The following is a 72089-nucleotide window of genomic DNA, read 5'->3' as shown; positions in this document are numbered from 1 at the left end:
CATACTGTTATACATATTGGCACTGACTATTTATATATTCTATTTACAAAATACTGTTATACATATTGGCACTGACTATTTAAATATTCTATTTACAAAATACTGTTATACATATTGGCACCGACTATTTATATATTCTATTGACAAAGAAGATGGTTAGTCAAACTTATGGCAAATAATCTTGTGGAAAATGTCAAATCTTTTCACTATAATAATATTCCTATGATAAACAAACCTTGTAGAAGCAATTGGTTTGAGTTTGGTACAATGCAGACTGGATGTGCATACACCAAAAAGATGCCAGATCTGTTTAAGCAAGTCTGACGTAAACTGGGGGGGGGGGGGGGGGGGTTGGGACTCCTATTTTAAACCGTGGTTGAGTAGGAGAACTTTTAAATTGGTCATAATGATCTGTGTATTGTATGAGAGCAAAATAAACACAAGCCATCGTTTTGATCTATATGCATATGGTTTGCTGTTGCCATGGTTAGCACCACGTGAACATGTGACACATTATTTAAAAGAGGGATCTCTTCTTTTTTCTAAAAAAAACCAGTTAGATAGACATATATAAGAAATAAAGGCTTCATTAGACAACCCCTCAATAAAAATGTGCAGGGGGCTAGTGCTGCAGGTGATTGACAATTTACAGTGATGGCCTTCATCCTAGTGAGACATGTGATCTGTCATTCAAACAAGGGATATTGTGTCCTTTTAAGTTGTGCAGGACCCAAGATATTAGCTCTCTGTCAGGGTGCCAGGAATCAGACTGAGACGAGAAGCGCAAAAATAATCACACCTTTATTAATAACAAAAATTAATAATAAAAAGTCCACAAGTCAAATAACAAGCCAGGAGTCAAAACCAGAGCTGGTAGTCAGACGAGCCGAGTCAGGAGCCAAAGTGAATAGTCAGACGAGCTGGAATCAGGAACAAGGAAAACAGCAGAGTCAGGAACAAGCCAGGGATTAGGAACCAGGAAGGACGTCAGACAGCCAGGTAATACACAGGAACTTTCACAAACAGGTCTGAGACAACGCAAAGGCAAAGCATACTGAACAGAGGCCCTTTAAATAATAAGTGATGACATCACAATTCTGAGACTGCATCCTGTCTCACACAGATGATGCACACCAGTCTGGCCATAAAAGGAAGTGCAGGAAATGAGCAGCATCCCCCACAATGCACCATAGTCAGGAAGAGAGGTGAGTAAGATGGCTGCCAGCAGCACATGGCAAACAAAACAGGGAAAAAACCCTGACAGTACCCTCCCCTCAATGACCCCTCCCCCGCGGGAGGACAAAAGGCTTATTGAGGAAATGGGCATGGAAGGCACGGAGGAGGGCGGGATCATGAACGTCAGAGGAGGGAACCTAAGAACGCTCCTCCGGACCGTAACCCCTCCAGTGAACCAAATACTGTACTCGGCCCCTGGACATATGAGAGTCAATAATGCTGCTAACCTCATACTCCTCATGGTTGTCAACAAAGATAGGACGGGACGAGGCAACACAGTGGTAAACGATTACAAACCAATGGTTTGAAGAGGGAGACATGAAAAACATTGGAGATGCGCATTGCAGGAGGAAACATACGCAGCAACATCAGAACGAAGACCTGGCCACCAGAATTGTTGAGTGACAGACCAAATCATTTGGTTCTTGTCTGGGTGACCTGCAGCTTTAGGATAGTGGTAAGTGTGCAAAAGTTTAGTTAGAAGATTCTCAGGAACAAAACACTTACCACTAGGTTTCTCAGGAGGTGCATTGGTTTGTGCAGCCAGGATCTCCTCCCCCAAGGGAGAAGTCCAATTAGTACGTATGGTATCTAAAATATGGTCAGGAGGTATAACAGGAGTAGGTACAGGCTCCTATTTGGACAGAGGCAAAAATTGTCGAGAGAGGGCATCAGCCCTAACATTCTTACTACCAGGCAGGTAGGAGACCACATAATTAAACCGAGACAAAAATAGCGCCCATCTGGCCTGTCAGGGCGACAAATGTTTTGCTTCAGATAAATAAGTTAAATTCTTGTGTTCAGTAAGAATGAGCACTGGCACGCTAGTACCCTCGAGAAGATGCCTCCATTCCTTGAGTGCCAAAATTATGGCCAGTAATTCCCTGTCGCCAATTTCATAATTGCACTCTGCTGGAGACAATTTCTTAGAGAAGAAACCACACGGATGCAGGGAACCGTCAGGTGTAGGACATTGAGACAAGAGGGCACCTACTCCAGTCTCAGACGCATCAACCTCAAGAACGAAAGGCAGGACAGGGTTAGGATGAGCCAGAACTGGAGCGGCAGCAAAGGCAGTCTTAAGACTATCAAAGGCCTTAATGGCAGTAGGTGACCAATGGAGTGGATCATTCTCTTTACGGGTCATGTCTGTGATAGGTTTGACCAAGGAAGAAAAGTTTTTAATAAACTTTCTATAGTAATTGGCGAACCTCAAAAAACGTTGAATAGACCGAAGACCAACTGGGCGAGGCAGAACTGCAGAACTACAGATAACTTGTCAAGATCCATGGAGAACCCTGCAACGCAGATAACATAACCTTGGAAGGGTCCTTGAGTCTGATGGAACTCACATTTCTCGAGTTTACAAAACAGGCCGTTCTCACATAGTTTCTGAAGAACCCGTGTAACATCAGAACGATGAGCCTCAAGTGTGGGTGAGTGTATGAGGATGTCGTCTACATACACCACAACACACTGTTGCAACATATCTCGTAGGACATCATTAATAAATTCTTGGAAAACAGCAGGAGCATTACATAGGCTAAAGGGCATTACAAGATACTCATAATGCCCGCTCCTGGTGTTAAAAGCTGTTTTCCATTCGTGGCCCTCCTTGATCCTAACGAGATTGTACGCTCCTCTCAAATCAAGTTTAGTAAAGACCGTAGCTCCCTTGAGGTGGTCAAAGAGTTCCGTAAAGAGCGGAATAGGGTAAGCATTCTTAATGGTAAGATGATTAAGACCCCTATAATCGATGCATGGTCTTAACTCGCCACCCTTTTTCTTCACAAAGAAGAAGCCAGCCCCTGCAGGAGAGCAGGATTTGTGGATGATCCCCCACAACAGAGCATCGGCAACATACTCCTCTATAGCACAATTCTCTGCAACAGACAGAGGGTAAACCCAGCCCGCAGCACCGGAGTCAACAAGAGCCTGGGTGACTATGGAGGAGTCCACTCAGGAAAGGACAGCCGTGACCAAATGTTTCTCCTTAAGCGGTTCCAGGGGACGAGGATAAACCACCCAAGGTCTGCCCCCGACAGGACCTTAGGTGTGAGCATTTCCCGGCCATGTAGGACAAGACTTCAAAAGGTGGCCCTGTAACCCACAATAGAGGCAGAGCCCCTCCCTCCTCCTAAAGGCCCTCTCCGCCGCGGAGAGACACGTGAATCGCAACTGCATCGGCTCAGCAGTACCTGGTGACTCGGGACCAGGAGGCATGGGAGGAGAGGGAGGCATGGGTGGGAATGAACACGTAGGAGACAATGGAACAGGAGGCTTCCGCAAGCGCTCCTTGAAAGAGGGCCTCTCTCTGAGTCTGATGTCAATTAGGATAAAAAAAGACACCAATGCCTCGAGATCCTCTGGTAAATCTCTGGCAGCAACTTCGTCTTTAATCGCATCAGAGAGCCCATGAAAGAAGGTGTCAACAAGGGCTTCATTGTTCCAACCTACCTATGCGGCAAGCGTACAGAACTCAATAGCATACTGAGCAACAGATCTTGTACCTTGCTGAATGGACATGAGTCGTTTAGCAGCAGAGGAGGAGCGAGCCGGAACATCAAATACCCTTCGAAAGGAGGCCACAAATTCAGGGTAATTTGAAATCACAGGTTTATTAGTCTCCCACAAGGAATTAGCCCAGGCAAGAGCTGTGTCAGAGAGTAACAAGATGAGAAATCCCACCTTAGCTCTGTCAGAGGGAAACGCCTGAGTTAACATCTCAAAGTAAATGCCCACCTGGTTCAAAAACCCTCTGCACTGAATAGGATTGCCTCCATATCGCTGAGGTAGAGGTGCAGAACCGGACATGCTTCTGGTAGGACTAGGTGCAGCAGCAGAAACAGGAGCAGCCATAACTTGTGGGACACTTTGGTTCAAATGTGCAGTGCGAGTCAGCAGGGTTTGCAAGGCTAGTGCAAATTGATCCAAGCGGTGATCCTGTTCATCCATCCTGGAAATGATGGCAGGTAAAGGTGGATTATTAGCACCATCAGGATTCATGGCCTTTGCGTAATGTCAGGGTGCCAGGAATCAGACTGAGACGAGAAGTGCAAAAATAATCACACCTTTATTAATAACAAAAATAATAATAAAAAGTCCACAAGTTAGACGAGCCGAGTCAGGAGACAAAGCGAATAGTCAGACGAGCCGGAATCAGGAAAAAGAAAACAGCAGAGTCAGGAACAAGCCAGGGATCAGGAACCAGAAAGGACGTCAGACAGCCAGGTATTATACAGGAACTCTCACAAACAGGTCTGAGACAACGCAAAGGCAAAGCATACTGAACAGAGGCCCTTTAAATAATAAGTGATGACATCACAATTCTGAGACTGCATCCTGTCTCACACAGATGATGCACACCAGTCTGGCCATAAAAGGAAGTGCAGGAAATGAGCAGCATCCCCCACAATGCACCATAGTCAGGAAGAGAGTTGAGTAAAATGGCTGCCAGCAGCACATGGCAAACAAAACGGGAAAAACCCTGACACTCTCTTGAGGATCCCCTACCTTGTATTACTGAACTTCCACTCAAATTAAATTTTGTGTTTATGGTGAATATTTCTCAAAGTGACTCTGAGAGGCTTGCTATAATTTATTTCCGTGTTAAACTAAGTTTCAATGTTTAATTACAGAGTTTGACCAGTGAGGGAGATTTTAAATTGATTGCTGCATAAGGTTTGCAAAGTTTTCAATTTATATTTAACTGTTTTTATTTCACTATCACTGCGTGATATTCAGACACTTGAAAGAAAAATGGATATGACTGAGTAGGTTGTTCATGGTTCTAGCAGTGGGAATGGAGAGGATTCAGATGAGGAGACTCTGGAAAGTAGCCGGGTCACAGTTAGAAGGAGAGGTAAAAATAAGCAGAAGAGACAGGCCAGTTTTGAGCTGGTACACCCCAACAGATTTGCCAGTTTGAGTGAAGACGTTGGGGATATCAGTTCAGGGGTGACATTGTTAGAGAGGGCTGTCCTGCCTAATATAGTGGACAGTTTTTACATCATGGAAGTGGGGCACACTATAGTGAACAGTCCTTCAGCCATGGAAGAAGGGCATACAAGTCTGGGCCGTAGGCAGATTTTGGTTGTAGAAGACTCTATTATTAGGAAGGTCGATAGGGTAATTTGTCATCCAGAAACCTTGAATAGAACAGTTTGCTGTCTTCCAAGGGCTCTTATTAGGCATATTGTGGAACATATGGATACATTGTTAGAGGGATCTGGGTCTTATCATGGTGCATATTGGCACTAATGAAGGAAACAGCCGAAGATGATGTGTCCTAAAAAAGTACTTATGGGAGTTTGGTAGCAAGCTCAAAGCAAGGATCTTTTTGGAGATATTACCAGTGCCATGTGCTAACCCAGTAAGGCAGAAAGAGCTAAGGGCAGTTAATTCCTGGTTAAAAACATGGTGTAAAAATGAGGGATTTTACTTTTTTAGAGCACTTGGCTGACTTTTCACTTGGGTACAATTTGTACAGTAAGGGTGGATTGCACCTGAATGACATGAGTGCAGGTTTGTTGGGTGAGAGGATGGTAGCATGCTTAGAGAATCTTTTAAACTAGGCAAAGGGTTGAGGGTCAGTCTAAACATAATAGAATAGACAGATCAGTCTGTGAATATGACAGACCTATATATTTCAAGGAATGGATGACGGCAGTGACGTGCAGCAATAGGAGGCAAGGGAGGCAGCGCCTCCCCTGTCAAATGAGAATTTTTTTTTTAATTCTGATTAATAAAAAAAATATTATTTTTTTTGGGACATGCCCCCCCTAGGTACCCCCCTCTCCTCCCACCGGCGCCACTCAATGCTCACCATAACAGTATATTTATAATCCAAAAAAAATCAGCATCCATGTTGCGCAATAAGGAGGCAGTGAGCTGTTCCGCTGCCCTCCATTGATTGCGCAGCCTGGATGCTGAATCCTGTTCTTAGCTCACAATGAGCTAGCACCATCCAGTGGTGGCTCACTGGGCACCATACACACTCCAATAGAGGCGGTTCTCAAAACCGCCTCTATGATGGAGCTAAATCTACAGCCAATCAGCTCAGCAGCATCAGCGCAGGGAGGCGTGCCACTGCCTGCTGGTCTTGGCTGACTCGGCTGAGTGACGTTGTCGCATTGGCAGGAAGACAGCAGTTAACAGGAGGGAGCTGCAGTGCTGCGTAGACGAGAGGAGCCACATGAGAGTCTGTCACACCTGCACTGTCACACAGTGTCAGTCAGAGGAGCGAGCCGCAAGGACGAGGAGTGTCCAGTGGACTGTCCAGCAATTGACTGTGAGTACTGAGGAGGAGGGAGCAATGAATTCTTCCGGGGGCAGCAGTAGGCAGACAATGGGATTCTCTGATGGACACACACTCAGCAGGATCCTGCTCACCACATATCAATAGTGTAGATCTATAGCGCCAGGATACTGTAACCCAGCCCTGTGCTCTACCTGGGAATAGATGCAGAGTCTTTAGTAGGTCTCAGTCTAACACACATTACAAATCATCTATCTCTGCGTGTGCACTGTGTATAATTATAGTAAAATCGCAATCTGTGTATTTAATGTTTTCTATATATAAATAAAAACATCTATAGCATCAATCACTGGAAGACTATGTAAGCAATAGTATTTATGATCTGCTTCTCAGGTTACACAATGACCATGACAACAAATAACAACATATAATTGTATCAGCAGTTTAACAATGAGTATTGATTGCTTGTTTTGACCACTCATATCGATTGCAACTGAAATATGTCAGGTACATGTTACACACTGTGACCCACAGCTGTATGTAACTTACCATCATATTCACTAGATTTCCATGTTTTCAATGTACTCTATTAAAATACCTAACATAATTTCTTATATAATACATTTTACATTCTGTTATACCAGTCAGATGTAGAATAAATTCACACACACACACACACACACACACATGTGAATATGTAATGAGCTGAATACTTTAAAATATTTGTTTTTGTTTCTTAATATGGTATTTAAAGCATGTTATGCAAATTCTAGAAGCATGACCCTTACTACCCAATCATGTGCTGCATCCTAACAGTTACAAGATTCTGTAAATAGATTAGCCATTTTAGTGAGAACACCTGTGTGTCTCCTAGATTTAGCACTGCTACTTTGTGATATTTTCTTTATGTTATACAGTTCATTTTCTAGGGCTGGAATGTGTAATGTTACCCCCTTAGTGAGAGAGTTCTCAAATACATAGTGTTTGTCAGCCAAAAGGGTTAATGAACCAAGGGGTGAAGAGTAGTGTGCCACACTCTCATAAAGAATATGAGAAATTAAGAGCTAATTAAAGTAATTGTGTAACTTGGAAAAAATAAGGCAGAAACTTTGCTGAACTGACAGATTACCAGGTTTTTTTTTGCTAAAAAAGCAGGTAATCTAAACCAGATGTGGAGGCCACTGTAATCTAATTAGGCATTATTGACCTGTGACCCTGAATTCGTATTTAAATATATTCAATAATACATTTTTGCCTAAAAACAAAATGTACAAATGTGCAAAAATTAAAAATGTAAATTTCTTGTTTAATCCATCTTATATTACGTGGTGCCAGTCATACATATACCCCTTTCACTGCACGGTATAGCCCTAACTGGAATTTACTGTGGCAGTGCTCCTATCATTAGTAGTATTTATATAGTAGAAGTCAGCAGATTGTAGCAATGCATTTGAAGTTCTTATTTTACCCACAAAATGTGTTCATGCATAGAGCAAATAGGTGACAGCCATTATAGTCACTTTTGATCCACTGAACATACATAACAGTCCCTTTTTTTTTGGTTATATATTCCTTATCAAAGCCTTTTTAACCCCACTGTGTGGCTGCTTAGTTGTATTTTAGAAAACATTATATGCTCACAAATAATGTGTCATCTAGCCGATAATATTCCATATAGATCTGAACAGTTGTTAATTGTCAAAGTTAAAAGTGGCACTGAACTGTTAATCTGTTATTTTGTGCTATGTTATTGAAAATCTATGCTGCAGAGTTTAAAACCTAATTAATGTTAATAAAACAACAAACATAATCATTACAATTTTATTTAAACAGTGGAATTAAATATCTCCATGCATTATGCTGGTCTGTTTGATTATTTTTACAAATGTGTATCATTTTTGTACAATTATATTTAACAAATGTTATGAGAATTAATTTATATATATATATATATATATATATATATATATATATATATATATATATATATATATATATATATATATATATATATATATATATATATATATATATATATAATGTGTGCGTGTTTCCCAGGAGTATCATAGTGTCAGTATATGGCCGGGTTATAATACAATTTATTTAATAATTATTCTTTAAAACAAACCCCCAATTAAACGCATATACGAAACAATTAATATCAATATTTTATTCCTAAATTCTTTATATTAGTTATAGTTATAAACACATTAAATCATATTTATAGAAACCAGATATGAATCAAATGATCCACACTTATGCTGTTACAATATTCAATACAAAGATCATAAAAATATACCTTTACAATTTACCTTATTCACAATGAACACATTAAAATACCACAATAAAGTACCAGAATCTTCTGTTATTAACCAATAATTCTAGCTCAATGTCCAATATGGATTACCAACTTACTATGCTTAATTTATAACTACCAGGGATTTAATCACAATAACCAGTTTATGTACAGTTCTGAAAGAGTTCACTATAATGACTGACTTATAAATCTGGAGTGTAAAACCCTGTCTAGTAAATAAATTATTTAGCAATAATGACTAGTTAAACTACACAGGACTATGGACGTGAGCTTAAAATACAAATTGTGCCCTTTTAAAATTACTAACTTCAATTAACTGTAGCAACAATGAATGTATTTGCTTTAAAATATTATATTATAGTCACTGCCATACGTTACCACATAACCAAATGATTATTCAGTTTCCAAAATTTCTTGTGGGTCATCTATGGAGCGTTTACTCACAATGTGCAAAGGTATAGCCCTCAAGAAATGTTAATCTTTCTTTGTTCAAGAAAGTGTCCCCAAAAATGGCAGATAATATACTTGGCACCAAAGCCTATGTATTTTTCTCTCCAAACGTTAATGCTTCTTGGAGTCTGTCTGTATCCTTTTGTCTTAGAGTGTGTATTTCTCTTTATCCAAAAATAAAGAAAGCCTCCTCCTTTTCCTTATTCACTCATACAGAATTTTGATAGGCCCTCGGAGCTTGTCTTTTCATTGGCCCTAACAGAGCTTGTCTCTGATTCGCTCTTGGATCTGAAAATCTCATAGGCTATTCGGTTTGGCATATGTTTTAAACAGTCAATTCGTTTGGCTGTCATACCAGTTTTAATCCCCTAGGGGGCAGCAGACAAAGACAAACAGTTTCATTCAAATATTGCTGCAGTTCAATTATCTAACCTATAAAATGTTTATTTTATTTACTATAATTTTCAGTATTAATAAACTTATCTGGCCTTTATATATAGGACCCTATAGTGTAATTCTCTCTGGTTATTTTAATATTAAACATGATTATACTTCTAGTAATCATATTAATAAACACCCCACTGTTAACCATCCTTCTTCACAGAATCATAGCATTCAACATCCTGGCATTGTATTGTAGCTTAAATGAATACAGTATATTTCATGTTTCTAATAATTTTGAATGCATGAAAAACCAGATGTAGGTCTGAAATGAAAGAAATAATGTTGTTAAAATGTCAAACATCTATACATCTATTAATGCAGCAGACATTTATCCAATATAGTATAATTCAGATCAATACATATATATCATACACACATATATATATATATATATATATATATATATATATACACATACATATATATATATATATATATATATATATATATATATATATGTTTTTAATATGATCTGTGTATTTTAAATTATTATGAAGATTTAGGCACAGCATTCCCAAATGTCTGTAGGTAAACATGAGTTCAGCTGCCTTATGTGTATTTTAAATTATTATGAAGATTAGACAGGATCCATTTATCTGAGATCTAGTTTCTCATGTGCTGTTTATCTGAGCCAACAGCCTTTTCAACTGAGAATGTGTATTCCAATCAGCAGGAGATAATCAATTCTTGCATATACTTAAGCTTAAAATAGTTCAGTCCCAGACGTTACGTCTGCATATCTCCACATGAGGTCATTACCTGATAACCTTTTATTACATGGAGGAAAGATCAGGAAATCAAACTTCAAACAAAGTCATATAGTGAACATCCCTTTGAAATAAATTGCCTTTACTTACTGAACCAAATGTTTTCCAACTTGTCCCAAGCAGCAGTGAGGGGGGACAGGGCCATAGAGAGACCAATTCATATCAAATTAGATTTTAGCTAAAAATGAAATATTAGACTCTATGATCCATCTGTAGTTCATTTAAGGCCACTTCACAGATACCCTGACATAATTCCCCCCTCCAATTTTAAATAGATGTAGGACACATGTATTTGAATTAGCTTAAAGTCAGTGGCACTTGGTGAGTGTATTGACAGCATGCATCATAGACAGTCTTCTATGAAGAGAGTCCGTTATTTTTGAGCCCTTATGCTCATTATCTAGGCATCTTTAAACTACAATATTTCTTTAGTGCATTTGGGGATATGACACTTCATTCTCCCTCTATGACTGGTAGTTGGGATCTAGGATGGCATGCTCGCAACTGATTAATATGGACCCATTTATCCATAAAAGTATCATTTTTAGGTATCCTATTTTTATAGGCAACTGGAGATATTTTGTCGGTAACGACAAAAGGACCCTTCCATGATGGAAGAAATTTCTTCTCCTTAACCTGATCTCTTTCAAAATTATAAAGATAAACTTTATCATTTATTTCATATTCCTTTTTGGAATCCAAACAGATCCCTGTATATAGCTGCGGACATTTTGTAGAGCCCATACAGTAGATAAGACGGCTTTTTCGTAATCGCTAAATTTTATTTCTATTGGGGATAGAGTTTTGCTCGCATACGCAATGACTTTGCTTAAATTATCATGCTTTTGGTACAAAACAGCACTCATCCTTATATCCGTGTAACCTGTCTCTAAGTAGAAAGGTTTATCCCCTTCAGGGTATGCTAAGCAAGGTGCTTGAGTGAGTTTTCTCTTCAGCTCCTTGATGGCTGTCTCTTGAGTCTCACCCCAGTGCCATTTCACATCCTTCTTTAGAAGAAGTAGCAGTGGTTTAGCTAATTCTGCATAATTATCAATACATTTGCGAGAATAATTAGTCATACCCAGGAATGATCTCAGTTCCTTTAAGTTAGTTGGGTTCTTAGAATTTATTATAGCTTTCACCTTTTTCTTCTGAGGATTTAACCCTTCAGAAGTAACTTCATGTCCCAAGAAGTGTACACAAGAGCGACACCATTAAGCTTTTGTAGGGATAATTTGACACCTGCCCTTTTAATTTGGCTGAGGAAGTGTTTAAGCTCTGTGATGTGTTTTTCAAAGTCTGTGCTTTTGATTAAAACATCATCAACATAAGATAAGGTCCCCCTTTCCAGTGCATAGCATAGCCTTATGCATGAATACAGCAAATTCATGTTCTGAATTTATGTATCCAAACAGGAGTCTTTGGAATGCATACTGGACCTTTTGGAACGAGAATGCAAGCTTATACTGGTCCTCTTCATGTACCTTTATGGTCCAATATCCCTGTGCACAATCAATGGCAGTGAATATTTTAGATCCCTGCATCTGTGCTAGGCACTGGTGAATGTATGGCACAGGCCAGCCAGACATGTACACTAGTTTGTTTAGCTGTCTTAAGTCAGCACACAAATGCCATTGTCCATTGGGCTTAAGAACACCTAGAACAGGATTGTTATACGAGCTGTGCACCTATCTGATAATACCTCTTTCTTCTAGGTTCCTTATGATTTCTGCAAGAGAATCATATGAGGCTAAAGGAAGTCTGTATTGTTTGACAAAGACAGGTGGTGCATTGGGATCTGTTTGGATTCTTGCAATGTGTAAGTCTGTTGTCCCACAGTCATAAGAATCCCTAGCAAAAATATCCTTGTACTCCATCAGGAGTTCTCGTAGCTGTTGGCGTTAATCATCGCTGGAACAGCCATTAGCTAAAGATATTTGCTCTTCGACTATTTGCTGAAATCCTGGAAAGATTTCAGGCTGTCCTATTTCATAGGCTTCTTCCAATCTAGAGGTGAGGTCCCCTTGATTATAACATTGCCCCCACTACTCTGGGTATTGGAGTATTCTTGCTCTTTGATCGGCTGATCAAATACCAGGGAGGCTTCTTAAATTTTACAGATGCCTTCCTCTGAGCTGAAGGGATAAATAGACTGAATTGTAAATAGTCCCTCTGGTATAGATGCAAAAGATTGTTCTATTAATTGTTCTTCAGTTAAGTATCCTTCAGGTATTAGCCAAATTACATTATTCTGGAATCCAAAAGTGTAATAACTTGATTCCAGTGCATATCCTATGGTAGTTCCCTTGGATAAGGTTATATCCTGTGGGGTCATGTTATGCACAATAACATGTATTGGAATAGTTCCAATATTTACCATAGGAGTATAGGTCATTGTGATACCCAGATTTTGTATTCTATGGGAGAGGCAAATTAGATTTTCAGAAGTTCTTAATTTCTGACCTCTCTTTAAATGTAAGGGTAAGAGAAATTTAGCAGCCCCAGCACGAATTATAACATTTTTAGACACCTGCATATTCACAGCATATGGCAATTGCTGGTTTGATTTCAGGGCTGCGTTTTCATCCTGAAATATTTCAGGGTCCGCCTTTTAACCTGCTCCAGAGGCAAGTGTTAATCTGATCTATTTGTATGGCATATCTATGTAAGAGATCATTGCCAATGTATATTTGATTATGGGGAGTATTTAAAACTAAAAACAGGTGCTTTGCTGATTTATTACCTATATATATACAGGGAGTGCAGAATTATTAGGCAAATGAGTATTTTGACCACATCATCCTCTTTATGCATGTTGTCTTACTCCAAGCTGTATAGGCTCGAAAGCCTACTACCAATTAAGCATATTAGGTGATGTGCATCTCTGTAATGAGAAGGGATGTGGTCTAATGACATCAACACCCTATATCAGGTGTGCATAATTATTAGGCAACTTCCTTTCCTTTGGCAAAATGGGTCAAAAGAAGGACTTGAGAGGCTCAGAAAAGTAGTGAGATATCTTGCAGAGGGATGCAGCACTCTTAAAATTGCAAAGCTTCTGAAGCGTGATCATCGAACAATCAAGCGTTTCATTCAAAATAGTCAACAGGGTCGCAAGAAGCGCGTGGAAAAACCAAGGCGCAAAATAACTGCCCATGAACTGAGAAAAGTCAAGCGTGCAGCTGCCAAGATGCCACTTGCCACCAGTTTGGCCATATTTCAGAGCTGCAACATCACTGGAGTGCCCAAAAGCACAAGGTGTGCAATACTCAGAGACATGGCCAAGGTAAGAAAGGCTGAAAGATGACCACCACTGAACAAGACACACAAGCTGAAACATCAAGACTGGGCCAAGAAATATCTCAAGACTGATTTTTCTAAGGTTTTATGGACTGATGAAATGAGAGTGAGTCTTGATGGGCCAGATGGATGGGCCCGTGGCTAGATTGGTAAAGGGCAGAGAGCTCCAGTCCGACTCAAACGCCAGCAAGGTGGAGGTGGATTACTGGTTTGGGCTGGTATCATCAAAGATGAGCTTGTGGGGCCTTTTCGGGTGGAGGATGGAGTCAAGCTCAACTCCGAGTCCTACTGCCAGTTTCTGGAAGACACCTTCTTCAAGCAGTGGTACAGGAAGAAGTCTGCATCCTTCAAGAAAAACATGATTTTCATGCAGGACAATGCTCCATCACACGCGTCCAAGTACTCCACAGCGTGGCTGGCAAGAAAGGGTATAAAAGAAGAAAATCTAATGACATGGCCTCCTTGTTCACCTGATCTGAACCCCATTGAGAACCTGTGGTCCATCATCAAATGTGAGATTTACAAGGAGGGAAAACAGTACACCTCTCTGAACAGTGTCTGGGAGGCTGTGGTTGCTGCTGCACACAATGTTGATGGTGAACAGATCAAAACACTGACAGAATCCATGGATGGCAGGCTTTTGAGTGTCCTTGCAAAGAAAGGTGGCTATATTGGTCACTGATTTGTTTTTGTTTTGTTTTTGAATGTCAGAAATGTATATTTGTGAATGCTGAGATGTTATATTGGTTTCACTGGTAAAAATAAATAATTGAAATGGGTATATATTTGTTTTTTGTTAAGTTGCCTAATAATTATGCACAGTAATAGTCACCTGCACACACAGATATCCCCTTAAAATAGCTAAAACTAAAAACAAACTAAAAACTACTTCCAAAAATATTCAGCTTTGATATTAATGAGTTTTTTGGGTTCATTGAGAACATGGTTGTTGTTCAATAATAAAATTAATCCTCAAAAATACAACTTGCCTAATAATTTTTCACTCCCTGTAGATAATAAACATTTAACTGTGATATTATAGCTTTCACACCTGTCATCCAGGCCGTGGACACAGTGGTCTTGGGGAGAAAGATATTTAATCACTTTAGGTTCAGCTATATGTGCTAACAAGCCTTCGCTTATATAGCTAGCTTCCTGTTTTAAGTTCAATTTAGCATATTTGGTTTTCCCAAGGTTATGCACTTGTATAGGGATACATAGATCCTCTTTAACTCTCTCAATTCCTGTGAGGCATTGAGTGTGGCCTTCCCCCTTAGGGATTTTATGATCCCCCTTGTGGAGAGATATGGTTAATACATCACCGTCTAAGGAAATATTTGCTATCTTTCCAGGTGAAATTTTAAAAGTATTACCATCAGAGCCATTTAAAGGAGTCTGATCATCTACAGAATTACATTCCTGAAATGAATCTCCACAGCATCTGGTTTCTCTTCCACCACGTGACAGTTATGTCGGGTGCGAGGTATATCAGATTTCTCATAATTAATAGGTCTTTTCGTTTGTGACCAAATTACATTATTTATGCAATCAATTATGGTGCTTAATCGCTTCAGGAGATCACTACCAATTATTAAACGATCAGTAAGCAGATCCACTATAATGACAGGGTGTCTTATGACCCTGTTCCCCAGTTTAAATTTTAACCATGCAGTACCGCAGACTTTTAGAGAGTCACCCCCAACTCCTATTAGAGAACCATCAAATTCTGTCATTTTAGTTTTGTGGGGTGTTAGCTCATTTAGCTGTGTGTAGTACCTGTGTGATAAAATAGTTGCCTGATATCCAGTATCAATTAATCCCATGATAGGTTTGGAGACTGAATCCTGCAGCTCAGCTAATACATAATATCTCCCTGCAGTTTCTACCATTTTACACATAAAATTGGCATGATTACACACTTGTGGGCTTCGCCATGTGTTACCTGAATCCGCTGCGTTACCTGATGCAGAAGAAACTTCGTTCTTACCACTCATCTCCTCTATAATAGGGCTGATTGGGTTCTTGTGTACTTAATCTGTGGAAATAAGGTTAAGAGAATGCTGCAAAGGAAGAGATTGGTTAAATTTTCCCAGCTGAGGTTGCTTGTCATCACAGCTAAATCCTCCGTTTCCGGTCTGTGGGGAGGGAACATGATTAGTACCATTTTTTACATTTATCATTTTATTTTGTATATCTCTCCCCTCCCTTTCAGGTGATACTGCAGTATTTATGACTGTGCCTGTGGCCCACTTCTGGCCACTGGCTGTATCCCTAAAAAACAATTGTTAGGTTGCTGAGCCATAAAAGCTTGACTCATATTGGTACATAGTGTACATAATTGACTAACTTGTGTGCTGAGTTGGCCCACTTGAATGGACATGCTATCATTACCCATGGACCTATTTTTTGATGTCCCTGGGTATTGATTCCTAGATCCTTGGGATCCCCCAGAATCATAGCTATTTCTCCTATTTTGATGCGGTTGTCTTTGGGGTTCAACTTGTTCAGCGTTAGTATCTTGGGGAGCACTATTTACTTGGGGTGTTTGGTTACCCATAGAGTATTTTCGCCACTTATTTTATCTACCTTTGCGGGGATACCTATTATCTCGTGGGTATTCTTCTCTTTGGGAATAATTATTTACCTGGGTATGCCCCCCATTTTGGGTATAGTCTCTCTGCGCCTCAGCCCGTGTTGGGGGAGGGGCAGAGTTAAAACTTTGTTGGGATGGCCTGTTTCCTTGGTCCACCTCCGTATAGGTTTTCTTTTTAGACTCCAAATTGAGGGGGTTATGTGACACCCTAGTTTCTGCCACAATTTTGGGACTGGGTTTTGATTCCCTTTTAACTCCCTGTTCACCAGACTGCTGAATAGAGTATATCTTTGTACTCTCTTTGATCAGCCAGTCTAATGAGCAGTGCTCACCAAAATCTCTAGCTAAATTAACTTTGATGTGTGGGGGCAATGCTTAAAAAAATAAATTCACAAATTCTGGGCATTCAAATATGGCATAATCTTCAGTCATACTGTATGCATTTTTCAGTACAGAAAGGAATTATATAGGGCTTTGGTTTGCACTACATTTTAAACTGTATACAGCTATTTTCGCTGCAGTTTTAGTGCGATATTGCCCAAATTCTTTTTTGCACTTTTTTGTCATTTTGTCTCATTCCAGGAATGAATATTCTTATCCTTTAGTGAAGCAAAGAATTTGTGATATTTACCTTCAAATACCCAGGGCAGAAAGTCAATTTTTGACTGCTCACTTTCAACATTCATAATGGATAAAGCATTTTCAAAGGTCTCTAAGTGGTCAATTATAGAATTTGCCCCTTTGTTGGAGAACTTAGGTACTGCATCCTTTAAGAAAGTAATTATTTTAGGGGTGTCATATACCTTATTAGACGTATCTTGGGATTTCCTAGGAGCCTTATTTTTGGGATTGGAGTGTTCCCTATTTTCCCTTTTACTATGGGGAGACCCCCTACGTACATTATTATTACGTGGGCTATTTGGGTATCTAGCTCCGCCCTCTGACTCACTACTAGAACTTCCCTCCCCCTCATCAGCAGAGTTATAGCAGCTCGCTGAATTTATATCATGAGGTGACTGTCTATTTGGGAAATTTACTTCAGACTCAACAGGGGTCCTTAGTCTACATTCTTCCCTAAATTTCTGCATTTCATCCCTGATGCATTCTCTATGAGAGAATTATCTGCATTATTCTCACTGCTAATAGAGGGGTTTTCATTATGGCGATATGACCTTTTTAAATCACTTAATTCTCTCTGGCTTTGTGCGAGCTGTTTATTTAACTCTTGTATCTTTTGCTAGTAAATTTAAGTTATGTTTATCTAAGATGGCTATGTCTTGGGCAAACTCATCATATTTTTGTCTATATTTAAATTCTCTTCGCATTTGCGTGAAGAGCGAATACTATTTTCTAGCCCCTGTATTTGCCATTCCTTTTCTATGAGGTAGAGCGACATTTCATCAATAATGCATAATACAAGGGGCCAACATTTTAGTATTAGTTCGTCTCGCTTCTTGGGATTTTTGCATTGATTAATTTTTAGCAATTCTTGGAATAATTCACTTTTTTCATTCCACCTTTCATCATCAATAGCAATATTTTTAGCCTTAATTTCAATCATATCATATAATCATTTAATTCACCTGCAATATTAAACCCCTCTTATCACAACCTCTTATGTGGCCTATAATGTCCATCTTAAAAAATATTGCCTCGACTAAGGGGTATTGTCAGGGAACAAATTTCAACGCTATGTACAGAATTAAGTGATTCACTTCTGGTTACAGACATTATTATATTGGCTTAGTATTTAGTTAAATTAAAACGCTAATACAATTTTGGCCAATAAGAGAAAAAAGAAATATATATTTTCAAAAATATTAATATTATTTTTGAAATATGAAAATTAATATTTCAATTTTTTTAAAAAAATTATATTTTCAAAATATTAATATTAATCTTGAAATATGAAAATCAATATTTAAAAAAAAATTCTATTTACTACAAATATATAATATAAAAAGATAGATAATAATAATATCTAAAGCAAAGTGCCTCCAAATAATAATGTCAGCATATAGCCGGGTTATAATACAATATATTTAATAATTATTCTTTAAAATAGAACCCCAATAAAATGCATATACGAAACAATACAATTAATGTAAATTCCTGAAATCTTTATATTAGTTAAAATTTATAGACACATTGAAATATATTTGTAGAAAACCAGATATGATTCAATACTATACACGTTTAAATTATTAAAATATTCTATGCAAAGATCATAAAATTTACCTTATTTATTCACAATTGAATTGCATTAAAATACCACAATGAGACCAAGATATAAGTCACTAACATTCAGACTCGTACAATTATTATTTAACCCACAAATGATTCTAATACAATTCTAATTAGAACACCAGAAGTATATATATTCTTAATGTAAACAGTCAGTTTAAATGCCAATTTATCTATGCTGAAATAGTTCTTAATTACCTACAGTTAAGACAAATTCTAAAATATATTTGTATATTTGCAAAGATAAACTACTTAGCATTTATGATTAGTTTTACAATACATAGGCTATTTTTTTATAAATATGCTAACTACAGCAACAATGAATGTTTGTTTTAAAGGGACAGTCTACTCCAGAATTTTTATTTTTTAAAAAGATAGATAATCCCTTTATCACCCATTCCCCAGTTTTGCATAACCAACACTGTTCTATTTATACACACATTACCTCTGTGATTATCTTGTATCTAAGCCTATGGAGACTGCCCCCTTACCTCAGTGCTTTTGACAGACATGCAGTTTAGCCAATCACTGCAGACTCCTAAATAACTCAAAGGGAGTGAGCACAATGTTATCTATATGACACACATGAACTAGTACTGTCTAACTGTGAAAAACTTTCAAAATGCTTTGAGCTAAGAGGCGGTTTTCACCGGTTTTAGAAATCAGTTTGATTCTACCTAGGTTTAGCTTTTCAAAAATACCAACAAGGGAACAAAGAAATTTTGATGATAAAAGTACATTGGAAAGTTGTTTAAAATTACATGCCCTATCTAAATCATGAAAGTTTATTTTCGTCTAGATTGTCCCTTTAAATATTTAGCATACAATACATGGCGCACAAAATTCGGGAACGTTGTTGAGCCTCAGTGATCTCCGCGATTGAGACACCTAACAACACAGTAACCTCACACCCACAGGAAATAGTAGACACTTTCGCAGCATACTATGGTGACCTATATGACGGGAGAAAGGTTTTACGCAATTCAGAGACAGAGACACTTACTTCAACTTTTTTCAACCACAACTTACTGCAAACCATATCTAAAGAACAGAGGGAAACTCTGAATACACCCATATTCAATATGGAAGTACTAGGGGCTATCAAAGATCTTAAGCCAGGAAAGGCGGCGGGACCGGATGGCTTTCCCGGCGAATATTGTAAGCTGTTAAAGTAACATTGATCCCACACCTTGTTAAATTCTGTAATTACATCATGGAAGGGGGGGTTATTCCACCTGAGCTCCTGGCCGCAAAGATAGTAGTAATCCCCAAGCCAGGGAGGGATCACAAAAAATGTCAAAATTACCGCCCAATATCCCTAATTAACCAAGACCTTAAAATATTCACAAAGATATTAGCAAACCGACTTAAGCATATTATACCACACCTGGTACACCCGGATCAGGTGGGTTTTATTAAAATAAGGGAAGCCCCAGATAATATCCGCAAAGTCACTAATCTAATTCAGACCTTAAAAGAGACACGAACGCCTTCTCTGCTACTATCGTTGGATGCGGAGAAGGCGTTTGATAGAATTGACTGAGATTATATGTTTTTGGTAATGCATAAGATGGGGTTTGAAGGGGCAGTTTTGAAAGCATTAAAGGCTATTTACTTTGTTCCAGGAGCTCAGGTCTCATCAGCGGAATACAAATCTCAACCCTTCCTAATTCGAAACGGGACCAGATAGGGGTGCCCTCTGTCTCCACTACTGTTTGCTCTATGTATAGAGCCTCTAGCTGCCAAAATTCGCTCACAAGTAGATATAACAGGAGTTAAGACAGCTAAGACGGAATATAAGTTAGCCTTGTTTGTGGATGATATACTATTGACCTTGACGAATCCCCTAATATCACTACCCAATCTTTACCAAACTCTAGAGACCTTCTCTGTTATTTTGGGATTTAAAATAAACGCAGAAAAGTGCGAAGCTCTACCCATTGCGATTCCACGACAGACTCAGACGCTATTAGAATCCAACTTTAACTTTAAATGGATGAAACACTCCCTAAAATACCTGGGAATTCACCTTCCTACTTGTCCCTCACAATTATATAAAGCAAACTATATCCCACTGTTCAAACAAATTAGAAAGGACTTATCAAAATGGAAAACCTATACATTTTCATGGCTAGGTAGAGTGGCTGCGGTTAAGATGAATGCTTTACCGAGGATATTGTATCTTTTTAGAACACTACCTATTAAAATTGTAAAAACAGATATAAATACACTACAAAAGGAAATACTAGTATACATTAGAGGGGATAAAACAAATAGAATAGCGAAATCAATCTTTTTTTTTTTTTAAATATTTATTTACGGACCAACATGAGTACAAAACACAAAATCCGCCATGCAAGGCTTAATGTAATAGCCTATTACAAAAGAAATTGATGCCTTTATCTTAACTTAAATAATAATAATAGTACATATCCTTTGTTAATGAATTAATACATATTATACTCAATGAAGGTATTTTCTATTTATTTTATGCATTTAATTAGGGAGAGAAAAGGAAAAGAAAAAGAAAAAAGAAAAAACAACTATAATCATTCAATTGGTAAACAGTTTGATTCAGAGTCAATTTCATATTCCTCAGTTAACTTGTCAAGGAAAAGGAGATATGTATAACTGTAGTATTGGGGGAGAAGGAGGGGAGAGGGAAGGCAGGAGGAGGGAAAGGGGGAAAGAAAAAAAAAAAAAAAAAAAAAAAAAAAAAAAAAAAAAAAATCTCAGGGGGGATTTTGGTGTTACCATCGATCTAGTAACACTACTTCAGAATGCCTAAAAGGGTAGATTAATTGATCTATTTCTTCTGGTGGAAAAATCTTAATAAATGTCGACCACTTTTTGAAGAAGAGCATTATCTCTCTTTCAGATGTTAGAGTTGTGTCCATTTGCTCGATAATACATTGTTTTTTCATATAATTTTTAATTTCCAAAATACTAGGTATCTTGGGGGTACGCCAATTCTTGAGGATTAAGTTTCTTGTTGCCAAGATAGTCATATTTCTAGCCTTCAAATGTTCAATGACCATAGGTGATTCTTTGAGAAAAACAACTTCCGCCAGAGAGATAGAGAGAGGATATATCTTCAATGTTTTTTTGAGCCAAAATTCTACTCTTTGCCATAGCTGTCTTATCTTCGGGCATGCCCATAACATGTGGACAATATCAGCTGCTGGATACGCACATTTTGGACATATATTGAATTCATGGTTATGCCATTTATGTCCCTTTGATGGAGTATAATAAGATCTATACAATAGTTTGATATGTGATTCTCGCCAGCTTGCGGATAAAGTAGTTTGGGCCGTTATAGATATAGATTTTTCTACCTGTTCTATCTCCAGATTTAATTCTGGATATATGAGATTCCATTTCTGCGTTATCTGGCTTAAGTTAGAGTTTCCATGTGAGCTAGTTGCTAATTCATACCAAATTGAAACAGAGGTTAAATTATTTTTTGCAAGAATAGGCCAGCTATCTAATTTCCCCCATGTCCATACCCATCCGAATTTCTCAATAAGAGAGAAAAGGTAGTGCCTCGCCTGCAAGTAAGCGAAAAAGTCCTTATTATTCAATTGAAACTCTTGTTTTAATCTATCAAATGACTTTACTGATAAAGTATCTTGATCTATGAATTGCGTCATAAAGGTTAGACCCTTCTCCTGCCAAGTCTGAAATAATCGAGATTGTGTTCCTTGTTGAAATTCTGGGTTACCACATAAACATTGAAATTTTGGAATAGAAAGATCAATGTTTACTTTTTGTCCAAATTTTTTCCAAGCTTGTATTATTACGTATATCGAGTTAATAGATTTCACCTTCTTTGGGATTAACTGTATTGGGCAATGGATTAATGCTATGGGATTATAGGGATATAGGATATTTTTTTCAAGTTTATTGTTAGTAAAATAGTCTTTGTTCTCAATCCAGTCTATCACTATGCGTGTGAGAAAGACTAAACTATATTTGCTAAGATCAGGCAGGGCGAGTCCCCCATATTTTTTGGGGAGATAAAGTTTATCTAGAGAGATACGGGGTCTCTTGCATTTCCATATGAAGTATCTGAGAGCTCTGTTCAGTTTTTTCCAGTCTTTTACTTTTAAAATAACCGGAACGTTCTGTAGGGGAAAAATGATTTTTGGAAGTAGAACCATCTTGAATAAAGCGATACGTCCTGATAGGGATAATGGAAGATCTTGCCAACTATTCAAATACTCTATTATCTTTGATAATGTGGGGGGAATGTTAAGATCATACCACTCTTTTGGATCAGCTGATATATTAATTCCTAGGTATCTAAAGTGGGAGATTACCTCCTTAAAGGGTATCAACTGCGGGGAAGCCTCATTTTTCCTAACCCATAAAAACTCTGATTTCGAGTTATTGATCTTGTAGCCAGCAAAGGACCCGAAGGAGTTAATGATCGACAGTAATCTTGGGATATTTTTTCCCGTGTCCGACATATAAATCAGCACATCATCCGCATACAAGGCGATTTTTTGCTCTAATGAGCCAATTATTATTCCCTCAATAGATTGCCTGATTTTAAGAGCTAGAGATTCCATCGCTAAATCGAATAGTAAGGGTGATAATGGGCATCCTTGCCTCGTACCTCTCTGAAGTTTAATTATCTTAGATTCTAGGTTACCAATGACCAATTTGGTAGAGGAGTTATTACAAAGATTGTCAATAAGAGAAATAAAATTGTCCTTAAAGCCAAAGTTAAACAATGTGGTTAGAATGTGTTGATGGTGTACCGAGTCAAACGCTTTTTCTGCGTCAAGCGCGATAATTGCGAGATCAGAATGGTCATATGCCGAAGTTTCTTGCAAATTACTGAAATAGTCAAGGACAAGAAACAATTCCCTAACCTTAGCCGCTAAGTTACGTTTAGAGAGGAATCCTGCCTGGTCTTTGTCAATAAGAACTCCAATCTCACCCTGGAGTCTCTTAGCTAGAATAGAAGATAGTATCTTATAATCGGTGTTCAATAATGCAATAGGGCGATAGGACTCCTTTTTCACGGGGTCCTTCCCTGGCTTCAAGATCAGAACTGTAGTAGATGCAGCAAAATTCGGCGAAACAGGTTTTTTTTCTATGTAATAGTGATTAAAAAGGTTTCTTAAGTGAGGGATTAGAATAGGAGATAATATCTTATAGAACTCACTCGGTAAGGAGTCTGGTCCAGGAGCTTTTTCCAATTTTAAATTTTTGATAGCGCCTATAATCTCTTGATCAGAGATAGGAGAATTGATTTTGGCTGTTGCTTCCTCAGCTAAACATGAGTGTTCAAGCCCTCTCCAGAATAATTCTGAAGCTTCTAGGTCTGAATCCCTAAAGGAATATATGTCCTCGTAGTAAACAGAGAAAGCGTCAATAATTTCTTTTGGGTCTTTAAGTATGGTATCTTGTTCATAAAGTGAGTCAATAGTAGGACTTCCTTGCGTATTCTTAACCAATTTAGCCAGTAATTTACCTGCCTTATCGCCATATCTATAGAACTTCGCTCTGTATTTTATTTCATTTTGTACTGAAGTATGAATCAACATAGTATCTCTCACTCTCTTGGCGGAAGTATATTTCCTCCAATTTATAGGGGTAGGTTGCGCTAGGTATTTATTATAGGCGCTAGTAAGTGTTCTTAGTATTTCTTTTTCTCTATGTTCAGCTTTCCGTTTAAAATTAACCATATATGAAATGATGTCTCCTCTAATTACTGCTTTGCCTGCCTCCCATAATAAGCTCGGGTCATTAACTGACCCTAGATTTAAGGAAAAAAAATCTGTCATTTTAGTAGACAACCAGCTTTTGAATTTAGAATCTTTCATTAGAAATTTAGGAAAAAAAAAGCGGCGAGATTTACATATTTTATTATGCAGTGGAATAGTTAGAATAATTGGAGCATGATCGGAGATAGTAACTTGTGTTATTTTAGTTGTGGCTCCTGTTTTTAATATCTCCTCATTAACTAAAAATAGGCCAATTCTTGACAGCGAGTTCACGCTCCTAGCTTTGCACGTAAATTCTCTTTGAATAGGATTATGAATCCTCCATATATCCTTGAGAGCCAGGTTCCTAAAGATGGCCTTAAACATTTTGTTTTCTAATTTGTCTCTTTTGGAGATATAAGTGTTGCGTACTTGTCTACATCTATCTAGGGGAATCTGTGGAGTCATGTTGAAGTCCCCTGCTACAACTATGTTGCCTTCACCCAGTTGTAAAATTTTAGTCTGTAATGATTCCCAGAATTTAGTTTCAAATTTATTAGGGGCGTAAATATTACAAAGGGTAAATACGGAGTTTGAACATTTAATTTTTAAAATCAGGATTCTACTTTCTGGATCATAGACTTCTAATAGTACCTCATATGGGATATTCTTTCCTAATAAAATAGCTGTTCCCCTTTTTCTGCCTATACTAGGTGTAAAAAATACTTCCTTAACCCAAGAGGATCTTAGCTTTAATGATTCAATTGTGTTCAAATGAGTCTCCTGGATAAAGGCGATATCTGTGTTTAGTTTCTTTAAATGTGAAATTATCGTTTTACGCTTTATCGGAGTAGAGATACCTCCTACATTCCAGGAGGATATAACTAATTTCCTTACTTTAGTCGACATTTATCAAGAAATTTAGAGTGGAGCAAAAAGAAGAAGAAGGAAAAAAAAAAAAAAAAAAAAAAAAAAAAAAAAAAAAAAAAAAAAAAAATGTATATACATGTATATGCGCATAAATCATAGCAGGATAAAAGATTAAGGACCCTCTCCCCTCCTCCCTCCCCCACCCCTCCACTAAAAAAAAATCCAACAAACTCCAACAACAAAAATGGATAAAAAGCATTCGGAACATCAGTGATAATCACAGGATTACTCTCTTATATAGAGTTTTAGATCAGCCTTATTTAACACATCTTTCCGTATAGAACTTTTCTGCATCGGATGTGTTATCAAAAAGATATGTATGACCCTGAAATTCTACTTTAAGTTTAGCTGGGTAAACAACTGTGGCTGAGAATCCCTCCTTAATTAGTCTGCCACAGATTGGGGAGAGCTCCCTTCTCCTCAGGGAGGTTTCATAAGCAAAATCCTGAAAAAGTAGAATTCTATTTCCTTCAAGGAGGATAGGTGCATTTTTACGGGATAGCTGTAAAAGCTTAGACTTATCCTGATAATTTAAGTACCTCGCTATTATGGGCCTCGATCTTAATCCATCTTTACTTGACAGGGGGGATCTCCCCAATCTGTGAGCCCTTTCCACAGCTAGGGGTAACAATTCCTGCGAAATACCAAGCAGTTTGGGAAGAGTCTCAGCCATAAGTTTTATCAATTCTGTATGTTGAACCGTCTCAGGAACCCCAATTATTCTAACATTGTTTCTCCTGGAGCGGTTCTCTAAATCTTCAATTTTATTTTGTAATTCTGTTAATGAAAGTGAATTAGCCTTCAAATTCGTGTCATATGTTACTGTCAGATCTTCTAGATCGGACACTCTTTGTTCGACTTCCTGAATCCGTGCCGAAAATTGTTTGATTTCTGCTGATAATATATGTATATCTTGCTTTATTTCTAATCTAAGAAATTCAAATTTTGGATTCAGGGCTTCCATAATGCTATTTACTAATAACTGTGAGTTAGGGGCCTCAGTATGTTTTATAGAGGAAACTGGTTCAGAATGTAACTCGACCAAGGTTTCAGTAGCTGTCTTGTTCCTTCTATCTCTGGGTCTAGAAGCCATAGTTGGTGAAGTGTTTTTATTTTGAGATGGTGAATTTAGGTATTTGTCCATAAGTGTTTTAATTGGAAGAGAAAAAAAAAAAAGGAGAGAGTGTACCTCCTGTTCCCTTTAGAGTGAACGTGATAAAGGAGTGTTTAGTGTTAGTGAAGAGAAAAAAAAAAAAAAAAAAAAAAAGAAAAGAGAGAGAGAGGAAAGAGAAAGAGAAAGAGAGGGGGGGAAAGAAAAAAAGAAAACAACCCACAGCAAATCGAGTGAAAACAAGTGAGAACAAGTGAGTGTGTACCAACGTGTAATTTGTTAGAGTGAATGTGTAAGACTACCCAAGATCCTAGATCTTTGGATAGGTTGATAAAAAAATTACTTGTAAATTATAGAGGGAGAGAAATAGAAGTCAGTGTGGAAAAAAAAACGTGAAAAAATCAAGTGGAATCAAGTGAATGTGTGATACGTGAATTTTATTAAGTAAGTGTGTAAGACCAACGAGGATCCTAGGTCCTAAGGCTAGTGTGGTTAAAAGACTATTTGTAAGAAAATTATTCTGATAGTCCTCAATTTATTCTTCCTGTATAACCTTTAATCCAAAGTTTAATTTTCTATTAATTGTGTCTGAAAAAAAAAAAAAAAAAAAAAAATTGTTCCAGTTTTCAATTCTCAACTATGCCTAGCTCCAAAAAATTATGCGTGCCCTACTGTACACTAGAGCTAGTTCTTCTAAATATTATATAACTAACCTCGATGATGTGGGGGTAAAATGAGCCCTTTGATTAATTTATGTATGGGTTGTTCCTGGGCCTATAGCTGCCTATTCATCCCTCTGGTGTTCCCTTCCTATAAGTTTCTATACTGATACTTGATACTATATATATATATATTACAGATACATATATATATATATATATATATATTTACACTTATTATATCATTTTCCAACAAGTGTGCTATAGAACTAGAACATGGTGAATATATGATATATATATAAAAATACCAATATATGACTGTTAAGGGTACTATAATTGCCGTCAATACTAATATAAATATTAGGAGCACACAAGATTATGTATTGGGAATACCAATTATACCAAAGATATGTTATAGGTAACTCCTATATTGATGGTATTGTAAAAAAAAAGGAAAATTGTAAGTTCATTGATATGCAGAAATTTTAGATTAACAGACCTTAAAAAAAAAAAAAAGGAAAAATCAGTTGCTTATTTGCTAAGAGAGGTAGTATGCTATAATAACCACTTAGATATTAGGCAATAAAAGACATATTAAGGTATAAGATGCAAGAGTTTGCCAGTTCATGGTTAAAGTAGAATTTTAGCAAGACAAAAAGTCCCAAGCCGCAGGAGCTTATCTGCAAAACTTTCAAAATAGTGTCACCGCCTCTTTGTAGCTTTATAATAATTCTATTTCAGTCAGGAATATATCGTTCAGTTAATAATCCCAAGAGTAGGACCAGCTACAGTCCTAAGATAAAAATACATTTTTTCTCTTCTCCCTCTCTTTTAGGAGTAGATCAAATGATTGAGCACTTGTAGTCAGAGAGAAAGTGCAGGTATGAAGAAGAGACTGAGTTAGCAATGTCTCGTTTGTAATATAGCCCTGGTGAAGACAGCGTCAGGTTTTAAAGAAGCAAGAGCTGATAGTACAAACACAGTATATTTCTTCTTACCCCCATCTGTGTCTGCACTGTAATTTGCTGATGAGGATCACACAAGGGGATCCACGGCTCCGCTTCCTAGCCTCGAGTTCTCTTGCCTCCAGGTGCCGTTCACGGTCTCTTTGCGATGGACCTTTCGACTGGCTCACCTATCCCTGGCAATCTCCCAGTCAACGGATTCATCCGCGCAGATCCGGCTGGAAGTGGGGAGCCGGCTCCGTTGTCCAACAGGCTGCTAGCCGCAAACACAGCTCTGCCGTCTCTCCACACGCAGCAACGGTGGGTGGGGGCGGCCACAGCTATCTCAGCCTTCAGACCGTTGAGTTCACTGGGGGTGAACGTCGATCTTCAACACAGTGGGGGGGCTCGAGCTGTTCAGGTGAATTTCAGTAGCTCTTGCTGTCTTGTATGCCTCCCCGCTCCAGCCAGGTGGAGGAGGGAGGAAGGGCTTCAACTGCCTTGGTGTCTTTAGGCGTTAGCCTGATTTCCACGAGATTGAAAGAGATGCTGCTTGGGGTAGATTTCAATTTCTTCAAAAAAAAAATAATTCTGTGTCAGCGTATGATCGATTTTTACGCTGTGGAGGATAACTGGGCTGATGGTTTTAGCCAGCCGCAATGTTTCCCTCTGCGATAGAGGTTCCAGGCGCGATAACCCGCCAAGGTGTGGTTGCAGGGGAGCAGTACCTGCACAGGTGCAAGGTGCAGTCTATGCGCAGGCTCCTCCTCTTCCCTCCCAGCGAAATCAATCTTAAATAGACATAACAAACTGGGAGGTATCAGGGCCCCTAACTTAATAGAATACTACAATGCTGCCAGATTGGCACAAGACAGTCTACTGTTAAAGAGAAACAAAGAGATTATTTGGCCTACTCTAGAAACAACATTAGGTGGATGGGGCGAGACTGATACAATTATTTGGGATCCCGGGAGAAAACAAACCAAGCAAGAGACATATAGACCTTACACTACAAACCTCACAATAACCACCTGGAAGAAAGCAAGAACCAAATACGACCTCATGCCACAATATTCCTTATACATCCCCATAAGATATATTTTACCCAGTGAACTCTGGGATCAGCTTCAGAAATGGGAAAATAAGGGTCTATATAGAGTGGCAGACTTCATGGAGGGCGGAACTACACTCACATTTAATCAACTCCAGGCAAAATTGAACCCCTTGAAATTACACTGGTACCTATACCTACAGATACATTCGGCTACCCAGTCATATCTGAAACACCCAAGAGAAAACAACACTACACCAATAGAAAACTTTTGTAAATCAGAGGACCACGACAAACACACCATCTCTATCCTATATATAACCATACAGGCTTCGCAGATCACTACAAAAACCTCCACTATGTTGGCGAGGGAAAGAGAATTACTCACCAGTAAAGAAATTAAAGAGTGGGAAATAATATTTCAAAATGCAGAAAAGGGGCTTATAAGTGTAGACCTTAAGGAAAATGTAATTAAGACTATACACCGATGGTATCTAACACCCACGAGAACGGCTCATATGCACACGCAGGGAAGTGCCTTATGCTATAGAGGGTGCAGAGAAATAGGAACATACAAGCATATGTGGTGGGATTGTAGAGAAATTACAGGGATATGGAAACAACTATCCTCCTTCCTCAGTCGAATTTTGAATGAAGATATAGATCTCAAAATTCAACAGGCCCTCCTACATGTACATATTAATAAATTTAATAAACATATCAACACATTTATTAGGATACTGTGTACAGTCACGAGGACATGCATAGCTAGACATTGGAAAACAGCTAGCCCAACCTGGACAGAGATTTACAATAAAATTCAATATACATACAATATGTATGAGTTGGCATCACACACTTTATACAATAAAGAAGTAGTCCTAGCGGTATGGTATTACTGGATAACTAAATGAAAATTAGACATATAAGACTAATGGGAGATATATACTTTGGTGGCCAATGCAGATATAAAAATCTTCATCTACTGTGGTACACATAACAAAAACTAAAATAAGATGTGTCGTCACTCCCCTTCCCCATCCCTCCTTCCTTCTTCTATCCTAACCTATATAACCTTACCTCGTTTAGGTATTGTATTCTCTAAAATTAAGTTATGTTGAGATAAGGTAATTAACCTTAGATTCAATGAAAGTTTCAATATAACTCAACAAAAGATTAATTTAGAGCTGGATATGATGACTGTACTACCTTTTAAGAGAGACTGCTCGATAGCAAGAAAGATACATGGACTAAATATCATCAGAAATAGATGACCTCAGGACTCTAGTACTTATCTTTAATTGATGAGCCCATGTAGACATCTAATTATTACTAGAAACGAATAGAGCATTATAAAAGTTATTATATTAATTGAATTATTTATCATATAGAAGTGTTATATTGTAAAACTACTCCCTAGAGTCCATGAAGATGGAGATCAGTACAGAGGAAGGTATGCTTGTAACTGTTTATTATTTCAAACAAATAAAAAATATTCAAATATAAATATTTAGCATACAAAAGGCAAGCTTAAAACTAGACAGGACTATGAATATGAGTCTAAAATATAAATATGCTCTTTAAATCTATCAGTTGTAATTTAACTGCAGCGACTATAAATATATTTTGTTTGAAATATTATCTTTATTTAGCAACCTCTTATACTTTAACAGGGGATCAATGAATATCTTCCTATTTCCAGAATTTTCAATGTACGTCCAATTCACCTCAGAATACAAAAGGAGAGTTTTGCAATGTGGAGAAGTAAGGGTAGCTATTATGCCTTTAAGTAACTGTATCCAATGCAGCCAATTAAAGTTACCAGTTAGCAGACAGATAGCCAGCCAGCCAGCCCTTTACTATCCTATGCTTGGGGTTTTATCATGTGAGATAATCCTACCCCTTTTTGTTCTGTACCATCATTGGTGAATTGGATAGGCCCTTCGGATCTGAGCATGGATTGGCCCTGGGAAATTTTATTTTTAACAGCCAAAGGCCTTTTGGCTGTAATACTGGATTTTGGCCATCGGGGGCAGCAGACAGAGACAAACAGTTTCATTCAATCATTCCTATATAATAAAAAACATTTCTTTAAATGTGTATTTTAAATGCTATAATTTCTTTATACATATTAATAAATTACATGTTCAAATACACATGGGTCACTGTCAGGGTGCCAGGAATCAGACTGAGATGAGAAGTGCAAAAATAATCACACCTTTATTAATAGCAAAAAATAATAAAAAGTCCACAAGTCAAATAACAAGCTAGGAGTCAAAACCAGAGCTGGTAGTCAGACGAGCCGAGTCAGGAGCCAAAGCGAATAGTCAGACGAGCCGGAATCAGGAACAAGGTAAACAGCAGAGTCAGGAACAAGCCAGGGATCAGGAACCAGGAAGGACGTCAGGCAGCCAGGTAATATACATGACAGGAACTCTCACAAACTGTTCTGAGACAGCGCAAAGGCAAAGCATACTGAACAGAGGCCCTTTAAATAATAAGTGATGACATCACAATTCTGAGACTGCATCCTGTCTCACATGGATGATGCACACCAGTTTGGCCATAAAAGGAAGTGCAGGAATTGAGCAGCATCCCCCACAATGCACCATAGTCAGTAAGAGAGGTGAGTAAAATGGCTGCCAGCAGCACATGGCAAACACAACAGGGAAAAAACCCTGACAGTACCCTCCCCTCAACGACTCCTCCCCCGCGGGAGGACAAAAGACTTATTGGGGAAACGGGCATGGAAGGCACAGAGGAGGGCGGGAGAATGAACATCAGAGGAGGGAACCCAAGAATGCTCCTCCGGAGCCTCTCCAGTGAACCAAATACGGTACATAGCCCCTGGACATACGAGAGTCAATAATGCTGCTGACCTCATACTCCTCATGGTTGTCAACAAAGATAGGACGGGGACGAGGCAACACAGTGGTAAAACGATTACAAACCAATGGTTTCAAGAGGGAGACATAAAAAACATTGGAGATGCGCATAACAGGAGGAAGGTCAAGAGCATAGGCCACAGGATTAACCCGTCGGAGTATTCAAAAAGGACCAACATAACGGGGAGCCAATTTATTGGAAGGCACACGAAGGTTCAAGTTGCGGGAGGACAGCCAAACTCTCTCACCAACCTGGTAGGAAGGTGCGGGCAGACGCCTACGATCAGCCTGGAACTTTTGGCGCTGCATAGAATGATGAAGGCAATCCTGAATCTGCACCCACGTGGAACGGAGTTGCTGGAGATGCTCCTCCAAAGCCGGAATACCCTGAGACATGAATGAATCGGGCAACAAGGATGGTTGAAACCCATAATTCGCCATGAACGGGGATATCTTGGAGGAAGCATTAATAGCACTATTACGAGCAAACTCTGCCCAAGGTAACAGTTCAGACCAATTATTGTGGTGATCTGAGACATACAGGGAGTGCAGGATTATTAGGCAAATGAGTATTTTGACCACATCATCCTCTTTATGCATGTTGTCTTACTCCAAGCTGTATAGGCTCGAAAGCCTACTACCAATTAAGCATATTAGGTGATGTGCATCTCTGTAATGAGAATGGGTGTGGTCTAATGACATCAACACCCTATATCAGGTGTGCATAATTATTAGGCAACTTCATTTCCTTTGGCAAAATGGGTCAAAAGAAGGACTTGACAGGCTCAGAAAAGTCAAAAATAGTGAGATATCTTGCAGAGGGATGCAGCACTCTTAAAATTGCAAAGCTTCTGAAGCGTGATCATCGAACAATCAAGCGTTTCATTCAAAATAGTCAACAGGGTCACAAGAAGCGTGTGGAAAAACCAAGGCGCAAAATAACTGCCCATGAACTGAGAAAAGTCAAGCGTGCAGCTGCCAAGATGCCACTTGCCACCAGTTTGGCCATATTTCAGAGCTGCAACATCACTGGAGTGCCCAAAAACACAAGGTGTGCAATACTCAGAGACATGGCCAAGGTAAGAAAGGCTGAAAGACGACCACCACTGAACAAGACACACAAGCTGAAACGTCAAGACTGGGCCAAGAAATATCTCAAGACTGATTTTTCTAAGGTTTTATGGACTGATGAAATGAGAGTGAGTCTTGATGGGCCAGATGGCTGGATTGGTAAAGGGCAGAGAGCTCCAGTCCGACTCAGACGCCAGCAAGGTGGAGGTGGAGTACTGGTTTGGGCTGGTATCATCAAAGATGAGCTTGTGGGGCCTTTTTGGGTTGAGGATGGAGTCAAGCTCAACTCCCAGTCCTACTGCCAGTTTCTGGAAGACACCTTCTTCAAGCAGTGGTACAGGAAGAAGTCTGCAGGACAATGCTCCATCACACGCGTCCAAGTACTCCACAGCGTGGCTGGAAAGAAAGGGTATAAAAGAAGAAAATCTAATGACATGGCCTCCTTGTTCACCTGATCTGAACCCCATTGAGAACCTGTGGTCCATCATCAAATGTGAGATTTACAAGGAGGGAAAACAGTACACCTCTCTGAACAGTGTCTGGGAGGCTGTGGTTGCTGCTGCACGCAATGTTGATGGTGAACAGATCAAAACACTGACAGAATCCATGGATGGCAGGCTTTTGAGTGTCCTTGCAAAGAAAGGTGGCTATATTGGTCACTGATTTGTTTTTGTTTTGTTTTTGAATGTCAGAAATGTATATTTGTGAATGTTGAGATGTTATATTGGTTTCGTTGGTAAAAATAAATAATTAAAATGGGTATATATTTGTTTTTTGTTAAGTTGCCTAATAATTATGCACAGTAATAGTCACCTGCACACACAGATATCCCCCTAAAATAGCTAAAACTAAAAACAAACTAAAAACTACTTCCAAAAATATTCAGCTTTGATATTAATGAGTTTTTTGGGTTCATTGAGAACATGGTTGTTGTTCAATAATAAAATTAATCCTCAAAAATACAACTTGCCTAAGAATTTTGCACTCCCTGTAGCAACAAAGGAACTGTTCCAGAGCTTGATTAGACCGTTCCGCAGCCCCATTGGATTGAGGGTGATATTCCGAGGAGAAGGAAAGCTGGATCCCCATTTGAGCACAAAAGGAATGCCAAAATCTGGAGACAAACTGGCTACCCCGGTCCGACACTATCTCCTTGGGTAACCCATGTAAACGGAAGACCTCCCGAGCAAAAATTGAAGCAAGCTCCTGAGCGGTAGGCAGCTTCATCAAGGGAATGCAATGTGACATTTTAGAAAAACTGTCAACAACCATAAGGATAACAGTATTGCCATTGGAAACAGGGAGCTCGACAATGAAATCCATGGAAAGATGTGTCCATGGACGCTCACCATTAGCAATAGGTTGAAGAAGACCCACAGGAAGACATCGAGGAGTCTTATTCTGTACACAAACTGAGTAGGAGGCAACATACGCAGCAACATCAGAACCAAGACCTGGCCACCAGAATTGTCGAGTGACAGACCAAATAATTTGGTTCTTGCCTGGGTGACCTGCGGCTTTAGGATAGTGGTAAGTGTGCAACAGTTTAGTTAGAAGATTCTCAGGAAAAAAAACACTTACCACTAGGTTTCTCAGGAGGTGCATTGGTTTGTGCGGCCAGGATCTCCTCCCCCAAGGGAGAAGTCAAATTAGTATGTATGGTAGCCAAAATATGGTCAGGAGGTATAACAGGAGTAGGTACAGACTCCTCCTTGGACAGAGGCGAAAATTGTCCAGAGAGGGCATCAGCCCTAACATTCTTACTACCAGGCAGGTAGGAGACCACATAATAAACCGAAACAAAAATAGCGCCCATCTGGCCTGTCAGGCGACAAACGTTTTGCTTCAGATAAATAAGTTAAATTCTCGTGGTCAGTAACAATGAACACTGGCACGCTAGTACCCTCGAGAAGATGCCTCCATTCCTTAAGTGCCAAAATTATGGCCAGTAATTCCCTGTCGCCAATTTCATAATTGCACTCTGCTGGAGACAATTTCTTAGAGAAGAAACCACACGGATGCAAGGAACCGTCAGGCGTAGGACGTTGAGACAAGAGGGCACCTACTCCAGTCTCAGACGCATCGACCTCAAGAACGAAAGGCAGGACAGGGTTAGGATGAGCCAGAACTGGAGCGGCAGCAAAGGCAGTCTTAAGACTATCAAAGGCCTTAATGGCAGTAGGTGACCAATGGAGTGGATCATTCTCTTTACGGGTCATGTCTGTGATAGGTTTGACCAAGGAAGAAAAGTTTTTAATAAACTTCCTATAGTAATTGGCGAACCCCAAAAAACGTTGAATAGACCGAAGACCAACTGGGCGAGGCCACTGCAGAACTGCAGATAACTTGTCAGGATCCATGGAGAACCCTGCAACGGAGATAACATAACCTAGGAAGGTTACTTGAGTCTGATGGAACTCACATTTCTCGAGTTTACAAAACAGGCCATTCTCACATAGTCTCAGAAGAACCCGTGTAACATCAGAACGATGAGCCTCAAGTGTGGGTGAGTGTATGAGGATGTCGTCTAAATACACCACAACACACCGTTGCAACATATCTCGTAGGACATCATTAATAAATTCCTGAAAAACAGCAGGAGCATTACATAGGCCAAAGGACATTACAAGATACTCATAATGCCCGCTCCTGGTGTTAAATGCTGTTTTCCATTCGTGGCCCTCCTTAGTCCTAACGAGATTGTACGCTCCTCTCAAATCAAGTTTAGTAAAGACCGTAGCTCCCTTGAGGCGGTCAAAGAGTTCCGTAATAAGCGGAATAGGGTAAGCATTCTTAATGGTAAGACGATTAAGACCCCTATAATCGATACATGGTCTTAACTCGCCACCCTTTTTCTTCACAAAGAAGAAGCCAGCCCCTGCAGGAGAGCAGGATTTGCGGATGATCCCCCGCGACAGAGCATCGGCAACATACTCCTCCATAGCACAATTCTCTGCAACTGACAGAGGGTACACCCGGCCCCGAGGAGGAATGGCTCCGGGTTGCAGGTCTATGGCAAAATCATAAGACCGGTGAGGAGGCAATGTACCAGCACGCACCTTGTCAAACACGTCTAGGAACTCTCGGTACTCCTCTGGCAATTGAGATACCGAAGAAGAGCACAAGACTTCAACTGGTTTCCGAAGATAAGTGGAAATACATTGCGGGGACCACGACAAAATTTCGGACCTGCGCTAGTCGCGACTGGGATTGTGCTTTTGGAGCCAGGGATAACCCAGAATAACCGGAAAATGCGGAGAGTTTATCACCTGGAACTGGAGGGTTTCAAAATGGAGAGCCCCAACAGCCATGGACAACGGAGCAGTTTCGTGAGTGCGGGCTGAAGGGGCCTACCATCAATGGCCTCAATAGCAAGCGGAACGGACCGAGGCAAAACAGGAATGGAGTGCTTTGTAATAATCAATCCTGCTTAGTTCGATTACTAGTATAGGTATGTAGCACAATATCAATTGAGAGTACTATTACGTGGTAAACCCATATGGATATATGTGCAGTTAATATAGATTAATGTTTCCCTACAAAAAGTACACACTAAAGTATTATCTGTATTATAGGAATCAAAATCAAATGCAAACTTAGAAATAAGCAGGCTTGTAATAATACAAAAGGATATAGGAATAGGTGAAACTTTCTTAAGAATAAGTAAGGTATAATTATAATATATTGCGTAACATGAGATATTGAACACACAGCAAGTTAGTCTTATCCAATGTAGTATTGATAGATTGTTATAATGGAGAACTTCTGCAGATATGATTATAGTTGCAAACGTAGTAATGTACCTTGAAAACTGTGAGTGCGGTAAGTAAGGACAAACACTTCCGGGTTCTGTGGGCTGCGGCTGCAGCAGCAGCAGAGACACGCTGAAGCCAGCTAACAGTCAGCGTGTGACGTCACGATTCTCCGGTGCAGCAGAAATCAACATAAGGATAATATAACAGAACAAATAAGATTAACAGATAAGAGCTTCAATAACCGGTTATTCTTTATGGCAGCCACAGACTTGGTTGATAAATAATATGAGCTGATAAGATGAAACAGGTAACGTAACTTCCCAAAATAAAGACAGTCTTGATTAAATGAAAAGTACTTGCCAAAGTAAGATTTCCAAAAGATGTTGCAATAGGCTGGAAATAAGTATTGAATCCGTAGTAGGTAGATCTTGAATGAGGTAACTGGTGTTGCTGATAAGTTTAGATACAATATTAACCTTCCAGAGGTATCAGAGGCTCAGTGTTACTCTGAGGAAAATAACAAAATACTAAGCAAGGTGTGTTCAGTGAACAGGTGTTTTATGAGAGTAAGTAAGATATGATTGGTTGAATTCTAATTAAGGAAACAGTACAGCCAAAAGCCTGACATGACTCCCCCCTCAAACAAGCTGATCCTCAGCTTGAAGTCTGGGGCGATCTGGATATCTCCTGTGGAATTGGGAAACAAGTCGAGGAGCATTAAGATTAGATGCGGGTTCCCAAGAGTCATCTTCCTCCGAGTACCCCTTCCACCTAATTAAATATTCCAGAATACCCTTGGAAAACCTTGAGTCAAGTACTTCTTTAACTTCATAGATTTCTGAGTCTTGGATGGAAGTGGTTGGTAGTAATTGGGGTGTGTTATTTCTAGTAGGAACGTATGGTTTGAGGAGGGAAACATGGAAAGTCGGATGTATTCTCATAGATGAAGGTAAATCCAGAGTGACTGCATTCTGATTTATTACCCTAGTGATAGGGAATGGTCCACAGAATTTTTGTGTCATTTTCCTACTAGGAAGATGTAGCTTTAGGTTTTTAGTTGACAACCATACCTGGTCTCCAATTTGATATGAAGGTGGTTGTCTGTGTCTCAAATCATAATAGTGCTTTTGGGAAGTCTGAGCTTTTGAAATGTTTTCCTTAATAACCCGAAAATTGTCTAGAAGTGCATTATTCCATTCATCTACAAGAGGAGAATTGGAAGGAGAAGTACTAATTGAAGTGATGGTTGGATGGTACCCATAATTTGCGAAGAATGGAGATAATTTTGTGGATGAATTGGTTAGATTATTGTAGGAAAATTCAGCGAAGGGTAAGTATGTTATCCAATTGTCTTGCTGGTAGGAACAAAAACATCGTAGGTACTCATCTAACCATTGATTGATTCTCTCAACCTGTCCGTTTGCTTGTGGATGAAATGCAGTGGTGTATTGATGGGTTATGTTAAGAGATTGACAGAGACTTTTCCAGAATTTAGATGTGAACTGGGAACCCCTGTCAGATATCAAAACTGTTGGTACCCCATGAAGCCGAATCACATGTTGTATAAATAAGTTAGCTGTTTCTGCTGAAGTGGGAAGCTTATGAAATGGAATAAAATGCGACATTTTGGTGAAACTATCAACAACTACCATGATGGTGGTATAATTCTTTGATGGAGGTAAATCCACAATGAAGTCAACTCCTACTTGTTTCCAAGGTCTGTCAGATGTTGGAATTGATATTAAAAGTCCATAAGGTAATTTCCGCTCAGTTTTGCATACTTGACAAGTAACACAAGTCTTAATATAATCTGAAACAGTTTCCTTCAAATGAGGCCACCAATATGTCCTTGTTATAAGTTCGATGGTGCGTGATTCCCCTGGATGTCCCGCTAAGGGTGAATCATGGTGATGTTGTAAAATTTGTTGTCTTAATTCTTTAGGAATATAAATCATATTCTTGTAGTAGTATAATCCGTCCTTCAATTCCAAAGGAACCTTAGTGTCAGTAGGTGAATTTTTTGAAGAGTTCTTTATATCAGTTAGAAAGTCTGAAGTTAATCCGATGAAGCGTTCAGGAGGAATTATAGCAGTAGGATTTTCGTTAGGAATAGGTTCGGATAGTTGTCGAGAGAGTGCATCCGCTTTTCCATTTTTGTTTGCTGGGCGGTATTGGATTTGAAAGTCGAATCTTGCAAAGTAGAGACTCCACCGTACCTGTCTAGCTGATAGAGTCTTGTTATTTTGCAGGTATTGGAGGTTTTTGTGGTCAGTGTAAATTATGAAGGGCATTTTTGCACCTTCTAGTAGGTGTCTCCAAAATTCTAAAGATTTACGGATAGCGAGTAATTCTTTGTCTCCTATTGCGTAATTCCTCTCTGCTGATGTCATACTTTTTGAAAAGTAGGAGATTGGATGTAGAGGATCTTTAGGTGTTTTCTGTTGTGAAAGTACTGCCCCAATCGCAAAGTCTGAGGAATCAACTTCCAATACATATTGTAAATCAACATTAGGAAATTTGAGTATGGGTGCTTCTGTGAAAGTTTGTTTCAAGAAGTCAAATACTTTGGAATGACTTTGATTCCAATGAAATTGTTGGGTTGAACCAGTAAGTTGTGTGAGTGGTCTCACTATTGATGAAAAATTCTTTATAAATTTTCTGTAATAATTGGCAAACCCCAAAAACCTTTGGAGAGACTTCTTATCTTTAGGAGTTGGCCATTTTTTTACTGAATCAACCTTCTCGGTTTGCATTTGGATACCAGCAGGAGATATAGTGTAACCTAAGAATGAGATAGTGGTATTGTGGAATGAACACTTTTCTAATTTGGCATATAGTTTATGTGTTTGTAACCGAGCTAATACCCAACGGACATGTTTTATATGTTCTGGCAAATTGTTGGAGTAAATTAGGATGTCGTCTAAGTATACTACTAGACATATGTCTAATAAATCCCGGAAGATATCATTAGTAAAGTGTTGGAACGTTGCGGGGGCATTACAGAGACCGAATGGCATCACTAGGTACTCATAGAGTCCATAGCGAGTTCTGAATGCTGTGAGCCATTCGTCTCCTTCTCTTATACGTATGAGATTGTATGCCCCACGCAAGTCCAACTTAGTAAAGATGGTAGCATTACTTAATCTTTCAATTAATTCTGGTATGAGAGGTAACGGATATCGGTTTTTTACCGTCCGTTTATTAAGCTCTCGGTAATCTATTATCGGCCTGAGGGAATTGTCTTTGTTGGTTACAAAGAACATTCCAGCTGCTGTGGGTGAAGATGAGGGTCTGATGAAACCCTTTCTAAGATTATCTTGTAAGTATTGTTTAAGATGTAATAACTCAGGGTGACTCAATGGATACAAATGACCAACTGGTAATGTTGCACCTGGAATTAATTCAATTGGGCAATCATAAACCCGATGAGGTGGAAGAGTTTCTGCCTCAACTTTACTAAAGACCTCTATGAAGTCCTGGTATGGTTCCGGAATTTGAATCTGTTCTAATTCTGTGTGTAGTATTTTATGATGTGGGAAGCATGTATTTTCACAGAATTTTGATTGGAAGGCAACAGTTAAAGTAGACCAATCAATATAGGGATTGTGTGTCTGAAGCCAGTATAACCCTAATACAATAGGGAAATGAGGTGATGGAATTACATCGAATGTTATATATTCGGTGTGGCCATCTTCAGTAATAACTAATATAGGTACTGTGTTGTGAGTTATAGGACTATTTGCAATTACAGAGCCATCAATAACTTTGATTGAAACTGGTGTTTTCTTTAATACAATAGGTATTTTATTTTTCAATACAGTAGATTTGTCTATAAAGTTTCCAAAGGCTCCAGAGTCAACGATGGCAGAAGTAGCCAATCTATTAAGGTCCCACTGCAAAAGGAGAGATAGTTTGCAATAAGAAATTTGTTTATCTAGACTTTGAGTATTGTTAATATGAACAAACTTACTCTTTTTATTTTTTTGTAATGTTGGACAATTCATAACTGTATGACTGGGATTTGCACAATACATACAGAGGTGATTAGTTCTTCTTCTTATCCTTTCTTCAGGGGTTAATGGTCCACGAATAACTCCTATTTCCATGGGGGTGACATGCTCCATTGGAGGTGATTTTATGTGTGCAGAGGTGGACATAGTGGCTTTAAATGTTGGATCTGAATAACCACGTTCAGCTTTGCGTTCCCTGAGCCTCCGGTCAATTTGGGTTGAGACTTTTATTAATGCATCCAGGGTACTTGGAAGCTCTATACGTGCTAGCTCATCCTTGACAGGATCAGACAGTCCCAATCTGAATTGGTTTCTGAGCGAAACCAAACTCCATGCTGAGTCTGATGCGTACAGCTTAAATTCAGTGGTATATTCCTCCACTGTCTTTTTTCCTTGTTTTAAGCTCCTCATCTTTTGTTCAGCCGTTAGTTGAATATCAGTATCTCTATATAGCTCATCCATGGCTTGGAAAAAATTTGTTAGTGAATCTAGTAGAGGGTCATTTGTTTCACACAAATGATCTGCCCAAATTCTGGGTTCAGATCTTAGAAAAGATATTGTAGACAAAACCCTTACCCTGTCAGTGGGGTAAGTTTTTGGTTTTAAATTGAAGAGCAGGTAGCAGGCATTTTTAAACTGCCTATAGGTTTTCCTATTACCATTATATAATTCTGGCAAGCTTATCTGTGGTTCAGAACTGGGGGTTTGTTGTTCTTTTACCTCCTTTATAAGCTCTCTGAGAACCTGATTTTCTAGTTGTAAGTCCAAGATAGCCTGTCCCATTTTGTCTACCTTTTGACTCAGGTTATAGACTACTTGGGGAATTTCAGCAGGTTCCATTTTCTTTTAAGGCTTAGTATTATGTAATAATCAATCCTGCTTAGTTCGATTACTAGTATAGGTATGTAGCACAATATCAATTGAGAGTACTATTACGTGGTAAACCCATATGGATATATGTGCAGTTAATATAGATTAATGTTTCCCTACAAAAAGTACACACTAAAGTATTATCTGTATTATAGGAATCAAAATCAAATGCAAACTTAGAAATAAGCAGGCTTGTAATAATACAAAAGGATATAGGAATAGGTGAAACTTTCTTAAGAATAAGTAAGGTATAATTATAATATATTGCGTAACATGAGATATTGAACACACAGCAAGTTAGTCTTATCCAATGTAGTATTGATAGATTGTTATAATGGAGAACTTCTGCAGATATGATTATAGTTGCAAACGTAGTAATGTACCTTGAAAACTGTGAGTGCGGTAAGTAAGGACAAACACTTCCGGGTTCTGTGGGCTGCGGCTGCAGCAGCAGCAGAGACACGCTGAAGCCAGCTAACAGTCAGCGTGTGACGTCACGATTCTCCGGTGCAGCAGAAATCAACATAAGGATAATATAACAGAACAAATAAGATTAACAGATAAGAGCTTCAATAACCGGTTATTCTTTATGGCAGCCACAGACTTGGTTGATAAATAATATGAGCTGATAAGATGAAACAGGTAACGTAACTTCCCAAAATAAAGACAGTCTTGATTAAATGAAAAGTACTTGCCAAAGTAAGATTTCCAAAAGATGTTGCAATAGGCTGGAAATAAGTATTGAATCCGTAGTAGGTAGATCTTGAATGAGGTAACTGGTGTTGCTGATAAGTTTAGATACAATATTAACCTTCCAGAGGTATCAGAGGCTCAGTGTTACTCTGAGGAAAATAACAAAATACTAAGCAAGGTGTGTTCAGTGAACAGGTGTTTTATGAGAGTAAGTAAGATATGATTGGTTGAATTCTAATTAAGGAAACAGTACAGCCAAAAGCCTGACATGCTTTGATACAAAAGCACTGTAAATGAAATAGCCCGCAGCACCGGAGTCAACAAGAGCCTGGGTGACTATGGAGGAGTCCACCCAGGAAAGGACAACCATGACCAAAGGTTTCTCCTTAAGCAGTTCCGGGGATGAGGATAAACCACCCAAGGTCTGCCCCCGACAGGACCTTAGGTGTGAGCGTTTCCCGGCCATGTAGGACAAGACTTCAAAAGGTGGACCTGTTACCCACAATAGAGGCAGAGCCCCTCCCTCCTCCTAAAGGCCCTCTCCGCCGCAGAGAGGCGCGTGAATCCCAGCTGCATCGGCTCAGCAGTACCTGGTGACTCGGGACCAGGAGGCATGGGAGGAGAGGGAGGCATGGGTGGGAACGAACACGTAGGAGACAACGGAACAGGAGGCTTCCGCAAGCGCTCCTTGAAAGAGGGCCTCTCTCTGAGTCTGATGTCAATTAGGATAAAAAAAGACTCCAATGACTCGAGATCCTCTGGTAAATCTCTGGCAGCAACTTCGTCTTTAATCGCATCAGAGAGCCCATGAAAGAAGGCGGCAACAAGGGCTTCATTGTTCCAACCTACCTCTGCAGCAAGCGTTCTGAACTCAATAGCATAGTGAGCAACAGATCTTGTACCTTGCTGAATGGACATGAGTCATTTAGCAGCAGAGGAGGAGTGAGCCGGAACATCAAATACCCTTCGAAAGGAGGCCATAAATTCAGGGTAATTTGAAATCACAGGTTTATTAGTCTCCCACAAGGGATTAGCCCAGGCAAGAGCTGTGTCAGAGAGTAACGAGATGGGAAATCCCACCTTAGCTCTGTCAGAGGGAAACTCCTGAGGTAACATCTCAAAGTAAATGCCCACCTGGTTCAAAAACCCTCTACACTGAATAGGATCGCCTCCATATCGCTGAGGTAGAGGTGCAGAACCAGACATGCTCCTGGTAGGCATAGGTGCAGCAGCGGAAACAGGAGCAGCCATAACTTGCGGGACACTTTGGTCCAAATGTGCAGTGCGAGTCAGCAGGGTTTGCAGGGCTAGTGCAAATTGATCCAAGCGGTGATCCTGTACATCCATCCTAGAAATGATGGTAGGTAAAGGAGGATTATTAGCACCATCAGGATTCGTGGCGTTTGCGTAATGTCAGGGTGCCAGGAATCAGACAGACGAGAAGTGCAAAAATAATTACACCTTTATTAATAGCAAAAAATAATAAAAAGTCCACAAGTCAAATAACAAGCCAGTAGTCAAAACCAGAGCTGGTAGTCAGACGAGCCGAGTCAGGAGCCAAAGCGAATAGTCAGACGAGCCGGAATCAGGAACAAGGAAAACAGCAGAGTCAGGAACAAGCCAGGGATCAGGAACCAGGAAGGACGTCAGGCAGCCAGGTAATACACAGGAACTCTCACAAACTGTTCTGAGACAACGCAAAGGCAAAGCATACTGAACAGAGGCCCTTTAAATAATAAGTGATGACATCACAATTCTGAGACTGCATCCTGTCTCACATGGATGATGCACACCAGTTTGGCTATAAAAGGAAGTGCAGGAATTGAGCAGCATCCCCCACAATGCACCATAGTCAGGAAGAGAGGTGAGTAAAATGGCTGCCAGCAGCACATGGCAAACACAACAGGGAAAAAACCCTGACAGTCACACAGTATCATTTTTCCTGATCATTTTAAAACCACATGTGAATGTATTTCACTTATAATGTATAAAATGCGTTTAAACCATATTTTCTATGAAACAATTTAAGGATTATAATATCTTCATCCTGGATTCAATTTCCTTTTTCAGACATCTGCTCAACATCACATACATGCTTTGAGATCAGCAAATATATGTCATTTTCACACAATTATATCTACATTGGATTATTATCCCATACAGATTAATATTTCATATCTGTATGTTTCTTTTTGAGTGTATAAAACACATAGGATATTATTTAAAATACCAATTTTTAGACATTACGTCTCTGTCACTCCAGAGATTCCTGTAATCTAGATAAATGAAATAGATGCTTCGTCTTTGAAATAACTTAAATGTTATCTTAATTTGGATAAGCATATCTTATATTTGGTCTAAAATTTACAATATATAAACTGTAGATGGTCATCTCTTTTGAAGTGATTTGCCCTTCTTTGAAATGACTGTCTGAAATTAATTAGACCAATTGACTTTTCTAAGATTACTTTGAAAACAATTTCTTTAGATGATTGGGACACAGGCCTGTGCTGTATCCTGTGTATCCAAAAGAAGTGGGGGCTAAATTACACATAGTGACATTTGGTGTCCACAACCATAGATTTATTAAATAATAATAAGTATAGATGTGTATATTATTTAATAATACTCAGATACCCAGACAGGATGTGTCAGGTGGGAGGCTGATCTCTACACTAAAGCTAAAATAAACCCTACAAGCTACCTAATTAACCCCTTCACTGCTGGGCATAATACAAGTGTGGTGCGTAGCGGCATTTAGTGGCTTTCTAATTACCAAAAAGCAATGCCAAAGCCATATGTCTATTTCCCAGAGAAGCTTTTACAACCATTTGTACCATATTTGCACAAGTTGTTTGTAAATAATTTCAGCGAGAAATCTACAATTGTGAAAAAGTTAATTTTTTTTTATTTGATCGCATTTGGCGGTGAAATGGTGGCATATAATATACCAAAATGGGCCTAGATCAATACTTTGGGTTGTCTACTAAAAAATATATAGTTGTGATAGGTAAATAAAAAAGGCTCTATTTCTGTTTAAATGTAGTGATGGCAAAAATGCTGAAAATGCTCTGGTCTTTTGGGGAAGTTTTTGTCTGAAATGCCCGGTCCTTAAAGGGTTAATATAACTGTGTTGGTTATGCAAAACTAGAGAATGGATAATAAAGGGATTATCTATCATTTAAAACAATACATATTCCGGTGTAGACTGTCCCTTTAACCTCTGTACCACCTTAAAGGGACATTAAACCCAAAAAAATTCTCTCATGATTCACATAGAGAATACAATTTTAAACCACATTCCAATTTATTTCTCATATCTAATTTGCTTTATTCTTTAGATATAGTTTGTTGAAGAAATAGCAATGCACATGGGTGAGCCAATTACACGAGGCATCTATGTGCAGCAACCAATCAGCAGCTACTGAGTCTATCTAGATATGCTTTTCAGCAAAGGGCATCAAGAGAATGAAGCAAATTAGTTAATAGAAGTAAATTAGAAAGTTGTTTAAAATGACATGCTCTTTCTAAATCATGAAAAAAAAAATGGGTTTTATGTTCCTTTAAGGCCTGCTTTTGTGCTATTGGTTGTGCAAGAGCAGGGTGCACAGCTTTATGAGCATTTGCTGGTGTAATAATAAATGCAGGCAACAAATGCTGCCAGCTTGCAGCAATGCTGGGTGTACAGGATACTTGTTAGGAACCTAGTCAATTATTAGTATTTTAAATGCTGCCCTATAGCTCAAATCACAAGTTTAAACGATGAAACTGTTACACAACTAAAATATAATGATTAGAATGTTAAATAAGTGCTTGAACATGTATAATACATTCTAAAAATACTGAAAATTATATGAAATTGTTAATTGCACTCTTCATGAAATTGTACTGATACTTAATGGGATATAAAGTATGCTGGCCTATATATTCCCATTACTACAGCATATATGATCTTCAAAGTGAAACAAGGCTAATGTTAGTCTAGATAAGGACCCACATGGCTGAATAGAGATACTATATACACAAACTCAACATGATGGATTAGGCCCAGAAGGGGGGCCCCTAAGGGTAGGTCATCGATACTTGGAAAACTCTCATGGCTGGATAAGCAAATCCAGGAACTAAGTAAAGAATGGTCAGAAGTCAGACAGTAGGTCAGTAACACATGGGTAGAGTCAGGCAGAATAAGCAGGTAGTCATGAGTAGCAGAAGTAAAAAATCAGGTAATCAAAACAGAAACAAACAAAGCACAACCAGTAAAAATAGTTCACAAACAGACAAAGATGGCCGAAGTGCATGTCAATACACAAAATAACAAAACGTAACAAAAAAAATAGTTAAAAAACAGACAAAGATGGCCGAAGTCAATACAAAAAGTAATCCTGCAGAACCAAAGAAAAAAAAGCAGTAAGTATTGAAGAGGAAATACGAACTCTGTGAGTCGGAAAGTACATCTCTGAGTGCTTGACATTCTCAAGATACAGTTTTGAATGCATAATTGATATACCTTCATATCAAGTTTTCTGAATGTATTTTAACTTCTATCTGAGCAAAATAAATACAACACACGGCTACCAATTCATGTAATTTGTATGCCTAAATGAGTTATATTTAAATGCATCACCAATCTTATGTTGCTATAGCCCTTTTATTTTCTTTGCTCCTTTTTATCTTATCTGGGTATTTGACTACACAGTTTGCAGTACAAACTATCTGTAACCAACATATTTGTGTTTTTGTATATTATCAAATGTTTCTGGTATTTCCTTATATGCAGTCCAATAAGATACATTAGGCAAGTGCCTAGGGGCACCTTGCTTTCAGTAGCAGCTTGATTTCATGACTGGAATGACTTGAGATCATTGTTGCTTATACCAGCAATGAATTCACTAAGATTTCAGTGCCTAGAAAGCTGCGATTAATATATAGGTATATGGATTGGTAATCCTGATTTGATTTGATGCTAGACCAGTTGCAATCAAAAGCACATTTCCCAGAATCTGATGAGGTTATGAATAAGATGTCTGATAGAAGTAAGTCCCCTCAGGGATTGCTCTCATCTTAGCCAAACATATTTGATGTGCTTATTCTGCAGGTGAAAGTCAACTGATACAATTATGAGGAGCATTACAGTAAACTAATGAGGTGTTTACAAGTTAGTAATTACCAGTTAGCTCCATCACTGCCACTAGAAATAGTAGAGCATTATTATTTTCAAGTCTTATATATTTAGATTTTATTAGATTACTATTCTCATTCATTTAAAATATTGTCACCTTGTATCTTTATAAGATTATTTTTTGTTTTAGTATTTTTCTAAATAATTACTTTCAGTGCTCAGAACTGTTGGGGGTTGTTTGTATTTTTTTTTTACAGGTAATAGAGCTGATTTCTTTGGGGCAATGCCCCTCAAAAGGCCCTTTTAAGGGCTATTGGCAGTTTAATTTAGGCTAGGGTTTTTTTTTTTATTTTGGGGGGGCTTTTTTATTTTGATAGGGCTATTAGATTAGGTGTAATTAGTTTAAATATCTGATCATTTCTTTTTTTATTTTCTGTAATTTAGTGTTTGTAATTTAGCCAATTGTATTTAATTTAGGTAATTAATTTAATTGTAGTGTAAGATTAGGTGTTAGTGTAAGACAGGTTAGGTTTTATTTTACAGGTAAATTTGTATTTATTTTAGCTAGGTAGTTAGTAAATAGTTAATAACTATTTAGTAACTATTCTACCTAGTTAAAATAAATACAAACTTAGCTGTGAAATAAAAATAAAACCTAAGATAGATACAATGTAACTATTAGTTATATTGTAGCTAGCTTAGGGTTTATTTTACAGGTAAGTATTTAGTCTTAAATAGGAATTATTTAGTTATTAATAGTAGGTTTTATTTAGAATTATTTTAATTACATTAAAGTTAGTGGGTGTTAGGGTTAGACTTAGGGTTAGGTTTAGGGGTTAATAATTTAATATAGTGGCGGAGACGTTGGGGGGCAGAAGATTAGGGGTTAATAAATGTAGGTAGGTTGCAGCGTTGTTAGGGACGGCAGATTAGGGGTTAATAAAATTTAACTAGTGTTTGCAATGCGGGAGTATGGCGGTTTAGGGATTTATATGTTTATTATAGTAGCTGCGATGTCCGGAGCGGCAGATTAGGGGTTAATAATTTTATTTTAGTGTTTGCGATGCAGGAGGGCCTCGGTTTAGGGGTTAATAGGTAGTTTATGGGTGTTAGTGTACTTTTTAGCACTTTAGTTATGAGTTTTATGTTACAGCTTTGTAGCGCAAAACTCATAACTACTGACTTTCAGTTTACGGTATTGATCTTGGCGATATAGGGTGTACCGCTCACTTTTTGGCCTCCCAGGCAGACTCGTAATACCGGCGCTATGGAAGTCCCATTGAAAAAGGGCTTATTGAAAGCTGCGGTAATTATATTGCGTTAAGGCCAAAAAAGTGTTCGGTGCCCCTAAACCTGCTAGACTCGTAATACCAGTGGTAGTGAAAAAGAGCCTTAACGCTGCCTTTTCACTCATACCGCAAAACTCGTAATCTAGCCGATTGAGCTCATACACGTGAATTTACCATGGAGACAGCTCTGATTGACTAAAATGCAAGTCTGTCAAAATAACTGAAATAAGGGGGCAGTCTGCTGAGGTTTAGATACAAGGTAATTACAGAGGTAAAACGTGTATGATAACTGTGTTGGTTATGCAAAACTGGGGAATTAGTAATTAAGGGATTATCTATCTTTTAAAACAACAAACATTCTGGTGTTGACTGTCCCTTTAAGTAGAAAAGCCACCTTCGGCCAGATGCAGTAAGAACATTAAAGGGATACTAAACCCAATTTTCTTTCTTCCATGATTCAGATAGAGCATGCAATTTTTTTTTTTATCATTTATTTATAACCAGCAGTGAGTACACGTTCCATAATAATAAAGAGAAAAAAAAAGAAGAAAAATATTTTGATATTGTACATATTACTTCAAGACCAAGAACAAAAAACCAACATAGCAGGCAAACAAAGGGTATACAACACAATTCATATGCATAGTTAGTTGATCTAAAGCACAAATATTTACTATTTTGCTTACTACTCATTGTTGGGCTTTTTTTTTTTTTTTTTTGATTTTTAAATAAAAAAAAAGAGGGGGGGAAAAAGTAAAAAGAGGAAAAGGAGGGAAGAGAAGAAAAAAAAAAAAAAAAAAAAAAAAAAAGGGGGAAAGGGAAAGGGATGTCTCAAATCTCTCCACCTCCCACCGAATTACCAGATGCCGAGCAGAACTATCTCTGAGTTCTTAAATGGGAAGATCAAATAGTCAATTTCTCCCTCAGGGAAAGTCTTAATAAGTGGTGCCCATTTATCAAAAAAGTTCCGTATGTCAGATTCCTTATCTATGTTTGTATTTCTTTGTTCCAATACGCATTGTTTCTTTAAATTATTCCTAATTTCAGGGATAGTTGGTACTGATCTCGATTTCCATTTCTTGCAGATCAAGTATCTGGTGGCTAAAATAGAGAGATTTACTAATTTCTCGTCAGGCTGATGCCTGTCCTCAGGTTTTAAACATAGTATAATCTGGTACAATGAAAAAGCTAATGTTTCAATTTTTAATTTGTTTTTAAGCCAATATTCTAGCTTATTCCAAAAATTTCTTATTTTAGGGCATTTCAAAAACATGTGAATCAAATCTGCAGCCGGATAGGAACATTTGGGGCATTTGTTAAATTCCTGATTTCGAACTCTGAGGCCTCTTTCTGGGGTGAAGTATGCCCTGTGCAAAAGTTTTAAATGTGCATCGCGCCAAGTGGTAGAGAGGGTGGTCCCTGCCACTTTGTTCAATGATAGTTGAAGAGTTTTCATCTCAATATTTTTGTATGGGATTAAGGCATTCCAGACCAAGGCCAAACTCTCCATGATGGGGGTGCCTTTATTGGTGCTCAGAATATGATAGCCAGGGGCGATGGACATGGAGCCAATTTTGATTATTGTTAGCCAGTTTTCCAGTTTGCCAAGAGTCCAGTTCCAGCCAACCTTTTTGGTAAGCTCAAGAACATAGTGCCTTATCTGCAGATAGGCATAGAGATCTTTATTTGGCAGATTGAATTCGGTCTTCAGCTCTTCAAAGGATTTAGCGCACTTTCTATCCTGATCCAATACATATATAGCCCTATCTAGACCATTATCATGCCACCTATTGAAAACCATCGAGTCTAACCCTGGTTGGAAGTTAGGGTTTCCAGTCACAGGAAGGTATTTTGAAGCTGTATTGTTTATAGAAAGAGATTTAGTTAGCTTATACCAAGCTTTAAGAGGGGTCGTTATGGTTTTAAGCTCTTTAATGCCTATTGGCAGATCTTTTGGCTCAGAATGTACCAAAGCTGTTGGTAAGAACGGATCACATATACTTAATCTTGGAGAGGATCCAGTCCGCTACTGTGCGGGCTAGGAAACATAGATTATAGAATCTCAAGTTTGGTAATGCTATGCCCCCAAGCTCCCTTGGCGCAGCCAATTTAGAGAAAGATATTTTAGGTCTTTTCCCTTGCCAAATAAATTGCCTGATTGAGGAGTTCAATGACCGAACATCTTTTTCTAGTAACATTACTGGGACATTCTGAAGAACATAGAGCAGCTTAGGGAGGAGGACCATCTTAAATAATGCTGACCGACCCGATAATGAGAGTGGTAAATTCTGCCAGACTTTAAGTCTTTCTTTTATATAAACAAGCATCGGAGTTATATTTAATTTATATAAATCTCCAATGTTAGTTGGAATATTAATCCCTAAGTATTTAAAGGACTCTGTTACCACCCTAAAAGGGAGATCTGAATTACTCCTAGCACTTTTCCTGAGCCAAAACAACTCAGATTTTGAGGGGTTTACTTTATACCCAGAAAAGGTGCCGAAATGATCGGTAATTCGCAAAAGTTTTGTTATATTTGAATCAGTGTTAGACAGATATACAAGTAGGTCGTCTGCATACAATCCGATTTTCATTTCATGTTTTCGGACTTTTATGCCATCCAGGGATTTCCTTATCATAATTGCAAGAGGTTCTATTGCTATATCAAAAAGGAGTGGGGAGAGAGGACAGCCCTGACGCGTGCCCCTGTTCAGTGCAATTGGGGGGGAGATATCGTTATTGATTATGAGGCTTGTGTAAGATTGATTATATATATTCTCTATAAATTTGGGGAGATTACCCTTAATCCCAAACCTTGTTAGAGAGGTTGTTATATGTTTATGAGATACTGAGTCAAAGGCTTTTTCTGCGTCAATTGACACAATAGCCAGATCGGGAAGGTCCTCTCCCCCCACCCTCTGCACAGATATCCTCTGAATATAATCTGTGGTAACAAGTAATTCCCTAATTTTTGCTGTGGAGTTGCGATTATTGAGAAAGCCAGCTTGGTCCGGATGGATTATCTTTGAAAGGATAGTCTGAAGCCTGGTTGCTAAGATTGAGGTCAGGATTTTGTAGTCCGAATTTAATAAAGCAATTGGTCTATAAGATTCTTTGCAGGTAGGATCTTTCCCCTCTTTTAAGATCAGGGTGGTAAATGAAGAAGAAAAAGAGGGGGTGACCTGCTTATCATTGATAAAGATATCATTATAGAGATTACCGAGGTATGGGGCTATTTCTACTGAGAGGGTTTTATAGAACTCATTAGGTAATCCATCCGGGCCAGCAGCCTTATTAAGAGAGAGTTTAGTGATCACTTTTTCAATCTCTTCTTTTGTAATAGGGGAGTTGAGGCTATCAATTGCTTCAGGGGATGCTATAGGATAAGTAATTTTATTCCAGAATTCGGTAGCTTTTTCTGAGTCATAGCCTTTGCTAGTGTATAGTTCCTGGAAGTATTGAAAAAATAAGTCTGAAATTTCTTCAGATTTTAATAGCTGTTTCCCCATATGCTGAATTTTGTCTATAATAGGTTTTTTATTTTCATTCTTAATTAATTTGGCAAGCATTTTACCAGATTTGTTACCAAATCGATACATTTTTGCTTGCAGTCTAAGTTCATTATGGGCTTCTTGGGTTATAAAGAAAGTGTCTCTTGCGGCTTTGGCACGTACATATCTAGCCCAGTTTAGAGGGGTTCTTTCCAGTAGAAAGAGATTGTAAGAATTAATCACAGAGTTATTCACTTCCTTCTCTCTTACCTTCCTTTTCTTATTTTGCATAGCAGTATATGCAGTAATTTCCCCTCTAAGAACTGCTTTAGCAGTTTCCCAAAAGATATCTGGGCGCCCTATGTAATTGCTGTTAAAATGGACGTATTCCTTAAACTTGTTCCTGAGCCATTCTTTAAATTTTAAGTCGGTGACAAGATAATAAGGGAAGAAGAATCGTAATGTCTTGGGCTTCGGTTGACCGAGATAAAGCTCAAGAGAGATAGGCCCGTGGTCAGACAAAAATATTGGCATTATCTTTGCTTTTATCCTTGTGATGCTTAGCCGTTCGTCAGTTAAAAATAGGTCAATCCGAGATAGCGTTTTGTGGGCCTTGGAGAGACAGGTAAAATCCTGAATATCAGGATTCTGAGTTCTCCAAATGTCGCGTATTGCAAGGTTCTGTTTAATTTTATTAAAGATTTTAGAGTCAAGACTATCTTTTTTCTGTTTTAAGAGCCTAGTGTTTCTTCTAAGTCTGTCTATGGGGCATTGTGGAGCCATATTAAAATCTCCTCCTAAAATTAAGTGACCTTCACTGATTAAAAGGAGCTTGGCCTGTAAGAGATCCCAGAATTCTGGGTCAGTTGTATTCGGGCCGTAGACATTGCAAAGTGTGTATAACGCTTGGTCTGTTTTCATTTTGACCAGGACATACCTCCCCCCAGGATCGGCCTCGGAGTATAAGGTCTCCACTTGAGCTCTTTTACCTATAAGTATAGCGACCCCCCGCTTTTTTCCAATACTAGAGGCCACAAAGGCTTCCCTTACCCATGCAGTCTTCAGTTTTAATGATTCCTCTAAATTTAAATGGGTTTCCTGTATGAACCCGATATCTGCCTGAGCTTTCTGCAAATATGTTAAGATTGCCTTCCTTTTAATGGGAGATGAGATTCCTCCTACATTCCAGGATATTAATTTGAGTTTATCTAATTTTTGCATCGTTTATCTCTGGGAGGCGGAGAGGGATGGAAAAGGGACAGGAAGCGAAGGGCAGGGGGTGAGGGAGGTGGAAAAAAAAAATAAAAAAAATAAATAAATAAATTAATAAAAAAAAAAGAAGAAAAGAAGAGAGACCTCAGTCTCCTGGCTACTTTTGCCATAAGTTGTATCCTCTGACTATTTAACTAAAAAGAGTTAGGTCATGTAATTACGTGTCCAGTGTCTTAAAGAAATTTTCCGCTATTTGAGCCTCTACAAAGATATGTGTTGTCTCCTTTACTACCACTCTAAGTTTAGAGGGATAGATTAAGGCAGCTCTATACCCATGTTGGATAAATTTAGAACAAATCGGAGCCAGCTCTCTTCTTCTAGAGGCTGTGTCAGACGAAAAATCTTGAAAAATCAAGATCTTGTTGTCCTCTATAAGAATTGGCTGGTTTTTACGGAAATGTTGCAATAGTGTATTCTTATCTTGATAATTGAGTAATCTTGCGATAACAGGTCTAGGTCTGTTTCCGTTTCTACTGTCTAAGCGAGGGGCACCTATTCTATGAGCTCTCTCAACTATAATTGGGTGATATGTGGGTGGAATCTTTAGAGCTTTAGTGAGTGTATCTGAGATAAAAAGATTAAGGTTTTCAAATTGTTTGGCCTCTGGGAGGCCTATTATTCTTATGTTATTTCGTCTGGAGCGGTTTTCCATATCTTCCAGTCTATCAAATATTTTTTGCAAATCTTTAGTAGAGGACTCAAATTTGGCACTATGTGATGTTGCTATGTCTTCTAGATCAGAGACCCTCTGCTCTACTTCTTGCATCCTATTCGAGAACTGTCTGACCTCTAGGGCTAGAGAGGTAATGTCTTGCTTGATTTCTGATTTAAGTGCCTCAAATTTAGGTTCAAGAGCATCTGAGATACTGGTTACTAAGGACTGTATGTTGGTGAGTTCCGGTGTTGTTAAGGTATTAATAGGGTTAGTTTGGGTCTCAGTAACGAGATCCTGTGTGTTCTTAGGTTTCCTATCCCTGTGCCTGGCTGCCATAATTGGAGAAGGAGTCTTGGAAGAATTAGAAAGAAATTTATCCATGTGCCGTGTGAGTAGTTATAGTAGTGAGAAGGGAGACGTTTAATAAAACGTTTCCAGAGTAAAAAAGTGAACTCAGTTTGGTGCTAGGTGTTCGAGTGTAGCAAATTGTGCAAGAGATAGGGAGGGAAGAAAAAAAAAAAAAAAAAAAAAAAAAAAAAAAAGGGAACGAAAGGGGGATAGGGGAGAGGAGTTGTGTGGGTATGTGATATAATGTGGTAGATAGCTAGTTAGCTAAAAGGTGAGAGAGTGTCAGTGTGGGAGGAGTGCGAAAAAGAAAATAAAAAAAAACAAAAACCTGTGTAAAGTGTCACAAGGACCCAGAAAAAACAATTATTCTGATTTAGGCAGGGATAGGGTTATGGCCAGAGGTATAGAGTATGAGTGTTCAAATAATCTTGCAAGAATTTTCCTTATGCCCCTTCTCCCCTCACTCGGAGGGACAGGCCAAGGAAAAATCAGTAGTGTATGTTCTAATCTCGCTATGGATAGTGAGTCAACAAGCTTAGATTAAATGAAGGACCAAGAGGAAAAACAGAGAGGAGGGAGGGGACAGGGGGCAGGGATTGTACAATTTATGGCAAGCAGTCTAATGTAGACAGTATACAATCATAAATTATTATCAGTTGTTGGTTTAACAATTAAGCTTTATAGGTAACAAGATCTCAGCCTATATGATTGAACAGGGAATCCTAAGCAGCTTAGTTTAACAGTTATCCCCTAGTACAGAAAAAAACTCAAACTAAATAGCAGCATCTAAAACCAGATTTCTACTACAGATTAATTGCAACATTTCTATTAGTAGGTAAAAACTGATATAGAGATCACTTATACAATGACAGATATCAAATTTCTTTTATGAAAAAAAACAACAAAAAACAAAACAAAAAAAAAACAAAACAAAAAAAAAAACAAAAAAAAAAATGAAAAGAAAGATCGGCAAAACAACAACAGGAAAAAAATAAAAAAATTTCAAGGCTCATTGGTCTCTATTCCCATATTAACTGTTCACTACTGCCTTCCCCAGCCTCTGTAATGCAGATATTGATAGGAGGGAGAGTGCTTTATGCAGTACTTATCAAGTTGTTAGTTCTATCTTAAGAGCAATTCTTTAAATGCTCTCTTACCCTCTCCTCTCCCCCCTCCTCCCTCAGCCCCCAACCAATTCTCTAATGGTTGATAACTGCAAGATTTATATTAATAGACATAGTCAGGATTGAAGAGTTGGTTAGGTAAACTCAAGTTTGCTTAGTTCTACAGTTAGGCTTTAAGGAAGAGCACTGTAATTTTGTTATACTTTGCTGGGGGGGGGGGTAAGGTTCAAAACAGGGCTCAGAGTATTTGTATCGATAAAGAGAAGCCCAGATGCACTACTTCCCCAGAGCTAGTTTATGGGCTTAATTTGCCCTAATTGCCCTCCACTTAATTTACCTGAGCTAGGGAATTATGTACATATATATAAAAAAAAAGAAGAAAAAAAAGAAGGAAAAAAAAAAAGAATTCAGCAGCTAGGCTTACTGAGCCTAATTTGTCTTTAGGCAGTTTTTAAGAAATTAAGTTGAATTCAAATGCAAGCTATAGGAGAAAATCACTGTTCTAGCAAGATGACAGATAGAATTGTCTTTTGGCTTTATCCTGCCTTATCTAGGCAAGCCCAGGTACAGAGTGTCCGCTCAGGCTCTTTGTTTCCCCCTTCTCTTCTCCCCGTGCCAGCCCCTTCCCCCTGGTCTGTACAAATATAGTTCTATCGGAGGGAAGGCAAGAGGGGGGCCAGAGAAGCTGTTTTCCAGTAGAGAGCTACCGCTACATTACCCGCTGCTAGGGTCCAGATGTCTCCAAAGAAAGGTCTCCTCTTCAGCACGACTCCCCTCACGCAGCACCGGTGGGAGGGGAGTGCGCCCAGCAACAACCGCTGAGAACAGCAAACGCTGGGATGACAAGCGGCAGGGAAAGAGGCAGGCCAGATCCTGATAGCGCAATCCAAGCGCAGGTAGCGGTCCGTATCCCCCACGCAGCACCGGTGGGAGGGATCAACGGTCCGAGAGCAGCAGCGGGTCAGAGCGGTTTTAGCCCCGGCAGGGGCTTTGGAGAAGAGGGCTCCTATGTGTAATCAGAGTCCGATTTTTCACTCTTATTACAATGAGAGTTACGCAGCTAGGACAGAAGGTAAATCTTATGGCTGAAGCAGCATAAAGTTCTTATGCGGTGGTATGGCATAGTATCAGATCCAGCAGCGGTAAACTTGCTGAGCAGGCCACCCAGGGTCTGAGGGTTTAGGCGCGAAGAGTTCGCCAACAGCTTGCAGTGGAGGTAATGCTGCACAGGTGTCTCACCTGACCAAACACCTGAGCTCCTCCTCCGGATCTCCCCCAGGGCATCAAGAGAATACCTAGAGCATGCAATTTTAAGCAACTTTCTAATTTACTACTATTATCAAATTTTCTTCATTCTCTTGCTATCTTTATTTTAAAAAGCAAGACTCTAAGCTTAGGAGCCGGCACATTTTTGGTTCAGAATGCTGAACAGCACCTTTTGATTGGTGGCTACATTAAATTGATAAAATTAGTAAATTAGGAAGTTGCTTAACATTGCATGCTCTAAATCATGGAAGAAAAAAATTGGGGTTATCCCTTTTAAGAGACAGTCAAGTCCAAAAAAAAACTTTCATGATTCAAATAGGGTGTTCTAAAGTTATGCCTCTACCCGTAGGAATGTGTATACCTCGTCACTTTGTCAGCTGGTGGAGGTTTGTGGCGCTCACTGCGCATGCGCTAGAGGCCCAAACTCCTTACAACAGCTGATGAGGAATTATGTGGCACGCGCACGTTACTGGTTACAAAATCCCAATGAACAAGCGTTGTGTCATTGGATTTTGTAACCAGAAACGGTACTGACATTGTATTGACTAACATTGTGAGATGCGGTAGGAAATATATTGAATACGTCTGCTACGTACTATATCTCTGGTGCTTTTCTATTCTCTGATCCTTGTTCATAAACTGTCATAATTTGAAAAAAAGTGCACAGCACGATGTAAAAAAAAAAAAAAATCTCACAGGATGTGCAAATAAATAACGCAGTTTCTGAATTCCTCTAACCTAAGGAGCTGCGCTGGGCTCTTGATCCCTTGCTATATTTGTTCTGCTCCTCGTGTCACTAGTACATGGTGTGTATTTACTAGTAATATTCTGCGACCCTTTCTGGTTACAAAATCCAATGAACAAACACGTTCATTGGGATTTTGTAACCAGTAACGTGCGCGTGCCACATCATTCTTTGTATCTTCGCATCAGCTGTTGTAAGGAGTTTGGGCCTCTAGCGCATGCGCAGTGAGCGCCACAAACCTCCACCAGTTGATTAAACGTCACCGGAAGTGACGTGGTATACAAATGCCTATGGTAGAGGGATTACTTTAAGACAAGGGCATGTAATTTTAAACAACTTTCCAATTTACTTTTATCACCAATTTTGCTTTGTTCTCTTGGTATTCTTAGTTGAAAGCTAAACCTAGGAGGTTCATATGCTAATTTCTAAGACCTTGAAGGCCCCCTCTAATCTAAATGCATTTTGATAGTTTTTCACCACTAGACGGCATTAGTTCATGTGTTTCATATAGATAACATTGAGCTCATGCATGTGAATTTACCATGGAGTCAGCTCTGATTCGCTAAAAAGCAAGTCTGTCAAAAGAACTGAAATAAGGGGCAGTCTGCTGAGGCTTAGATACAAGGTAATTACAGAGGTAAAACGTGTATAATTAGAACTGTGTTGGTTATGCAAAACTGGGAAATTGGTAATTAAGGGATTATCTATCTTTTAAAACAACAAAAATTCTGGTGTTTACTATCCCTTTAAGTCACCTAAAGATCATTAGTAATACTTTGGATGTGGCACAAAGAGCAGTAGTCCCTTGTCAGAAACACATATAGAGCAGTATTATTGTTTTAACATTCACATGTTGAACCCCGGCCATACATATAGCATTTTTAACCACATCACTTCTTATAAGTTCCCCAAAAAAGTATTATTACTTAATTGACATCATATAAAAAGCATTATTATCAGACATTGTTAGATCGATATTATCTACTAATGCTCTCCCAGGGTCTCTTAGATGATAAAAGATGCATTTGTTGGGGGGCGTGTCTGACCATCGACCGAGATGGCTGCTTATTAACTAGGCCTCAACAGAGGAGTGTTTAAAACCGCTGTGTTTCACTCCTTATACCATCTATTAAGCTTAATTTGAGATAATTAATGTTTGTGGAGCTGTTTTGGATTCTATTTGCTGTTTGATTTTAGCCCAGCAGACCAGAATTTTTGAGGTACGCAGCGGAGGCCTGTTGACAGCTTGAAACCTCATCCACCCCTCCATAGCTCTGATGCTATCAGATACTATCAGCCAGTTGTGCTGCAGTGGACCGTACTCTATACACTAACCTATTACAAGGGTAAGAAGGCATTTTGAGTCCGGAGACCTACAATATGCTGCATGAAACAATATATTTACAAGCTTTGTGAAGTATAGCCCTAATTCTGCCACTAAAGAAGTGACGACTGTGAGAACTCATCTGAGAATAAGATGGCGCCGGTACATAATTGGCAAGAGTCGATGATTCAGCTACTTGACAGACGCTTGGCTGAATTGGAGCAAACCTTAATCAGTGTCCTTTCATCCGTTTGTGACCACTCACTACCTGTAGAGGGAAAGCGGAGTTCACAGACACATGACATTTCTCTAGACGCTTTGCCCGATATGGCAGCTGTGGAAAGCAAGGAGCTGCAGATGGCTACTGAATCTACAGGTGTCTATCCAGAGCCTCGTGTCTCTCTACGAAAAGAGAATCCCCTTTCCTTGTCTGCAGTCACTTGGGCGAGACAATGGCCTTGTTTTTTTAGTTCAATTGCAGGGGTTGCGGCCGGCCCCCTGCAAGAGTTCATGGAGCCTTTGCCTGTATTTAAGGGAGCCAGAGTTGCCACGTTGTTATGGGCTCCACACCGACATCAGAATACTGACCTTGACCCAGACCTGGGTCTGTATACAGCTGGAAAGACTGGCAGAGTCAGCAAAAGGTGTGTTAGTCCTTGGATAGTCCCACATTGCTGCAAGACTGGTATAGGATAAGTTATTCCCAGTACAGGATCATCAGCAGTATGTATGATTTGGAAATGATCTAAGACATAACTACCTTATCAGAACTGCCAAATATGTTTATAATCTCGGGACATATCTATATAGCCTAGCCTTATCCTAATGATGGCAATTATGCCGGATGTCTAGTGATAATTCATACCTAAGGCTACTTTGTTCTTTCCACAACCTATGGAGATGCAGTTATTTATTATTATGTTGACATTATATGATCCCTATACTTATAACCTGAGACAGTATACCACAATACTTTGGGTTAAAGATTTAGCGTCTGCAATTAAATATTCCTATGCCATAATGTATGGATGTGCAGATATTTGTTCTTATGTTATTATATGCTCCCTACACTAATTACCTAAAATACTGCACCATATTACTTTCAGTGTGTAACTAGCTTACAAATTTATGTTAACCAATGAGAATTTATCTATGAGTTTACTTTTTCAAATATGTGATTCAGTAAGATAGTAACTTTAGCTTTATTATGAAAAGATCAAGATCTCTGAAAGATTTCTCCATATATATATATTTATATAGAACATAGCCTAAGAGAAGAAGCTAACATTTATTTCTTGCTATTTAGACTATATATTTGCCTATAGTTATGTGGGATACTATATAGAATGAAAAATATGAATATCTCACATATAAGCTAGATCCTATTTAGGGTGAAATTTCAACAGTGCTCGTGTTTCTTTTTTTATGTTTATGTTTTTTTTTATAAGTTATTCAAGTAGGCTGGGATCACAAGCCTCTATGTCTGTTAGCACAGTTTAATGGTTTTATACTAAGGCAGTGCTTTCCAAACTGTGTGTCGGGACACACTAGTGTGTCGGCAGCAGTGTGTAGGTGTGTCCCTGCTTCAGCACAATTTTTTTTAAATTTAATTTTTGTAAAAAATTTTTTTAGGTTTCTGACTTTCCGCCTGCCTGCTATGCATATCACATGGTTGACACATGATTGATACCTAGTGGGTCACAGATCATCTTAACCAATTGGTGCAGCTCAGTGGGAACTGAAACAATTCCCTTTGGCGGCTTTGGCGGCACATTGGCTCCAGACTGCACGTGTAGTCTCCTTAATTGGCTTGTGACTGCATGTGTAGTCAGTGAGTGGGACAGCAGTGTGTTTGCAGCGCAGGCAGTAGTCAGTAGGGCTCACGGAGCTCTGAGGGCGGCAGCTTAAACGCTGAGCTGAAGTCAGAGGGTTTTTTTTGCAGCTAGCTCCCAGTAGTGCATTGCTGGTCCTGCTCTTGATATATGGATAGGAAGTGGAAGCTTAAAAATGCTTGATGATGAAATGCGAGTATCTTTACCAAATATTCAAAAATTGTGTTCATCCCATCAACCTCATAAATCCCATTAAAATAGTAAGTAGCTATTGGTGTTATTAAACTTTTTTTTTAATTCTTGCACATACATACTGTTACTTGTAAATACATATTATTATTATATAATTTATGTATGTGTCCGTATATTTTAAAACAAGTTAGTTTAACCTCCTTTTTGCTAGTACAACTGAATTAATTAACGTGTCGCGAAATGATGTAGGTCTAAAAAGTGTGTCACCAACATGAAAAGTTTGGAAAGCTCTGTACTAAGGGCTCACTTGATCAGCTTCATAGGTGTCTATATTTACAGTGCGATGTGAATTTAAATCTTGTCAATTGTATATCAGTTGGTACATTCATTATTAAATGCAGGCTAATATAACTGCTATATGCTACACCCTTTCAAGTATCCTAAATTATATCTCTAAATTTGTTACACTTATAGTCCCCTCCATATATATATGTGTGTTATACTATGATAGGGTCTCCCCTATAGCTGGATTATTATATTTCGACCCTCTATGGAAGACAACTAATACTACTATTACTATACAAGCTGAATATATATGCTGTGTTTTAATAAGGTTTTGAAGGTCCAAAAGAGACCTGAATATTTTAGAGATCTAGAAGTATAGAGCATGGTATTGATTAATATTATTTATTTATTTATAAAATATTTTACCAGGAAGGATACATTGAGATTTCTCTCGTTTTCAAGTATGTCCTGGGTCCACAAGACATTGCATTGATACAATAGGGTACAATAAAATACAAAAACAATATTAATACACAATATATACAAAATTTAACATAGAACAGGTAATTAATCAACCATGACAGGTGCATTCTGTTTTGAGATATATAGAGAGGGATCTCTTAAAGGATATTAGGCTTGGGGAAGGTTTGAAAGTGTGCGGGAGGTCGTTCCATAATTGTGGTGCTCTGTAGGAAAAGGAGGATCGAGCTGCTTTCTTTTTGAGGCAAACTAAATAATGTGCTGGTATTGGATTGGAGGTTATAGGAGGTGGGAATAGCCGGGGAGAGCATTCTGCCCAGGTAGGGTGGGAGCTTCCCAGAAAGGCTCTTAAACACAAGGCAGGAAAGATGGAGGGTGCGTCTGGATTCCAGCGACAGCCAGTTTAGTTCTTTTAGCATGTCACAATGGTGGGTCCTGTAGTTACATTGTAGCACAAAGCGGCAGAACGAGTTATACAATGTATTAAGTTTATTAAGGTGAGTTTGCGGTGCAGGTGCGTATACTACGTCCCCGTAATCCATGATAGGCATCAGCATTTGCTGTACAATCTTTTCCTTTACTCTAGGGCTGAGGCAGGATTTGTTTCTGTACAGGGCACCTAGTTTTGGGTAAAGTTTAGATGCAAGTTTTTCTATGTGGAAGCCAAAAGATAGATTGGGGTCTAACAACATACCCAAGTATTTGAAAGAGTGGACTGCGGTCAGCGTGCAATTGGATTTTGTTTTGATGCGTAGATGGGAATTTTGTAATTTGTGTAATTTAGGTCCCATTCCAAAGATCATTGTGACAGTTTTGTCAGTGTTTAGGAAGAGTTTGTTTTTTGAGATCCATTTTTCTACCTCTGTGAATTGGTCTTGGAGCACTGCTTCAAGCTGCGGCAGATCGGAATTGTTTGCATAGATTACTGTGTCGTCTGCGTACATGTGTACAGTTGAGGATTTGCAGACATTAGGCAGATCATTTATAAATAATGTGAATAGTAGGGGGCCGAGAATGGATCCTTGGGGAACACCACACGTGACCGGGAGAGGGAGGGAGTCACTGTCAGAAATGGAGACATATTGTGATCTATCCGATACATATGATCGAAACCAGGTTAGCGGACGATCACCAATACCTGAGTTTTTTAGTTTGAGCAGTAGTATGTCATGGTCTACTGTGTCAAAGGCCTTTGCAAAGTCAAGGAAAATAGCTCCAGTTAGGTCTCCTTGTTCCATGCCAGTTTGGATGTCATTGCAAACTTTTAGGAGGGCAGTTGTAGTGGAGTGATTCGGGCGAAAACCTGATTGATCAGGGGTCAGATAGTTAGATTGCTGGTAATACTCACATAGTTGCGTATGGACGCATTTTTCTAAGATTTTTGACAATACTGGGAGCAAAGATATGGGACGATAATTAGAAACCAAGGTTAACTCCCCACTTTTATGGATAGGCACTACTCTTGCAGTTTTCCAAAGATTGGGTATGTATCCAGACACCAAGGATTCATTAATTAGGGTTGTGACGGGTTTAGCAATTGCCGGAGCACTGAGCTTCAACAGCATTGCTGGGATTTGATCAGGTCCAGACTGGTTTTTCATTTTTAGATTATCAAGGTGTTTCTTAACGACCTTGATGGGTACAGGTCTAAAATTGAACTTCTGTATATTGGGTCTTTGCTGATTTAGTGGGGCCTGATCCACATTTGTAGTTTCAGGATGCATGTCATTTATTAGTTTGTCAATCAGGGTGGTGGAGCATCCAACAAAATAACTATTAAAGGCATTTGCTACTTCTAAGGGGAGTTGCAGGGTTTGGTTGTCCACATTGATAGTGGGGGGCTTGGAGTGGATTGGTGGATTTTGTAAGTTGTTTATGAGTTTCCAAAACTTTCTAGGGTTTGATATGTTATTGATCAGATTTTCACAGAAATATTGGGCCTTGGCCAATTTTGTTTGTTTAGTGCATATATTTCGCCATTGTCTATATACACAGTGATCATTCATAGAGCTTGTATGCTTGAACTTTGACCACAATGAATCCCGAAACTGGTACATTTGAATGAGGTCAGCTGTGATCCAATTTAAGTGTGCTCCTTTTACTCTCACCTTACGCAACGGGGCATGCAAATTCCAAACTTGTAGGAGTTCAGACTGGAAGAATTCTACTGCAGAATCTAGATCTGGGATTAGGTTTAATCTGTGCCAGGGGAGGTTCTTAATGTCATTTAGAAATGATTGAAGATTAAATTTTTTTAAGGACCTGGTGATTTTAACCTTGGGAGAGGATTTAGTTGCCTTTATTTTGCGCACGCAGTACACTAGGCAGTGGTCACTGAAATTGTTAGGGAGAACACCTGCCTCCTGGATTCGGTTGGGAGAAGTGGAGAGAATCCAGTCAAGCAGGGTGTGATTATGGCTTTTGATGTTTATGCGAGTTGGAGAGGAGATTAATTGCGTTAGCTGCAGAGATTTAAACAGTGAGCGACAACTATTATTTTTTGGATTCAGCCAATCAATATTAAAATCTCCAAAAACCAAAATTTCACTTTTTGGGTTTTGAGCTATGGTTTCACTAAGGAGATGTGCTATGTCAGAAAGGGAATGTACAGGGGAGCTAGGTGGGCGGTAGATCCCTGCAACAATTATTGATTTACTGCATGGGATTTCAATTTTGCCAGAAAGGAAATCAAAGGTGGCAGGATATATTACAATGCTATTTAAAAGGTCTATAAGGGACCTTATATTATTAACCCCCCCTGTTATTTTGTTATAATAGATGTGTTGGAGGTCCAAAAGTGGCCTCACTTTTGTCACAGAGGGAAAAAAAAAAAAAATACGAGGATTAGTATTGGATAGTTTTTGTTTTATCTTCTTCCACATATACTATTTAGATATTTCGGCTATGTTTTTGTATTCCATCTTATTGTGCATGTATACACCTATCTGCTCATATGTCATTCCATTTCTATGGAACATAATATTTAGTGATGTCGCGAATAGTTCCCGGTGAACATAGCATGCTCGCGTTCGCCCCCTATTCGTCATCATTGAGTAATACTTTGACCCTGTACCTCACAGTCAGAAGACAAATTCCAGCCAATCAGCAGCAGACACTCCCTCCCAGACCCTCCTACCTCCTGGACAGCATCCATTTTAGATTCATTTGGAAGCTGCATTCTTAGTGAGAGGAGGGACAGTGTAGCTGCTGCTGATTTAATAGGGAAATTGATAGCTAGGCTAGTGTATTCAGTGTTCACTACAGTCCTGAAGGACTCATCTGATCTCTGCTGTAAGGACAGCACCCCAAAAAGCCATTTTTAGGGCTAGAACATCAGTCTGCTTTTTTTTTTCCCTTTGTAATCTAATTGCAGTTGCCTGCCTGCCAGCGTGTGTGTCAGGCTCACAGCGTATACTGTGCCCACTTGCCCAGTGCCACCACTGGTGTAACAGTAGTGTAGATTTAAAAAAACAACACTTTTTTGACTGTGTTAAATAATAGCAGTCAGTTTCCTTCACACGTGTGCGTTTCAGGGCCTGCCTACCAGGGCACAGTATCACCCCAGTGCAACTCATATCTGGTGTAACAGTAGTGTAGATTTAAAAAAACCAACACTTTTTTGACTGTGTTAAATAATAGCAGTCAGTTTCCTTCACACATGTGCGTTTCAGGGCCTGCCTGCCAGGGCACAGTGTCACCCCAGTGCAACTCATATCTGGTGTAACAGTAGTGTAGATTTAAAAAAAACAACACTTTTTTGACTGTGTTAAATAATAGCAGTCAGTTTCCTTCACACATGTGCGTTTCAGGGCCTGTCTGCTAGGGCACAGTGTCACTCTAGTGACACTGGGGTGACACTACCTGATCGATACATCATACCTGATGTTTTAAAGCACGTTATTCCAAACAATTTAGGAATGTTAGGTGATTTATGCCCTTTATGGCTTAAAACCAGACTCTGCATCAACTATGTAATTTTCCATGGGAGTTTTGCCATGGATCCCCCTCCGGCATGCCACAGTCCAGGTGTTAGTCCCCTTGAAACAACTTTTCCATCACTATTGTGGCCAGAAAGAGTCCCTGTGGGTTTTAAAATTCGCCTGCCCATTGAAGTCAATGGCGGTTCACCCGGTTCGCCGGTTCGCGAACTTTTGGGGAAGTTCGCGTTCGCTGTTCGCGAACCCAAATTTTTAGGTTCGCGACATCACTAATAATATTTGTTTGTTTGTATTATTGCATGTCAGAACTCCTGTATGTTTCTTGTTTAATCCTCAATAAAAATATTTTAAATAAAATATGCATTTGTTGGGGGTGCATGGTCCCTCCATCCACTTTCTTATCTATGAACATTCTATCTATTGGCCTAAAAATAGCTAGCCTGTCAGAGGTAAATGACTCACACATTATATAATGCCTGATCCCATGCTGTAGTGACATCATTTTGTCCACTTCTGCTTGTCCCATGGTTTACCTCTAAACCACCAGGGACCATAACACTTTAATCAATAATGATAATACAGTTAAATCAGTGTATGAGCTCCCTTCCCTCAACAAATTCTAAATTTTTATAACCTAGACACAGGCTTTGTTAACCTAGGCTAAATACACCCTTGCTTCTACATAATTAGTTGAAAGGTAAATGCTGCCACATCAATATAAAAACAGAATTATATTCACTAAAGCCATATATAAAGTTACAAATGGAGGGATGCATAAATAGTTTGGGGCATAAAAATGGTAGGTCCTTAAAATCAATGGGGGGCTGTTTTATGAGCCTTTGGTTGGACACGCCTGTGTTAAATAGGAGAAAGCGTTATATAAAACTTGTGTTCTGTTTCAAGAATAACATTTTATTGATTCATTGCTTCACATCTTCAGAAATAAGGATAGGTCCTCAGCTGGTTTTGTTAGATGGAAGAGCTCCCCCAAAGCATTTTAATTCCGTGCAGTAATTTTCCCTGTCCTTGGCTATGAACATTCTGCTTTGTGTCATGCTGAGGACCTGTACAAAATCGTTCAATTCCACTGGGATTCCTTTTAAAAATTGATTTTCATTTTTGACATTTTTATCTTTCATCTGGACAAAGCTGTGAATCACCATTATGTTTTTGCTGTAAAGAATTGATGTGGTCAATATTTGATTTCATACTGTCACAGTGATGTCTGCACTTTGATATCAAATGATATTGTTATATGAAAGAGTGAAAACTAACCAAGCATCTGAGCTCTTAAAATTCCATTCCAATGCACATGGCTAGAAATAATATAACTGGCATCTGAAGAAAAAAATAATTCTTTATACCAAAGGTTTTCTTCAATTCATTTATTTGCTTTTTATGTTGTTTGGATTTTAGCTCCTCAACCTGTTAAATTGGGCCACAGAAATTGTTACTCCAGGGCTTCCCCTATATTTTTTTTCCATTGTTCGTATAAAAATGTAGCTAAGGTAAATATTCAGTTTATTACAGATAGTGAAATGTGACAGGCAGTGTGCCACAGGGAATGTTCTAGAAAATTCCCACAGTAAAATGGGCCAAGTAAAGTGTACTGCTGTGAAAAAGTGCAGCCTTGGAAAGTGCCAAAGTTAAATATTACATTTAAAATGTGTCATAATGAAATATTAAAGTTAAAGAGTGCCACAAATAATTTAGTTATTTTAACTGTGCCAATGAAAGTGTGACATTGTAAAATAATCAAGATAAAATGTGTATGAAATGATATCAGATGCAGAGAGGTTATATCATGAAAAGTATTTTTATGTTTTTTTTTTTTTTTTTCCAGGTACAAAAAAAAAGTTTATATGTATGTGTTCAGATTCCTAACTTTATGTATTTTTAGGATGGACTTGGTTTAAGAAATATCTTTTGCTGTTCTTCCTTCCTTTGTTCCCCTATTTACGTTACAACCAGGTTGTACCATAACCCTGCACTGTACCCTCAGCTACACCCCTTGACCTCACTGGCTCTCCCAAGGACTACTATGACCAGATTTTGAGGTGCTTTGCCCTGCCTCCGAGCCACTGAGTTTCCACCTTTGCATAGAACTAAAGCAAACCTATAAAGATCTAGCATGTTCATTTATTTTTTTACATGGTTTTAGTAATCTATGCTGCAAAAAAAATGTTAAGCTGCTGCAGGTCTGTATAATTCACACTAACCATGCCAAATGCAGTTGTTAATGGGCACCACTTCTATGACAATAAGCACAAGAATACTTATGCTACAAGATGGCGCCACCCAGTGTGAAGATATATAGCTTGACCAACAGGCACCAGAAAAGGGTTTAAAGTATGAGAACATTTTTGAAGATAGCTGTAAGAACATGAGCAAAAACAACAGCATGGTGAGTAGTAACCATTCTATTGTATTTATGCCCAGTAGTTTAATATTTAAAAATACTTAACAATTAACATTAAAGGGACATAATACTCATATGCTAAATCACTTGAACCTGATGCAGTATAACTGTAAAAAGCTGACAGGAAAATATAACCTGAGCATCTCTATGTAAAAAATGAAGATATTTTACCTCACAATCTCCTCAGCTCAGCAGCTGTGCTGAGGTCATGAACTCTTTTACTGTGCTCTCATGAGATTTGACTTAACTCTCATGAGATTTCATAGTAAACTTCCTTAAACTGAATAGGGAAATAAGATGAGTGTGCACGTAAGCTCGCTCCTTCCGCTGTCCCGGGACAGACATACTGATTTGCTGCTTAGAAGTCCTTTACAATGAGATGTGGCTACTGCAGAACGCTTGAGGTAAAATATCTTTCTTTTTTACATAGTGATCTTCAGGTGAATTTTTCTAGTCAGCTTTTTACAGCTATGCTGCATCACTTTCAAATGTTTCAACATTTGGGTATCATGGCCCTTTAAGACTTAAAAACAGTCCATCAGAGAAAGTATTGCACAAGCAACTGAATTTTGTTGGAACATGATCTTGGATGTTTGCAGTGTATGGGCCAGATTACAAGTGGAGTGCAAAATATTGCTTGCACACGTACAATATTTGCGCTCCACTTAGTAATACCAGCGCACACAAATGTGCACTGGTATTACAAATTGAGCTAAAATGCGAATGTGACCTGCCGTTCGCATTGCAGGAAAGCTTTACGCTTCTATAGGCTTTAATGGGAGCCTTGTTCTCATGCTGTGAGACACGGCTGAGAACCTAGCACATTGAAGGGGTACCCCCACAGTGATGGGCAGCAAAGTGTAAATATATATGTATATTAATATATATATATATATATATATATATATATATATATATATATATTTATGTGTTAATATGTGTATATACACATATTAACACATAAATATGTATGTATATAAGCATATACATACAGTGCCCTCAACTAATATTGGCACCCTGGGTAAATATAAGGAAAGAAGGCTGTGAAAAATTGTCTTTATTGTTTAATCCTTTGATCTTTTGTTCAAAAAAATACTCTGCTCTCATGGATATCAAACAATTGCAAACACAATACAGGTTTATAGAAAAAAAAAAGTTAAATATATGTATGGCACAATTTTTGGCACCCTTTTAGTCAATACTTTGTGCTACCTCCCTTTGCCATGATAACAGCTCTGAGTCTTCTCCTTTACTGCCTGATGAGGCTGGAGAATACATGGCAAGGGATCTGAGACCCGTCCTCCATACAGAATCTCTCCAGATCCTTTAAATTTCATGGTCGACACTGGTGGACTCTCCTCTTCAGTTCATCCCGTAGGTTTTATATGGGGTTCAAGTCAGAGGACTAAGATGTCCAAAATTGTACCTCCCTTTTTTCAATTTGCAGTTCATAATGTTTTGTATATTATATTTTATACATGTAATGAACTTATTGTATGTTTTATATATTTTATACATGTAATGAACTTATTGTATGTAATTTAATTATGAATTTTAAGATGTATTTGTCAGATCAATTGTTATGAATCGATCTTTAAGTATTATCATGAATTTTGTAGCTCTCCATTAGTAAGAGGGTGTGCACTTTTTGACTTAGTCCTATTGATTATTTGCATTGTCCAATTAGGACAATGCAGCTGTGTAGGGGAGGAAGACTTTCCAGCTGTGTAGGGGAGGAAGACTTTCCTGTCGGCTGTGGATCACCTTAATACCGGAGTGGGATTTTTTGATCACAACATAATTTGTGAAATGCTTTAAAGAACTTACATCTTGTAAGTAGAATCTTTGCTGTTGCGTGATTGTTATATTGAATAAAAATACTACCTTGAAACTGGTCTTTTGCACTGCTCCCTATTTCTTTCAGTCTACAATCGTTACTTCAGCCTGTGTGAGGAGGAATACACAGGAACAGAGAGCGGCTGCATCCGGACCCACAGGGAGTGATACGAACTTTATAAAAGCCACCCTGCACTTCAATTGTTATAGTTCCCTACTATACACCAGGGGATCTACGAGCAGTAAGACTGTCTCTTAACACACATAGTGCAATTGCTTTTACATGCAAAGCTCTGCTATATAACCTTGTGTTTTGTCTAAAACATTAAAGAGCCACCACCATATTTAACCGTATGCATGTGGTATTTTTCCATATGGCTACCTCTCTCTTTGTGCCAAACCCACCTCTTCTGTTTATTGCCAAGAAGCTCTATTTTGGTTTCATCTGACCCTAGAACTTGATCCCATTTTAAAATTCCAGTAGTGTCTGGAATACTGAAGATGCTTGAGTTTGTTTTTGGATGAGGGTAGAGGGTTTTTTCTTGAACCCCTTCCAAACAACTTGTGGTGATGTAGATGATGTTGGATTCTAGTTTTGGAGATATTCTGACCCCAAGATGCAACTAACTTCTGCTATTCTCCAGCTGTGATCCTTGGAGATATTTTAGCCACTCAAACCATCCTCTTTACAGTGTGTTGAGACATAGGGGCATATTATGCCCCGTGTTTCTGGCGAGCCTGCAGGCTCGCCAGAAACAGCAGTTATGAAGCAGCGGTCACAAAGACCGCTGCTCCATAACCTGTCCGCCTGCTCTGAGCATGCGGACAGACATTGCCGGAAGTCAACCTGATCGAGTACGATCGGGTTGATTGACACCCCCTGCTGGCGGCCCATTGGCCGCGAGTCTGCAGGGGGCGGTGCTGCACCAGCAGCTCTAGTGAGCTGCTGGTGAAATGCTGAATACGGCGAGCATATTGCTCGCCGTATTCAGCGAGGTCTGGCGAACCTGATCCACACTGTCGGATCAGGTCCACCAGATTTTCATAAATAGGGGCCATAGAATTGGTATGTAACGGAGTCTGTCAGTTGACGAAATTAAGACCAACTTAATTGAAATGTTTGTAGAGGTGTGGAATAGGATGTATAAAGTGACCATAATGCAATATAGCTTTTCCACCTTAACTAAATTAATAATTGTGATTGGATATATGTTATCCAATGATGACCTATTTTTTTATTTTAAATATTGGTGGTTTTATGTGGTTACAAGGACATAAAACAGGTTGAGATCTGTGCATATCCTAAAAGGGCTAAGTAATTAAAAATAGTTTGCAGAAAAAAATGTTTAAAAATTCCTGCCATGTATTTTAAAATCCTTTTAAAAAATAAGCAAAATGGATTACATAGCTAAGCTGCCTGGAGAAGCCAATTCCACCCCCTATCAGTGTTTAGACACAGGCATTGTATTTCAACTGAGTTCACAGCTTCTGGGCATGCTCCAGCAGATAATCCCTATGCATTTTTGCATTCTACCAAAACAACAATAGATATAGATACAGCCATAGAAGGAAATGTGTGGGGGGAGTTAGAGCTTTACAATTCAGAAACTGAAAAGAAAGGGTTAATGGTGAGGCCCTGCAGTATAAATTTGCAGGTAAAGTAATTAAAGTACATATTTTTATATTTGTCTCTATCCCAACTTGTTTTATGTCCCTTTAATATACATCTATGATTAAGGCTATACGACGAAACATATCAAATGTATTGTGCAATGGTCTTTTTTAGAAATATGAATAAAGACTCTTGTTATATAAACGTTTTGAAAATGCTGGTGTTATACTAATTGATGACCGTACATGTAGATTCAAACGATGCCAATATTATATGTGTGTATAAAAGACAACGTGAGAAATCTACAACAAAACTTATGAAAAATGTGTACTTTTATTAAAATTTAATAAATATGGTTGAAAACAAAAGTGTTGAAAACAAAAGTGTTCTCTTGGTATTCTTAGTTGAAAGCTAAACCTAGGAGGTTCATATGCTAATTTCTTAGACCTTGAAGACTGCCTCTGAATGCATTTTGAACACTAGAGGGTATTAGTTCATGTGTTTAATATATATAACATTGAGCTCATGCACGTGAAGTGACCTAGGAGTGAGCACTGA

Source organism: Bombina bombina, chromosome 3 (assembly GCF_027579735.1).
Source record: "Bombina bombina isolate aBomBom1 chromosome 3, aBomBom1.pri, whole genome shotgun sequence".
NCBI lineage: Eukaryota > Metazoa > Chordata > Amphibia > Anura > Bombinatoridae > Bombina > Bombina bombina.
The sequence above is the reverse complement of the archived record's forward strand: the minus strand, read 5'-3'. Positions refer to the sequence as shown.